At 45.4% G+C, this 60948-nt stretch overlaps 3 protein-coding genes, 1 long non-coding RNA gene and 1 pseudogene across 4 annotated transcripts; 3 read left to right on the top strand and 2 right to left on the bottom strand.

Moving 5' to 3' along the window:
- Window positions 1-854: 854 nt before the first annotated feature.
- LOC136552209 (uncharacterized) lies at window positions 855-3186 on the top strand. The gene is made up of 3 exons (XR_010782771.1): window positions 855-934; window positions 2434-2664; window positions 2767-3186. It is a non-coding gene; the product is annotated as an uncharacterized lncRNA (long non-coding RNA).
- Window positions 3187-4848: 1662 nt separating this feature from the next.
- LOC136550075 (synaptotagmin-1-like) lies at window positions 4849-12077 on the top strand. The gene is given in 14 exon segments (XM_066541527.1): window positions 4849-5194; window positions 6616-6745; window positions 7440-7538; window positions 7621-7671; window positions 7770-7893; window positions 8914-9032; window positions 9138-9239; window positions 9335-9409; window positions 10389-10465; window positions 10554-10800; window positions 10893-11246; window positions 11337-11426; window positions 11428-11469; window positions 11703-12077. Coding segments are annotated over 13 exon segments (1620 nt in total). The 5' UTR covers window positions 4849-5194; window positions 6616-6634; the 3' UTR covers window positions 11832-12077.
- Window positions 11872-22558, bottom strand: LOC136550073 (protein ALTERED PHOSPHATE STARVATION RESPONSE 1-like; annotated as a pseudogene).
- Window positions 22559-23710: 1152 nt separating this feature from the next.
- LOC136548855 (protein MAIN-LIKE 1-like) lies at window positions 23711-28142 on the top strand. Its single transcript, XM_066540231.1, has 7 exons — window positions 23711-23756; window positions 23850-24020; window positions 26772-26930; window positions 27069-27235; window positions 27313-27468; window positions 27633-27738; window positions 28117-28142. The coding sequence occupies exons 1-7, from the start codon at window positions 23711-23713 to the stop codon at window positions 28140-28142; spliced, it is 831 nt and encodes a 276-aa protein (XP_066396328.1).
- A 26530-nt stretch (window positions 28143-54672) lies between these two features.
- LOC136552208 (protein POLLENLESS 3-LIKE 2-like) lies at window positions 54673-56975 on the bottom strand. Its single transcript, XM_066543745.1, has 4 exons — window positions 56694-56975; window positions 56383-56595; window positions 56101-56256; window positions 54673-55936 (listed from the first exon to the last, which is right to left on the bottom strand). Exons 1-4 carry the CDS (start codon window positions 56874-56876, stop codon window positions 54965-54967), a joined length of 1524 nt encoding a protein of 507 aa, XP_066399842.1. The 5' UTR covers window positions 56877-56975; the 3' UTR covers window positions 54673-54964.
- Window positions 56976-60948: the final 3973 nt, after the last annotated feature.

Below are 60948 nucleotides of genomic sequence, written 5' to 3'. Positions count from 1 at the left end.
TTTTCCCCCTGAATTTTGTATGCTCTTCGTAGCCGATTAATTTTTACCGATTACATTTCTGCGTTATCTTAGTGACATCCTTTTGCCTTACGATTGTATCAGCAAACGAATTTGGAAACCTATATCACACAGTGTCTAAAGCTTGCTGCTCTGATTGCCAAAACCATGGCCTCCTTTTCCCCATACTATGAAACTATCGATGTTTGCCTGCCTGAAATTAGACATCAGAGCAGAGTGCTGCACTCCATTCTATTACTTTGTTTTTGGCGCCCTAAAATACATAAAAAAAAAGATAACTCTCTTCTACATCTTGTGCGTGCTTCGTCTTTTTGTTGTCGTCAGTTCTGTACTGCACATTATCATTTTCTCGTTCACCTTCCAGACTTCAGGTAAATCTTCTAAGAACTGCAATTTATGGATTCAATTTGCCTGAAAATTTGTACTGTGTACCTTGTTGAAAGGTGCTTATTTGATTTTGGTAATTGAGTGATAGTCTTAGGTGGACTAATATGTATTTGTGTGAGATATACAGATGATTAGTCCATAAGTACATCATATATGAGCAACCCATGCCATGAAGGTAAAAATATATGAGCAACCCATGCCATGAAGGTAAAATAGCTTGGATATGTTGCAAGGCTCACACATATGATCAAGGAGCTCATTGCATATGAGACATGACATAGGAGTCATGTGACTAAGGTGGAGAAGATCAAGACAAGACGGTTTGATGAACCGGTTGCAAGCGTGAAGGGCAACTTGAGTGATGACTTGGCACCTGATAGACCGAGGCAACGGTGAAGAGCAAGTGAAGTCAAGATCGAACCAAAAAGGTCACAGTGATGATATGAGGTGGATCATATCATTGTTGATCAAGTTGGTGCATGTGTTGCATCGACATCGAAGGAGATGGAATGGAATGCGCAAGACAAAGGTATATTTATAGGGCATTTTATTTCACCTGTCAAAGGTTGTGTAGAGAAGTACTTGACCGGGTTTAGGGTAGATGGTCGTACTATTAAGAGGAGCAAACTTGTTTACATATTGGTCATCTAGTACAACTTGAGTGATCTAACTTTGCATACGAGTTTGGATCGAGTGGCGTGTTGAATTGAGTGACTAATCCTTTGAAAAATGGTTATGAAAAGCTAACACACTTGCACAAGATGATGAACACCTGGTGGTGTTAGCACATTTATAAAGGATGTTGACAAAGGTGAAGAAATAGAGGCGAAACCGGGCTCGGGGTGCTGCCCAGGAGGCACCGCCCCTACCTGTCCTGGTGCACTGTCACCCCGGTGGCGGTGACCATTTGGCCATGGCCGAGAGCAGTGGTGTTGGGGTTGGCACCGCCCTGTCGTGTCCGGTGGCATCCGCCATCCCTAGGGCGGTGCCCACCTAGCCTCGGCCTAGAGCGCATAGAAGAACTGGGGCACCACCATGTCCCGTGTGCACCGCCATTGCAGGGCAGGTGGCACCGCCACTTTTTGGCAGAGAGCAGGGTTGTCGAGTCGGGAACCGCCGCGGGCACCGCCATCCCTAGGGCGGTGCATCGCCGTTTTTTTCAGAGACGTGCATGTGAACTTAGATAGAGGGGTATAGTCTTGGCTAGACCTATAGTTTTAATTCAGCATTTGTTTCGGTTAGCCGGCTCGTTTATTTTTAGAAATGACTATTCACCCTCATCTAGTCCGCCATCTTGACTCTACAACTGTGCTAAAGTAACTAAAGAGCCACACTATGTTTCTTTTTTAGATTGCTTCTAAAAAACAATTTAGTGCCTTCTATTTGCCTTCTCTACTCATTCCAGCTCATCACTAGGTTTAACAAATTTATTTCCAGCCTTACAAACGAAACTATTGATTACTTATACCCTTTGGCATTTTCAAATTTCACTTTCTGTACCTGTGCCAGCACTAGAATTGGATTCAGACAAATGTGCTTCCAGCTTCGTCTGTGTTTGCTCAAACTTTGTTGTCCATCAAATCTCCTATGTACTTGATTTAGAAGACTCGGAAAAAAAAATCATACTTTCCATCCATTAGGTTCAGATACATCAAGCCTCTTTCTCTTTTTGCATGTAGCATTTGATTGTTGGTCCAAACAAGGCATCGGGCCGATGCATCAAGTTCATGGCTTATTTTTTAGCTAATTTGTACTGCGGTTATTTTGACACAAATCATACTCACAGGAATGCACCATTGGCCTACGTGCTTTAACAACAGTCAAACTGCGCAACATACTGGATACGTACATATTATATCAATATAATACTCTGTTTGTTAACTTTCTTTACTTTTACGATCGGCTTTGGATATGTACATAAAGATCAGTTGTTCTCCACCTAGGAAACTATTCCCATTGCACAATTTCCTTTCAAAAAGATCTGCCTACAATTAATTATCCGCTGACACAAGTCTTGCTATATTTCAGGTTTAATCTAAAGGCTGCATAGGCTATATGGTCTTCTCAGATGTTCTGTTCCATAGTCCACGGGTAAAACGTCAATCCTTTCTTACAAGGTAGCAATTTTTCCGCCCATGATTCCTTTGTAATATCCTGCACCATTTATCAATACAACACTTTACTGCTTCTTTGGCTTACCTACACAGCAGTCAATTGCTCCACGTGAAAAGGACAGGGCATTGATTCCTGAATTTTTTGGTAAATAGATATGACATATTAATTCTTCCCTGACAACTATGTTCGTCCTTCATAGCAATAATAACAGTCTTTTGTTCCTTAATGCAACTTTTGCTATTTTAGGTTTTATTTGTAGTAGACGCCAACATCATATCAAGGCCCACATAGGGTCTGTGCCCTTTACACACAATTCTGCTAGCTCCATGATCCATAGTACTACACTCTTTTGTTATCAGGTAATGATCCCCATCACATTCAGCCCAAAAATTGTTATCAATAGAATACTCTGTTCGTTAGCCTCCTTTACTTTTACCATCAGATTTGGATATGTACACAGGGAACAATTGCTTCGAGTGCAAACTAGAGCAGATTTAGACGCTTTTTCCTTCAGCACATATGCAAGATTAGTAGGTTCCCAACAAGACCAATTGTCCATTGTAGGTAGCACAAATACTTATTACACTTGGAGTCATATTCTCCATGTACAAAGTGTGTCATTATTTGTAATCTGTTTCTACACAGTTAAGTGGCCTTATGTGTACCCTTACATAACTCATATCAGTTCACTCCTTTGATATTTTCTTTAATCTTCAAATATTATTTAATTCATGCCCCTCCTACAAGACAACTAAATGTTATGTTTGAATCATAATTTGCCTTTTTTTGGCGAAGTTGAATCATAATTGGCTGATACATACTTGCCTTTATCACTGCATCTAAATCTGTTGTATGCATATTGTCCGCTTGCTGCCTGCGCGCGCGGGGTTACCCACTAGTTTAGCTTGTATCCAGCATAATGAATTTGGTAGTTTTGAAATTAAAATTCTTCCTAAAATGTTATATTCGAGTTCCTATTAAGTTGTTTAACATCAGAATGGTTTCCCAAAATTCTAGAAAAATCATCTAAATTCTTAGGCCAGAAAGTAGTATTTTGTCATGTAATCATCTAAATTTGAGTTTCTATTAAGTTGTTTAACATTTCATGAAGAATTTTAATTTTAAAGATATAAAATACCAATTCCAAGTAAAATAGGCCGTCTTTGATTTTTAGTTTCTACATAAATAAAAATTATAAAATTTTCAGAGGTCTTTAGTTTCTTCATTTTGGACCGGCAAGAAAAGGTATACAGTATCTAGAGTGATTCACGTCAAAGATGGCGTGGCTCCAGCTCCATGCCAGCGGGCTACATGGAAAGTTTTTGTGATGACACGAGTGTGGGCAATCAACCATACCCATGCATATGGCGTGACCGTAGTGATCAGTCGTGCCAACGCATTTGGTGTACCAAAATGGGTAGTTCTAAATATTTAGTTTGGGGCATGTTATTATTAAAATATTAGTATTTCTTGGTTGAAATATACAGTAAGGTCCTTGTTTAGATGCGTGTGTATTCATCTCAATCCACATGTGTCGAAGTGGAGGTGGATTGAAGTGAAATTAAACTAAATTCTATTATATTCTACTCGAACATATATGGATTGAGGTGGATACACATGTATCAAATAAGGTCTAAGTAAATTCCTTGTTGACCCTTGTGGTTCGATAGATATACTAAGGCTAATTTTTAAATGGCTAATTAGCCCCTCATTAAACAAGCCCTTATCCTGAATTTCTATCAGGTAGTTCAAATCCGACGTCATTTTCCAAGACTCGCCCAACCCTGCCGACACTGGACGAATGGCACGAACGTATACTGTCTGCATGATTCAAGACGTTCAAGGGAGGTAGACAGCGAGGCCCAGTTATTTGTCTCGCATGAAGCGATGCAGACACGCTAAGCATCCGATGCGGGCGCCACGCAGCGGGCAGAGGTGATCAAGGAGAGCGTTAATTCCGTTGGGAAAACCTCAAGAGTCAAAGACCCTTCTGCACTCTGAATCGTCCACGACAGGCCCACGTTGTCCCTGTCCCTGCCTCCCTGGCCTGCTGCGCGAGTGGCCAACTGGCCATGCGTTGTCAGCGTGCTGTGTGTAGGCCAGTGGCGATGGAGTAACCGCCTTGATTTGACAGGCAGATGAATGATGGATGCGTTACGCCGTTACGCGTGGCTGTGTTTAACGCTGGCTGCTAAGCCATGCAATTGCAAATGCAAGCAGAGGCAGCCACAGCCACGTAGGTTTGGGGCATCCACGTCCAACGGTCCCAAGGGAACGGGAAATCACAGCACGGGCACCCCTGGCCCGCACGTCAGCGTCACGAACCACGCGTGAACTTCACCACGGGCCAGTGGAGAAGATCCACCACCCTCGCACCCGCCCCCACGGATTATTGTTAACTCCACCTTGGATCGCGGCCGCCGTGCGCGTGAGCAGCGACGTGCCGACAGCCGAAGCGCCCGAGCCATCTTCCCCGCCCCCGAGGCCCCCAAACCCATTCGATTCCTCCGCCCCGCCGGCCGAATCTAATTTCTCCGCCGCCGCCGCCGCCCGGAGCGCCGACCCCCGAGCGTTCCATGGACTCGCCTTCGGCATCGAGGTAGTATTAGCAAGCCTCGCCGCGTCGCGCCACGCCGCACTGCCCCGCCGGCCCGCCCCGACGCCTGCCTCGCTGGTTCGTCTCGGTCCCCCACCCTCAGCGTTTGGTGTGATCCGGGTTTCTCCGTCGTTCGGGTCTCGACCTCGGTTCTAGCGTAGAGTCCGCGGTCCGAATTCGTGGGGGTATTGCTCTGGAAGTTGCTTGCGTTTGCGTAGGTTTCACTTGGTTTTCTCGCGCTGGTGATTTCGATCCGCGTCGCCTCTCGAGAACAAAGCATAGGAGGAACGGTCCATGAAACCTGTAATTCGTTGGGTATATTTCGCTGCTTTTTTCTGTTTTGAAAATTCGGATGGGTCGATGGGATTACCAACCCTGTGGTTTGTATGTTAAGCAGTGCACTTCATTTTTTTGGTTTTCAGAGGTACTATAACTTGATTCTTAACTCAGTGGATCAACCATATTTATCCAGGATAAGAATGATCAAATGTATGGGCTACCACTGCTCGTTGTCCATTCAAACGATTTTTTCCCTTAGCAGTACGAATCTTCTGTTTGAGGAGTGCATGACCTGTAATTCTTGAATTCACAACCCACATAAAAGAATATTGTAATCCTGATTCATGTTTCCGTTCCTTCAGCTGGACTTTAGCATTTTTTCCTGAAACCTACTCGCATTTTGTTTGAGCCTAAAAATACATTTCTGTCTTTCAATTATATTGTTTTTTCGCCTGAACACACACTCATATCTTTGTTCCACCAGACCAACACTATTGATTTGATCCAATCTAAAATCTCCCCCAAAAGCAAAGATTAAAGCACCAACCCAACCCGCAAGCAAGGGCAACTATTAAAGACACCGTGTGCCACCCTTGATTTTCTTTTCCTCCACTTTTCGTATCCACTTTTTGTCTACTCAACTAATATTTAATAGCATACAGTAACGTGGTGCCATTACACATTATTCTAAAACCCAGCATGATCGGCTTGAAAGTTACAAGTATCATCCTTGCCCCAAGGTCCTTATAGTTGTGTTATCGAACCAATTGGCATTAGTTGTGCACTTGTGCTATCTCTGTTGTTATCATTTTGTTATCGGCTACCTACCTGTTGCTTTTACTAAATTTTTAAACACTTTAGATGCTATTCTTTTGCGATGTGGTCAAAAGCATTACTTTTATTGATAGTGAGAACCTTAATTGATGGGTCCCTCGAGTTTCTAATGTGGGAAATTGCCTTTTCCTGCTGAGGATAATTCATATAAATATTTTTGACCAAGGATTTATGATCTTGGTGTTCGTTTATTGTTGTGCAGTAAATTGACTAGGATCTTTGTGGTTTGTACTAGAGGCCAGGCCACTCTAGTTGTTTCCTCGCAATTTAGCAGAGTGATATTTTTTTGGTTTATACTTCTTTCGTGAGTTCAATTTTTGATTGATTATATCCTTTTTTATGTTCGTTTTGCAACTTTTGGTTGAAAGCTGGCATTTGGTCTGAAGGTTTTGGAACGAATCCAAGATGGGTGTAATCAGCACAGTGCTTGGTTTCTCTGGGTTTGGCTTTGGGTTCTCGGCTGGCATTGTTATTGGTTACTTCCTCTTCATCTACGTCCAGCCAACTGATGTCAAGGTGGGTACTTTCCTTTTGCTCTTCTGTCTTTCTTAGTGTACATACTTTCTCTTCGCTGCTGTATAACGAATAGTTAGATTGTTAACAACTGTTTTGCTAATATGTTTCCAAATTATTTTTTGAGTGGTCTGTAGACAACTTGATTCCTGAAGTTAAGACAACAAAAACGAGCTGGCCATTGTTGAATACATTTACTTTTTTCTGTTGTGTCATTATTATTACAGAGTCTGATCAGCATTGTTGACATAAGCCACGGGTATTATGTTGTTTAGTTGTGATGTATGCAGTATGCTATAGACCTCTACATATGCATCTGCAATTTGCCTTTCATGCCTTTTATACTGATCGAGCACTCTTTGGGCAAGGGGTGCGGGGGTTACCATGGTGTTTCTGTTTACCTCCTAACTTAATGTGTTTCTTGGTGATGGCACATGTTGCACACACCCAGGTAAGGACCATTTCATGAAGGAAATGCAGACCTGGAGAAATATATGACTCTTTACTTCTTTGCACAGTGTTTAGTTTAGAGTGTTTTCGTTATAGTTTGCAATCTGGTTTACGTAATACTTGCAGGGATTTGAGTCAGTGGTTTAATATGCTGAATGCAATATGCCATCTGTTTTTTTTTTCACTTGCCTCTATGATATATATGGAGTTATGGGAATGATTTTCTTTCTCCCTACTTTTCTGTCAGGATGTCAAGGTTCGCCCGCTTGTGGAATATGATTCAAAATCCTTGGAGGGCATCCTTCCCGAAATTCCTTTGTGGGTCAAGAATCCTGACTATGATAGAGTATGCTTCTTCGATGAACTAGCCAGAAACTATGTTAATCATATTCGCGCTTTTAGATTCTCATTTTCTCCCTCGTCTCTAGATTGATTGGCTGAACAGGTTCTTGGAGTTGATGTGGCCTTATCTTAACAAGGTACTCTTATCTTGTCATTTGCTCTGAGACAGCACAAGATCATTATCTCTGGTTGACACTGAATTTGCCATGCTTTGTGTTTTGTTTTTATCCTGTAGGCTATCTGCAGAACTGCACAGGATATCGCGAAGCCAATTATTGCTGAGAATACTGCAAAGTATAAGATAGACTCTGTTGAGTTTGAAACACTTACTTTGGGTAGCTTACCACCCACCTTCCAAGGTCAGCAGTGTTGCATTCTTATGTTTCCCTTATAAGCATGCACATGTATTTCACCTGGTTTTTAGGCCTTGCTTTGAACTATAATATTTATTAGATGCCACATATTGTGCATGACTTCACTGCAAGCAGTCATGCGTCTTTTATGTTGCTTCCTTCTTTTGTCCTGGTATCTTGAGTTACCATTATAGGTTCGTGAGTGGTAAAATCAACCCTGATTGGTAAAATAGCTGTGGCCATAGTTCATAGTTGTTAAAATCGTGATTCTATTGCATGATTTTATGACTTTGCGATGTTAGTTTATCAACTTGATTCTATGATTATGCAAGTAGAATCTACGATCTTATGGTTCTAATAGTTATGATCTTATGATTTGCAATCCTACCATTGGAATTCCAATCCGATTCAAGATTATGATTTTAACAACCTTAGTTGCAGTGGCGGAGGGTGAAGTAAAACCAGGGAGGGGGGCAATTTACATGAACACGTAGTCAAAATGTATTAAAAAAAGCTTTGCAATCACTAAGATCAGGAATATGTAACTAAATATGAGAGAGAAAGGTGTGCTTGTGATCCTTGCATGCATGGTGACATGAAGATACCTTGGTAAAGTTACATGCATGTATGACTTAATCACTGAAAAACTTTACAAGGCAAGGGGGGGCTGGAGCCCAGTTTGGCCGCCACTAGCTCCGCCCCTGCTTAATTGTGGCTCAAAACTTTTTATTACTGATGATATGAGATGTGGTCATGTGGAGACACTGCTACAACTATGTTCTAGATGAGTTGCTATATATTGAGTATATTGAGTTTAAGATTGAATGTTTCATTCCTTAGTGATAGGTTCACCACACCTTTTGCTTGGCTATGTACAACTGGTGAAGTTTATACATCAACTTTCCCATGTATAGCATAGCGAACTCTGTACACAAGCTTATGTTAAGTTTGCCTATATGTGATGCTAATTTTTAAACTGCTGTTGCAAATATGTATTTTGAAGCAATTCATGCCTTTTCCTCCCAGGGATGAAAGTCTATGTCACAGAGGAGCAAGAGCTGATAATGGAACCATCTCTTAAATGGGCTGCAAACCCAAATATTACTGTTGTTGTAAAAGCCTACGGTTTGAAAGCTACTATCCAGGTATGAAATATTTGGTCGTAAGCTGGATTTGTAATTGATATTAACTTAATCATTTGTTGAGTTGAGTCGAGCCAACTGAAATATGCTTTTTTTGAGATATTTCAGATTGTGGATCTGCAAGTCTTTGCATCACCTCGTATTACTCTGAAGCCATTGGTGCCTACATTTCCCTGCTTTGCAAAAATCCTTGTGTCGCTCATGGAGAAGGTATGGCAACTGATTATTCGTTTGAATTATTCTGGTGTTTGTGTTTGAATAATCCTGGTCCACCATTTGTTTGCTAATTGTGATTGGTTTTGCAGCCACATGTTGACTTTGGGCTAAAACTTCTTGGAGCAGATGTAATGGCTATTCCTGGTCTTTACAGATTTGTTCAGGTATTTGTGACTATCGTTTCAAACTTTCTCATGTGAGATAAATGTTAAAGTTCCATTAGGCTTTCTGAACATCCTAATGGTTTTTGTTGCACTATCATTAATAGTTTCATTTTAAAAAGAAATTATGAATATATTATTATTTCCCTCTCATTTTGTTCATTTATTCCTGACTCCTGTTTCAAACATTCTCATGTGGAAGTTTGTTCATATTTTACACTTTGTTGTGAGCAATGTTGAAGTTCCATTATGTTTTCTGAACATAGTAAATGTTTTTTGTGGCACTGTCATGAATGGTTTTATTTTAAAAAGATATTATAAAAACATTATTATTTCCCTTTTTTCGGAACGATGATATACGTGACCATCTAGGGGTAGCACCAATTGAAGAAAAGCTTGTCCAACATCGGTTGAGGTGGTTTGGCCATGTCCAAAGGAGACCTTCAGAAGCACCAGTGCGTTGTGGAGTTCTAAGTCGAGATATCAATGTGAGAAGAGGTAGAGGAAGACCGAAGCTAACATGGGAGGGGGCAATTAAAAGAGATTTAAAGGGTTAGGATATACCTAGAGATCTTTGTTTGGATGGGAGTGCTTGGAAAACAGCTATTGACATGCTTGAACTGTGACTAGGGGCTCATGTTGGGTTTCAACTCTAGCCTACCCCAACTTGCTTGGGACTAAAAGGCTTTGTTGTTGTTGTTGTTGTATTATTATTTCCCTTTTAATGGTCACATCATACTTCTAATGTGATTATCTGGCCTGTTCCTGTTATTGTCCTGCATTTCTTTAAACAAATGCATTTGTGTACCAAAAGCAGCATTTCTATACTTTGATGGTTGGTCACCTGGATTTAAACTTTAAGTGTTATTCTTCTGTAGTGTCTAGTTTGCTCTTTACAGTGGATGTGATGTGTGGTATCTAATTCACTCCTTTCAGTACAGTTAACTCATTTTTGTAACTGATACCTTTCCTGCATTTACAGGAGACCATCAAGAAACAAGTAGCAAGCATGTATTTGTGGCCGAAGACGCTAGAAGTACCTATAATGGATCCCTCAAAGTAAATTTTTAGTACCTCCTCTATTTTCGTTATGTACATCAAAACCTGTATCTGATGAGAAAGGAGTAAATGGTTTTCATATTCCCAGGGCATCAAAAAGGCCTGTTGGTATTCTACTTGTGAAGGTTGTAAGAGCCCAAAATCTGCGGAAGAAGGATCTGATGGGTAAATCTGACCCATATGTGAAACTTAAGATGTCAGATGATAAACTTCCATCCAAGAAGACAACTGTAAAGCGCAGCAATCTCAATCCAGAGTGGAATGAAGAATTCAAATTTGTTGTGACAGATCCAGAAAATCAGGCTCTTGAAGTTAATGTCTTCGATTGGGAACAGGCATGGCTTCCGTTCCTATTTAAATACTGCTGTAGTTTTTCTGCCAACATAATTACCAAACAATATGCTTTTTTTGTTGTTGTTATTTATAGGTTGGGAAACATGAAAGGATGGGAATGAACATGATCCCACTTAGAGAACTCCCACCAGAGGAGACTAAAGTTACTACCCTCAACTTGCTTAAGACCATGGACCCAAATGATGTACAAAATGAGAAGTCTCGTGGTGAGCTTACTCTAGAGCTCACATACAAGCCTTTCAAGGAAGAAGATACGGAGAAAGAAGATACAGAGGGTGCTGATGTGATAGAGAAAGCTCCAGATGGTACTCCAGCTGGTGGTGGCTTGCTTTATGTTATTGTTCATGAAGCCCAAGATCTTGAGGGGAAGCACCATACGAACCCATATGCAAAAATAATTTTCAAAGGCGAGGAGAAGAAAACAAAGGTATTATGTAAACAAATTATGTTTTATATATCTTCATGGAATGGCCATGACATATCTCTCTCTTTATTTACTCTTCATCCCCTGCACTAGGTCATCAAGAAGAATAGGGATCCAAGATGGGAGGATGAATTTGAGTTCGTGTGTGAGGAGCCTCCTGTAAATGATAAACTGCATGTTGAAAGTCCTAAGTAAAGCAGGGAAGAAAGGGCTGATACATGGCAAGGTAGAATGGAATTCTTACCCTCCATTTAATTTACTAATCTACTACATCCTCCTGGTTGCCCTGTCACCAGATGATTGAAGAATGGTTGATACTTACTCCTGGCATTACGACTATATATCACTAGTTGTTGCATTAGCTTTTTGGAACCTCTGCTTTCCTGTAGCATGTAGAAGCAGAATCCGAAGAGGCAAATATCAAGTCTTGTATCCTAATACCTGTATTTCTTGGTCCAGGAAACTTTGGGCTACATTGATATTAGCCTTGCAGACGTGATCAGCAACAAGCGGATTAATGAAAAGTACCATCTCATAGACTCAAAAAATGGTCAGATCCAAATCGAGTTGCAGTGGAGAACTTCCTAGACAGGAAAGAGACAATGCCTGAATGTAGTACATATGAATGTTCGTATGACCTTATATTCAGTTTGCAGATATCTGTGATTGAGATTGAGCTCATGTAGATATTTCCTTTGTTTATAGACATCTGCTGTTCAGAATTCAGATCTCTCAATTGCTCAAATTTCCGAGAACTATGTACTCATGTTATAGACCCTGGAAATGGAACTGAACTTTTTCTTTGACTAATGACAAACCATACTAGTACACTCAGCATTCTGGCATACTGAGAATTTACAATATGCTCCAAATATGTTTCACTGGTAACTTATACGAGCATTTAGCGTGTGACGTGTGGCATGACTACCGAAATGATTCAGTCCTCTCGATGAACTTGCAAAGTTGTAAAGCCCCAATTAGAATTCACTGACCGTATACTACAAATATAATTTAAGCGTGGGAAAACAACAATTGCGACAAGGGCGGCCCATTTCTGAGGTCCTGTTCGGCTTACCCCATATTCGGCTTGTTCGACTTGTTTTTTCAGCCGAAACAGTGTTTTTCTTTCACAACAATTCAGCCAGAACAGTGTTTTCAGCCAGTTTCAGACCAGCGAACGGGGCCTGGCACCATCCGAGTCTCAGCTCATGACATAAAGTTCATGTCTTCTGATTAAAAAACCAGAACTGAGCCTTTTCGAACCTGCGGGCAAGAGATTATCTCTACCAAAAAGGAAAAGAAGGCCTCAAAGTTCAATTACTTGGTGTAAATGAACTTGACGGGAGCCTACTATAGTGCCATTAGAATCGGATAACAGCCACACAAAGGTTGCAAGGTATTATGGTTACTAGAAATCTAGGACTCTATACATTTTATACATTGAGGCAACATTGCTTCAGGTCAGCAGCCTCTTCACGTCGAGGATCCGGTCTGAGCTTCGTTTGAAGTTGTACACCGACTCAAATGCCTCCATGCAGACACTGGCGAAGCCCGTCATCGCCTGGAAAACGTTAGGGAAGCCAGTCTGCAGGTTATTCAAGGTCATTGCTCTTGTGACCCCAATGCTCTTCTCATACTTGCTCTTCTCCTCATCGGCGCGGCTCCTCAGAGCCTCAACCTTTGCCCACTTGTCAGCTACTGGTGATTTTCGTGACATTTCTCTGTAACCTTCAGCACCAATATATGACCCATATTTTGACTCTAGGGATCTCAGCTCCTCTGCCTTCTTCTCAAATTCTTTGAATGCAGACTCTGACCTTCTTCTTCTGCTTCTGTTCCTCAGCTTGTTGAATGACAACAGCATGGATCACTGTTAGGAGAGTCTTGATCCCTTCCGAGGCCACCTTATCTGGGATTCGGTCGATGGCTAGCTGCCATTCCTCACACAAGCTATAAATATCTGAGTTCTGAGCTTTAGTCAGTGGGTCATGATGGCAGAACAGTGATAAGCGAAGCCAGCCGGTCAGTGAGTAGACATAGTCTCTCTGGGATTTCACCAGACTACAGAAGGCTGAATACCACCTGTCAACCTCTATCTCAAGCTGAAGAGCTGCTTGCCGGTGGACATTGGAAGTTGGGTTAGTATTCCGAGCATTGTTGAGGTACTCCAGCTGCTGCACGATGTGGGTCTGAACTTGATGACACTCGTACATACCCCTCCACATGCTCATCAAGCTGCATTTCACAAAAACAAGCACACATGAGAATGGCAAAAACAAAAAAAAAAATCAAAACTTCTCAAGAAAGGAGAGCTACAGCCTGAGTTCAATGGATTTGACATATTTACTGTATCAAAAGATTTGCTGATATTTATGGGAAGCTAGTTGGAGGTGAGAACTAGTTGCAAACAATCGACACCCCCTTTAAGGTTCTAACATCACCGATGCCCAGGCTGATCAGGTAATGGTGCCTGACAGCCTGAGATCAATGGTCAGAAGATTCACTCAGAACAGTCAAAACTCCAGGACTCCACTAGCTCAGCAATACTTTTAAAGGTTTATTCAAATCAATAAAAGGTACCTTGCACAGTGACAAAGCTACTTTTCAAAGCCAAAAAGAAAAACGGCAATATGGTGTGAGGCAGTGGCTAATGAACAAACTGAGGGTTTAGCCTAGTGCTTACCCATGTATCTAGTTATCTACTTAGCTATTTACTATTCACTGTCTAGCTGTTTTCAGGTGCCTTAGCATCCAAGCTAGCATCTACTTTATACACTAGAATATGCTGTAGTAGTTGAGAACTTCTTGTATCCCAAGTTTGCTTTTCCTATATAATGCAATCAAGCGGCTAAGTGCCAAGCTGCCCTCTGGCAAGAGAAATTCCACTAGTCTAGCTACTTACTTGCAACAATTGGTATCTAGAGCCTGGTTAGGAGAGGGCAGAGGCCATGTCCACCTCCAGCGAGCGTGCCCTGAGAGCAGCATCCGCCGCCGCAGCCGCCAACATAGGCGGAGGAGTGGTGGTCAATCCTGGCGCCGATCGCGCTGAGTGCCTGGCCGCGGTAGAGGCCGCAGCCGCGCAGGCGATCGAGGCGGCCAGGCAGGCAGCGGCCAACACGGCCGCCGTGCTACACGCGGAGTTGGAGCGGCAGCCCAGGGAGCCGTCACGGAGCCCGGTGCGCCGCCGGATCCCATCGCCATCTCTGAAGCGCCGTCGGGGACGTAGAGGCCGTTGTGGGTCGCCAGCGGCTGTCCAGACGGTGTACAAGGACTCTGGCACGGGGACGCCATGGCCGATGCTGACAAAGACCAACTACCACAAGTGGAGCCTACTCATGAAGGTGAAGATGCAGGCGCGCTAGCTCTGGGACGCCATCGAGTACGACGACCTCCCGTACCACGACGATCGGCGCGCGCTCGAGGCCATCATCGCCGCGGTGCCACCGGAGATGGGTGCACCGCTTGCGGACAAGGCGACGGCCAAGGAGGCGTGGGACTCCATCGCCGCGGGGCACATCGGCGTCGACCGCGTCCGCCGCGCCACGCTGCAGCGACTGCGCAAGGAGTGGGAGAACCTCGCCTTCCGTCCCGGTGAGCAGGTCGAGGACTTCACCCTCCGCCTCTCCACGCTGAAGTAGCAGATGGCCTGCCACGGTGACAAGGACCTCGATGAGGAGCAGGCGGTGGAGAAGCTTCTTCGTGCGGCACCGAAGAAGTACGCCCAGCTGAAGATCGCGATCGAGACCCTCCTCGACTTCCAGGACCTCACCATCGAAGAGGTCGCCGGAAGGTTGAAGACGGTGGATGATCTCGAGGAAGAACCTCCGTCCGAGCCTATCCCCGTCGGCGGGAAACTGATGTACACCGAGGAGCAATGGCTCGCTCGGCAGAAGCAGAAGAAGAAAGGAGGAGATGGCTCCGGCTCATCCAGCACAGTCCAAGGAACCCCATCGGCGTCCTCGCGGCGGCAGGAAGCAGAAGTCCAAGGGCGGCCGTGGCGAGCGGGGCGACCGTGGCGGCGGCGGGCAAGGAGGAAAGCCTGGTGGCGCCGGCGGCGAACGCAAGGCGAACCGCGACGACACCTGCCTCAATTGCCATCGCGCCTGCCACTGGGCGAAGGATTGCCCTCAGCCTCGACGCGAGCGTGGCGGTGCGACGCATCTCGCGGAAGCGGATGACGACGAGGACGGCTCTGTTTCTCGCCCACGGCTTCCTGGAGCTAGAAACAGAGGAGGACATCCTCTGCTCCAAGGCCGATGCCAACCTCGAGATCAACGAACCCCAGGCTCGTGCATTCCTCAACACCGGCTTCGGCGAGGACAAGTTGGATGGCTGGTACCTCGACAGCGGCGCTACCCACCACATGACCAGCCGTCGCGAACTCTTCTTCGACCTCGACACCTCTGTTCGCTGGCTCGGTGCGGTTCAGGCGACACGTCAAGGGTGGAGATTCAAGGCGTCGGCTCGATCGTGTTCCAAGCCAAGACCGGCTGAGCACCGAGTCTTGCACGGCGTCTACTTCATCCCGGCGCTACGCAACTCCATCATGAGCCTCGGCCAGCTCGATGAGGGCAGGTTCAAGTTAGAGATCGACAAGGGCATCCTACGCATCTGGGATCGCCGCGGGCGCCACCTCGTCAAGGTGAACCACGGGCCTAACCACCTCTATGTCCTCAATCTTGAGGCCGTGAAGCCGCTCTGCCTCACTGTGAGGAAGGACGACGTCGCCTGGCGCTGGCATGAGCGAGGCCACCTCCACTTCGAGGCGTTACACCAGCTCGGCAAGTAGGCTATGGTGCGCGGCATGCCGGTGATCAAGCACGCCGAACAAGTCTACGACACCTGCGTCACGACGAAGCAGCGTCGGCGCCCCTTCCCTCAGCAAGCCCAGTACCGTGCGCAGAAGGAGCTAGAGATCGTCCACGACGACCTTTGCGGGCCCGTGACGCCGGCGACTCTAGGAGGGCGACGCTACTTCCTCCTAATGGTGAACGACGCGTCCCGCTTCATGTGGGTTGTCCTGCTGCCGTCCAAGGATGCTGTCGCGGACGCCGTCAAGAAGATTCAGGCCGCGGCAGAGAAGGAGCGGCCACAAGCTCCGGGTGCTACGCACCGACAACGGCGACGAGTTTACCGTCGCGGAGTTCGCCGACTACTGCTGCGGGAGAGGGCATCCAGCGCCACTTCTTGGCGCCTCACTCGCCGCAACAAAATGGCGTGGTGAAACGCCGGAACCAAACCGTGGTGGCCACGGCTTGGGCGTTGCTGAAGCAGAGGAGGATGCCGGCAAAGTTTTGGGGGGAGGCGGTGATGACAGCAGTCCATCTGCTCAATCGCTCACCAACGCGGAGCTTGCAGGGCAAGACCCCCTATGAGGCCTGGCACGGGCGCATGCCGGCGGTCGGCCACCTGAAGACATTTGGCTGCGTCGCCTACACCAAGGATCTGGGGCAGCTCCGCAAGCTGGATGATCGCGGCAAGCCCGGCGTCTTCATCGGGTACATGGAGGGAGCCAAGGCGTACCGCATCCTGGACCCTGCGACGCAGCGTGTCAGGATCAGCCACGACGTCATCTTCGACGAGGGGTGTGGCTGGAATTAGGTCTACCCCGGACGCCGGCAGCTCGGCCGTAGCGGCGAGCGACTTCATCGTAGAGTTCTGGGAGACTGGAGGAGCCGGGGGAGCACAAGATGCTTCTCCAGTGGCGGCCGGAGCTACATCGCCAGTGCCATCACACTCTGCACCGCGCCGCGCCGTCACCAAATCTGGGGGAGCCCGGAGGGACATCGGCAGCAGCGGTCGCTCCTCCAGCGCCCCAGCCAGCCTCGCCAACGCCAACACCAGCGTCCCCTGCTGCTCCTACTGCTTCACTGGCATCACCAGCGGCAGCAGCTGTGGCTGGAGACCAAGTGGAGTTTGCCACTCCACTGGAGGATGATGAAGACAGACTCGACGCCTACTACGACGACGAGCCGCTGCGATACTGCACGATGACGAACATCATCGGCGACCATCCTTCCGCCGCCTCAACGCCTCTTCGCCGAGCTTCACCTCACACACGTCGGCGAGCCTGCCAACTACGTCGAGGCCAAGGGTGATCCGGCATGGCGGGCGGCAATGGAGCAAGAGCTCAAGGCGGTGGAGCAGAACCGGACCTGGGAGCTGGTGCCGCTCCTTGCTGGTCACTGGCCCATCACCCTAAAGTGGGTGCTCAAGCTCAAGAAGGATGAGCTGGACGCGGTGATCAAGCACAAGGCAAGACTTGTGGCGCGCAGCTTCGTTCAACAAGAAGGGGTGGACTACGACAACGCGTATGCTCCGATGGCGCGCATGGAATCCGTCAGGGTCCTCGCGCTGGCGGCTCAAGAAGGCTGGCGCGTCCATCACATGGATGTCAAATCGGCCTTCCTCAACGGCGACCTCAAGGAGGTATACGTGCAGCAGCCGCCCGGCTTCGCCGTCGCCAGAGAAGAGGGGAAGGTCTACCGCCTCCGTAAGGCCCTCTACGGCCTGCGGCAGGCTCCAGCGCGCCTGGAACACCAAGCTAGATGCCACACTCAAGGAGATGGGCTTCCAGCAAAGTGCTCACGAGGCGGCGATGTACCAGCGGCGCAGTGGACGCTCTGTCCTGCTCGTCGGCGTCTACGTCGACGACCTAATCATCACCGGCGCAGAGGATCGAGAGGTGGAGGCGTTCCAGGCTCAGATGAAGAAGACTTTCGACATGAGTGACCTCGGCCTCCTCAGCTTCTACCTCGGCGTCGAGGTGCATCAAGATACCACCGGCATCACCCTCCGTCAGACACATTATGCCAAGAGGATTCTGGAGCTCGGCGGAATGGCTGGCTGCAACCCTGCCCATACTCCAATGGAGGAGCGGCTGAGGCTTAGCAGGCACAGCACAGCGGCGGAGGTCGATCCCACACACTACCGGCACCTCATCGGCAGTCTGCGCTACCTGGTGCACACTCGCCCCGATCTGGCATTCGCTGTTGGCTTCGTCAGCAGGTTCATGGAGCGGCCTACGGTGGAGCACCAACAAGCTGTCAAGCGCATTCTCCGCTATGTCGCTGGCACGCTCGACTACGGTCTGCACTTCACCAAGGCGCCCGGCTCCGCTCGCTTCGTCGGCTACTACGACAGCGACCTCGCCGGCGACATCGACACAAGCAAGAGCACGAGTGGAACACTCTTCTTCCTCGGCAATTGCTTGGTCCGCTGACAATCAATCAAGCAGAATGTTGGTGGCGCTCTCCAGCTGCGAAGCAGAGTACATTGGCGCTTCTACTGCTGCAGCCCAGGCTCTGTGGCTCTCAAGGCTGCTAGCAGAGCTCCTCGGCAGGCATGTCGAGGTGGTGGAGCTGAAGGTGGACAGCAAGTCGGCCCTCGCTCTGGCCAAGAATCCAGTCTTCCATGAAAGGAGCAAGCACATAAGAATCAAGTACCACTTCATCCGCAGCTGCCTGGAAGATGGAAGCATCAAGGCCAATTACATCTCAACTACTGATAAGCTTGCAGACATTCTCACCAAATCCTTGGGCAGAGCCAAATTTGAAGAGATGAGGGAGAGAATTGGTCTGAGGCAGATCATCCCCAAGGCAGGGCACAAAGGCTAAGGGGGAGAATTGAGGGTTTAGCCTAGTGCTTACCCATGTACCTAGTTATCTACTTAGCTATTTACTATTCACTGTCTAGTTGTTTTCAGGTGCCTTAGCATCCAAGCTAGCATCTACTTTATACACTAGAATATGCTGTAGTAGTTGAGAACTTCTTGTATCCCAAGTTTGCTTTTCCTATATAATGCAATCAAGCGGCTAAGTGCCAAGCTGCCCTCTGGCAGGAGAAATTCCACTTGTCTAGCTACTTACTTGCAACACAAACATCATTAGTATTTTTTTATAGCTAAGCTAGTAGCTTACACTTGAGCATGGGTAGAAGGACGTACTATTGTTTCTGATAGGTAGCTTACACTTGAGCATGGGTAGAAGGTCGTACACCATGGACCATATGTCCCACCTTACTCTCATGCTCATATGCAACGCAAAGTGACAGTTACAAGTGGAGTACTACTACTAGATGCAGTCGGGAAGGATGATGAAAGGAGATTGTACTAACCCAGCAACCAGCTCAAGAAGCTGGGGAAATAGCTCGGATTCTCTGAGCTTGATTATCTCAGAAGTGGTGGTCTCGATGGACTGGTTGGCAACCAGCATCTTGGACCCTAGGCTCTCAATCTCCATCTTGTTCTTCTCCATCTTCAGGTAATCCACACCCTTCACCTCTTGCTTCCTCAACAGACTGACCTTCTTATCATGCTCCTGCTTATACCCCTCATAACTCTGTTTGCAGTTAAAAAGAAAAAAAAAAGTCATAATCCTATCAAAAGGCACACAAAGATGGTACCTTTAAAGTTGTATATAAAGCTACAATAACATGATTACTTAACAGATGTGAACATGTGATCAGAGTAGTACAAAAATCTATCTTCATCATGACAAAGAAAAATAGGCAATCAGAATTCAGAACTCATCTGATCAAGTATTATGGAGAGTAAAATGGTTATCAACAAAATACAGTTGAACATGAAATCAAATCTTCACAGCCCCATTCAGATTCAGCCAAACATGTTTGTACAGTAAGGATAAAATAAACCATGAAGGTGATCTACTGATCTTTCTAGTTAGAAGAATCCAAAAGCATGCTGGGTTTCATCTTTGAAGAAGCTCCTGACAGGGGAGAGAAATAAAATAAAATGCCGACAATGCAAGCAACACCCACGTGCATTGCGCACTACACCTCCTTGTGTCCACTACCTTTCTTGTTTCTTCAGACAAAACCAATTGCCACCACGGCTGAATCATTGTTAGCAGCATTCCCCATCACAGGCCATAGGCGAACAGATCAAACTACGAGCAACCAGGCACAGCACGCACTTTGCAACCACTTGTATTCAAGTGATTGTACTAGATCAAACTACGAGCCCACTTGTATTCAATGGTATTTAGTTGAATACCCATTATTTTTGCAAAAAAAATTATATATAGTGTATTCTAGGTATATCCGTATATGTATGAAAAAAATAAAAATGAAGAAGCTAATAGGCCACACAGGCGCACGGCACAGGCACAGCACGCACCCACTCCCAATTTGCCGCTCGGCCCACGCCCACGCGGCCACTCGGCCCACTCGCCACTCGGCGTCTCGGCCTCCCGCCAGGCCAACAGGCCACACAGGCGCACGGCACAGGCACACCACGCAGCCACGCCCCACGCACACATCCACATCCAGGCGACCAGGCCTTCAACCCTAGCCGCCGCCGGCGGGGAGCCGGGGACGGGGAGGGCGGAGCTCGGCGGCGGGGAGGGGGAGGGCGGAGCGCTGGAGGCCCGGAGCTCGGAGGTCTGCGCGGCTGCGCCGCTGCGCGGAGCGGGCGAGCGGCGGCGGCGGCACCGCGGTAGCCGGCAGCCGCGCCACCTACTGGAGTGAGTCTGGAGGCCAGGCGCTGGGCACAGGGCCACAGGCGCGTAGCGTGCAGTGGCCAGCGGCGCAGGCAGGGCCGCAGGGGCGCAGGGCAACAGCGGCGCAGGCAGGCAGCGGCACTGCGGCAGCCGGCAGGGGCGGCAGGGGCATTCCAAGCAGCAACCAGGAAGCACAGAAGCCTGTAAGATGAATTCAGTCTTCCCAAATCCCAAATTCCTATTATTTAGGTTGTCAAATTTTTTTTCTTGCCATCTGCAATTTTGAATACCCATGGTCCAAATCCTGCGCCCGCCTCTGCGAGCAACAGAACAAAAGGATCCCCCTCAAAAGCACTTCGCCACTCACTCACTCACGCAGTCACACACTCACACTCCTTTAGATCTGAAGAATCAGCCAGTATGTTTCGATCATTCTGTATGTTCATGCTAATACTAAATGAGAAAGAAAAGGTTAAATCCACTGTCACTACTAAAGTTAAAGAGCAAAGAAGGAACTACTCTTACCTTGACCTCAAGAAACAGCTTCTTCTCCCATGCGTAGAGCTTCTCCACGGTGGATGAATGACTGAGCATTCCACCGCCTCCGCCATTGCCGTCTCCTCTCCCAAACCTTGTGAACCCATTGTAACCTTTCCCATACCCTCCTCCTCCGCCCCAGGTCCATCCCATGGGCTTCAAGCTCTTGCTGTAACTCAGTACCTTCCCTGCAGCAGATGTAAAGAAAAGGATTCCTCGGCAATAAGCAAAATGTGGTCAAGAACAAACAATCTATAGAACAGTTTAACTGATTTGTTGAAGAAAAGGGCATGCCTGGTAGGCTGCTGTTGGTGGTGGGCTCGGGGGGCTCGCAGACGGGGGCCTCGAGTAGCGCAGCAACGCGGGCGCCGGCGTCGGCTGCCTTGAGGAAGTACTCATCAAGCTCGGTGGCGATCTCCGCGAGGTCCTTCTTCCCGGCGCCTGCGCGTGGTACCGCGACGACGGTGAGCTCGCTGGGAGTGGTGGAGGTGGTGGTAGAGGTGACGATGGAAGGGGGCGCGGCCACCGCCGCCGCGGCCGTGACGACGGGCTGGCGCGGCGGCGATGGGCGCATCGACGACGGTGGTGGCGGCGTCGTCCCAGTCGGCGCCCTCGGTGGCGGAGCGGGAGGAGGAGGGCGCGAAGGGGTCCCAGAAGTCCCAGCTGGACGGCATTGGCGGCGGCGGCGGAGGGGGCAAGATCGCAGACGCGGAGATCGAGGAGGAATTTGTCGTCCAGGACCTGGTGGTCGGGGAGGGGCTGAGCGGCGGCGGTGGCGGCGGGGGAGGCGGCGGCGGCGTCGCGGGCGGCGGCGGGGACGGCAGCGTCCCGTGGTGGTGGTGGGCCGCGGAGGAATGGGGGCGTGGGTGGTCGGACTCGGCGCTGGCGAAGTGCAGCAGCGAGGCGCCGGTGGCCCGGAGCGCGCGCAGGTAGAGCGCGTGCGCCGCAGCCATGTCCCGCCGCGCCTGCACCAGGTGCTTGGTGTACCGCCGGCGCGCCTTGCACCGCGACACCGCCTCCAGCCGCTCCAGCCGCGACTGGCAGCAGCCCATCGCCGCTCCGGTTCCGGCGCTCTCTGATCACCACCACAGCACAGCACCACACCAGCTCTTCTTCCTCCAATCCTCCCCTCACTCTCCCAAACCCAGCACACCACGGGAACGCAGGTAGTAACCGTTGTGCGACACAACCAGAGCACGAGGCTACTGCTGGAGCACTAGTACCCGACCTCTCTCTTCTTCACACCTCACGCAGTCCTCGCTCCTTTTTCCGTCTTGCCATTTCTGCTGCTGGAGCACATTAGTAGAACAGTGAGTGAGGAGTGACCGAGTGAGGAGTGAGGAGTGAGGAGTGAGGGCCGAGGGATCCTTTGTACGCGTGCTGCCTGTGACAACAGGTGTGCGTGCAGCAGCCCTGCACGGCACCGGTGGCGGTGAGGTGGTCCACCAGAAGTAACCGATCGAATGCGGCGCGGCCAGCGAGGCATGAGGTTTCGGGCAGTGTGCGGCGCGACCTTGGTCTTTCTTCCCCAAATCCCTGAACCACCCCTGCCTTTGCACGTGCCCGTCGGCCAGACCGGGGGCAGCGTTGGAAAATTCGCAGCTCCAACGGTCGCGCCGCGCGGCTGGGAGGCTTCGGTCGTGCCTCGTGCGGGCGTGCCGTGCCGCTCCGCCTCGGCGGACGGACGGCGAGGCCGGGGGCTTTTTGGTGGGCCGCAGCCCCGCAGTGGCGTTCTGGCCTTCTGGGGCTCGGTTTTGCTGTTTTTGAGCCGCGGCACGCGTCTTTTGCAGAAAGCAATTCGAAAGGGTCGGGCCGTGGTGGTCTGTTGGAGGAGGCTGGGAGCGGAGTGTGAGAGAGTATTCAATGCCATGCCCGATTGCGACTGGCAGTTGCTTGCGGTGGGTGCGCTCAGCAGAGGCTGCGCTGCGGGGTGCCGGGGTGGCGACGGCTTTTTTTTTTTTTTTATGATTGACCGCCACCGTTAGAATTTTTTACTTTGATCTTTTTTTTTTTTAAGTTTCTCATAAATAGATCCCTGGTGGAAAGAATTTCAGAAATGTACCCTTGGCTCGGCGTCACGGTCACTGGCGCCGAGCTCCTGGGCATGGGGAAATAGCCTGCCAGAGGGCTCGGCGCCAGAGTGACTAACGCCGAGCTCGGCACCGTAAATCTTGGCGCCGAGCTCGGCGCCATACTGGTTGGCGCTGAGCTCGGAAATATCTACCGACCCGTGCCTCTTCCTCTTATGTGAGATCGGCTATGAAGAGCCAGCTGCAATGTTTGGATGTGGTTGTGCGTCGGGTGTTAGTTGATCCAATCTCTCATGGGTTTACCCCAGCAATGGATCATCAGGCACACATCGACCCTCCCGTTCTGAAACCTTACCTGCATGTGCAGATTGCGCCTACGGTTCCTGATGCTCAATCTACCCCCAATGCGGTATTTGGAGATGGTTGTCATACTCATGTTTTCATGGTAGATCCTCTTCATGAGATCCTTTTGACACAGAATCATCCGAGTAAGTGTCTTAACCGTATGGTTTTTGGGAGCTTACCTTGTTCCTTGCATCTATTTCTTCTATTCTTTCCTCATTTCTGTAATGATGTTGCAGGAGATATTTCTGAGAATATGGATGTGCCCCATGTTGCTGCGCAAGTGCACTTTGGAGATGGATTCCGTGGCTCCAATAGTGTTGAAATTATACATGATTCGAAGCCATATGAGATGGCTAGGGCTCATGATTCTGATGATGATCGTCCTGTTGGAGAGCTGACGGAGAGTGGTGTTGAGATGATGAGGCGTATCTTTCCCGACTGCCGTGATCCTAGAGTTCATGAGTTCAGTGATCTTGCTCATTCTAATTAGGCGTTTGCAGAAGGACGTGATGATGAGCTCCTAGAAGCTCCTGAGGCCGGTCCTAACATGGTAATTGAGGAGGGGAGGGTGTTCAATGACCTCCCTACTTTGAAAAGGTGGTTGTAGGCTTTTGCAGTGATACGAAAGATGTCTTACAGGGTATTGCATTCATATGTGGAGCGCCGTTACACAGTTGTGTGTGACAAGGAACGCTGCCCATGGAGGGTTTGTGCAAGGAAGCAACAGGTGACCGGAAAATGGAAGATCATAAAAGTTATCGGGCCACACAATTGTGCTGACCATGAGCTGACACTAAAGCATCGACAGTTGACATCTACCATCATTGTCAAGCGGTTGATGGGAATTTTGCAGGGAGAACCCAACATAAAGGTGAGAACAATTATCAGGACCGTTGAGGTGTTGTACGGAGGATATGTGATAACTTATGGTAAAGTATGGAGGGCTAAGCAGCGAGCGTGGAAGATAATATATGGGGACTAGGAGGATGGGTATGAGCAACTGCTAGTTCTTTTCAATGCAATCAAGAATCCAGGCATGCATTATGAGTACATCCCAAAACCTAATGCATGGAAGGATGGGAGGCAGATATTTTTTCGTGCCTTCTGGTGCTTCCCTCAGTGTGTTGAGGCCTTTAGGCATTGTCGTCCCGTCTTCTTTATTGATGATACGTTCTTGATTGACAAATACTAGGACACACTTCTTATAGCCATATCATGTGATGCGAACAACAAGTTGGTTCCTTTGGCATTTGCTTTGGTTGAGAATGAGAACAATGACAGTTGAGGATAGTTCTTGAGGCTAGTCTGGATACACGTGGTTGGGCCTAGCAGGGAGGTTCGCGTCATATCTGATAGGCATCAGGGCATACTTAACGTCGTGCGAGAGTAGTTAGAGGGGTATGCACCTTTGCACCATCGTTGGTGTACTCGACACCTTGCCGAGAATCTACTCTGGAAGGACGGTGTCAAGAAAAACTTTGATCTGTTCCAAGAGGCTGCTCGACAGCTTGAGGACAAGTACTTTAGGGAAAAGTTGGAGCAGGTCAGAACCGCATCAAATGCAGAAGGTAGACAATGGCTCACAGGTTTGATGAGGGATTTGGAGAAATAGACGAGAGCTCACGACGCCGGTGGCTGGAGGTATGAGTTTCAGTGTAGCAACATGGCAAAGTCATTCAATAAGTTGATATTGGGGATACGTGGTATGCCCGTGAATGCAATTGTTCAATTCACCTTCTATAAGCTTGTTGCCTGGTTCAACGATAGACACGCCCATGCATTGCAGTTGAGGAGTGACGGAGAGATATGGGCTCTAAAACCAAAGGCACACCTAGAGAAGGCAAGAGAAAGGGCTGGCACACATGAGGTTGCATGCTTTGACCACACCACAGGAACTTATCAGGTCGAGCATAGGGGCGGTACAACGTCCGATGGTGAGGTCCGAGAGTCGAGGATACATGTGGTTGTCCTCCAAGATTTCAAGTACACTTGTGGTAAACCAAGGCAATACCACTTTGTATGTTCTCATTTGGTGGTAGCTGCTAGGTATCACAACTATAATATCGAGAGGAGGATACCTCACGAGTTCAGTGTCAACACGCTTGTGAACACATGGAGCCCCCGCTTCGTGCCTTTCTGGGACCCTAGAGAGTGGCCTCCATATGATGGGCCGAAGTACATTGCGGATCCAGCTTACCGTTGGAACAAGCGTGGATCAAGGCAGAGGACGAGGCATAGGATGGTTATGGATCAGATACCTAGAAGAACTAGGCGTGGGAGAGGAACTCTATTTGTTACTGATCCCGAGCAGTACGAGTGCGGCAAGTGCGGTAGACTTGGCCACAACTCACGAAGTTGTCGTTGGCAGATTAGTGAGGTAGGACTATTGGTTTATAGTATTATTTTATATTTGTCTTATTCATATATTTAATTATGCATGTCTCAATTTATGCTTGTATTTGTGTCAATTACTTATACATTTATAAGTTCATGTTTCATTGTACATTGCAATTCTAATTCATTCACTTTTTTTGTAGGATGGAGTAATTCCACCTGCTCGACCCGACGTACGAAGAGACCCACCGAGGACATCTCGTTGCGCTAGGGCAGATAATAATCTATAAGTTTTATTCATACATATGTTCGTAAAGTAACATGTGACTATGTTTTATTCGATGCAGGACCTTCCGCACCTTCGTTCTAGGACCCATAGTGGGTTCTTGGACATTCGGTACGACAATAGGTACACTCCTTTCCTGCAAAGAGCTGGCCTGGATGTCATCTCCTTTTAGGTTCGTCGTGGGTTGCCCAAGTTTAACTTAGCGGCGATAACTGTGTTGGTAGACAGGTATTAAAGTGAATCATTGCCTCCATTCATGGCCATTTGTTCATACGATTGACTTTTTGACAAGTAATCTTGCTTGGTCTTAAATATAGGTGGCGGCCAGAGACTCATAGCTTCCACCTACCTTTCGGGGAGATGATAGTCTCACTTCAGGACTGTCAGAAGATGCTAGGCCTAAGGATTCATGGGAACCCAGTCACTGGGCAATGCAGGTCAGAGGGCTGGAGAGCACGAGTGGAGGCCTTCCTTGGATGTGAGCTTGGCGAGCAAGGGGCTCACACTTCTGGAGTTCCTATCTCATGGCTACGTGCAGAGTTCGCACAGTGCCTCGAGGAGGCAGATGAGGAGACGGTTGGGTACTACTGCCGGGCGTGGATCCTACACCTTTTTGCTTGCATTCTCTTTCCCGACGCCACGGGTGACAATGTGTCCTGGATGTGGATCCACTGCCTCAGTGACTGGGACCAGGCGGGTCAGTACAGCTGGGGCTCTATAGTCTTGTGTTTTCTATACTGACAGCTGTGCGAGGGGTGTCGTTGGTCTATGGCGAACCCGTCACTTGGTGGATGCGTGTACCTGTTACAGTTGTGGATGTGGGCTCATTTTCCAGTTGGTCATCTAGAGGTTCTAGCTCGTCGTGAGTGGTTCCAAGGTCAACCTCCAAGTCACCAGCCGACGTGGGCGTACCTTTGGGACCAGGTCAGGGTTCCGCACACGAGGATAGACTGGGTGTACATTAAGTACACGAACAAGCTAGATTCACTGACGGCGTCTAGTGTAAGTAAATTTTATTTTCCATGCTGCTTTGGAAAGGATTAGTATACCATCTAACATCTTATTTGGACATGTTGCAGGTGGAGTGGGAGCCATATGGTGGAGAAGACACACTTCCTTTTCAGCTGAGCAACGTCTGTGGGGCCGACGACTACTTCTATAGGATGAGGTGCCCTCTAATCTGCTTCTATGCTGTTGAGTACCACCTACCAGATAGGGTTGCACGTCAATTTGGAGTGAGACAGCGTTGGCCTATGCCTCTGTTCTCGATTGGCATTGACTTACACAAGTAAGTGTTTTGATATTTCAAATGTCTCATGATGATAGTCCATTTCTTATAATATGGTGCCACGTACATGGATTAATGTAATGATGACATACATGTAGGTTGGATCGTTAGAGGAATAAGAAGATTTTTGACTTGGAGAGGCACCATCAGTCCTACATTAAGGAATGGGAGGAGATGCACGACAACGTGGATGACAACAATGAGCCGCACACGAACCGTGAGTTCAGGCGGTACCAAGCATGGTACCAGCGTTCGATATGGTGCAGGCTCAGGCTATAGTGGACCGAAACTGACTACGCCGACATCGAGTCCTCCAATGATGAAGACACGACGTATGACCAGTCCACTCATGCAGGAAGGCAGATGGAGGCAGTACTGATCTTGGACAGAGTGGTAAGCCAATCGCCTTATTTTGTTACGTTGAGTTACATAACAATATATTAGGTGTTCTTAGACCGACATTAGGAGTTATCTATTATAGTTATTGCAACCTTCGAGCCGTATAACCCTTATAATAAGTTACATTCTTGTACAAAAGAAAACAAAACTAAATGCTATCTGTTCAGAAGTCTTATTATTGAAAACTTTGTTGCAGGGCAATACACTGAAATGCTCAGTTGAAGAGATAAAGCACGTTCGGCCGAGAGTCAATGACGACTACATACTTGGCTTCCTAGACGTAAGATTTAAAATATTCTTTCAAACAAATCATTAATACATTATATTCTTTCAGTTAACATAGTTTTGTACAACAAAGGCTGTCACGTCGTCTACACCGTGCGGCTGGTCGTTGTGGTTGCAGGACAAACACGACGCATGGCGTGTACGATCCTTCCACAGGAAGAGGAGCCTTGGGTTCCTCTAGTCAAGCAGCTACAAGGGATGGGGATGAGGACGAGGAGGACAACGATGACGATGACATGGACAAGAGGCACGATGAGCCTGGGCCCTCTTAGCTCCATGATGCTCCTATCGACTCATCCTACACCGCCTCTAGGCACTAGGCGACACTATCCTCGTGACCCTTACACTCCAGGCACCAGCGCTCTGGGTCACAAGGATAGGGGCAAGAGTAGGAGACAGTGAGGGACGTGGTAGGTGTTACTATGAAACTATTATGAATTTTATATTTACTTTTCTATAACTATTCGGGACTGTATGGACATTGTGGACTATTTGGACTTTGCATGACATATTATGTTGGTTGTGATATTCGTTGTGGTTGCATTATGCTCATTGGATGATTAAATGTTTAGAATATATATTGATGTCTCTGTTTGTAACTATGGATGCTCCTGATACAAGACCGTATCTTGTAAATTTTTTACATGAACCTTTAATCATACTACACTTGTACAAAGGCACAAATGTAGTACACAGATTAACTATAAATTTATTATGTGTATAATCCAGGAAATATTGTACATACGCTTTGTAGAAGAATCTAGGATTACCAAGCAACAGTGAACGAATCTATACTTTTTAGACAATAAACATAGACTTTTCAGATACACGGACAGTATCGAATTATCACATCACTGATATAGACTTTTCAGATACACGGACAACATGCAAGGAAGCACAACTCCACTCTATCTCTGTAGTGACAGAACCTGCCCAATTTATACAAGATCAAGTACGGTTGTCCCCGCTAACATGTTGATACACCCATACTTTCACTCATATAAACCCGATAGTCCACCGAGTGTCCCGAAAGACCTCGGTAAATCAACATCATAACCAAGATCGTGTGATTAAGCAAATACACATCACATACATCGGGTTGCAGCGGAAATAATATTACAAAGGGGTTAACAAATAGTAGTACAAGTTTGGGGTTTCAAAACCACTTAGTGAAAACAACATAGCTTTCAAATGATTACATTAATATAAGTTCCTAAATATATTGCTAGCATAGTGACATCATCCGACAAAAGCATATAGATGAGAAGTAAGTATAGAATCACCGAGCCCACCTGGTGTTTAGCCATCCATCATCAACAGGTCGAGAACATCACCTGCAACTAAGGTGGGATAAACCCTGAGTACTCGAATGTACTCAGCCAGACTTACCCGTCTTAACCCAAAATAAAGCGACACCTAAGGATTATGCAAGGCTTTCTTTAGTGGGCTAGCTGACTTGTTTGCGAAAAAGCATAAGCTATCATGAAGAAACCATTTTAAGTACTTTGCATCATCTTTATTATGACCTATCCATCTAGGTAAGCACCTGTACTATAGCAATCACTTGATTAACCAATAACATCCATTTACCAATTTAGATTTAGCATATCCCATACCATCCAGATAACCATTATTGTTCCATAATAATTACTACGATGCAGTAACTCGAGTCAAGTTCTCACTATCCAGGAGCGATGGCGATTCGAATCGATTCCTAACCAGCTGGTGATTTATTCCTTATACAAACCTCACTCACCCGCTAAAGTGAGATATTGATCACCGAGTCAACTATCCAGGAATCTCGAGTTTGCCTAGGAACCACATGTACCCAGGGGGCCGACCGACTGCACTTTGGTCTTATCATCTCGCCCCCATGTCCTACCACACCTGCTCCGGCACAGTGCGCTGCGGGCAATCTACTCGACCCGAATAATCTCCCAGCTTCACGGTCGGAAGGTACTTTATCCGGCCAGCTAAATGTAAGGCATGCGTTCAACATGACTCGAGGCCCAACAACGAACAGTCCTTAATCGACACAGACAGAAACTAACAGCACCCCTAGAACCTTGTCTGGTTGCCTCCAACTTTTCCGTCCGGTCTTCAATTATCCATCACACATGGTTAATTCCAGGATATCATTCTTTCCATAGATAAATTCTTCCAGTAACCACCTATAAATATAGGTAACCGGATATCACCGATCGCTACCGGTCTAAGCAAGGCTAAGCAGTTATTCGATCCTAACCTAATAGGGTAAAAAGGTAATAAGGTAGGCAAGGATAGTAATAAATGCATCAACGATTTTCAATCAACTCCTATAACTTAATGCAACTAATATATAACTCATATATAGAAAGAATTGCTTTTATAAATTAGGAGACTTATAATGCTCTGGGGCTTGCCTAGGGATCTGACACAAGTCAGTTCAGTTAGCTTGCACCGTCCTGGTGACGTCTCAGGTCCTAGCACTTGCTTAGTCCTTCCATCTTCAGGATAGATTCATCAAACCAAATCTTCAAGTTCGGCTTCAACATTACATCCTTCACGTGGTTCATCTAGCGTACCTAGATGAGATGCAATATGCAAGTGTATGAATGGTAACACAAGATGCATCACATAAGCATTCAATACAAACCAGTTATTTCACGACAATCATAGAGTCAAGGCTGCAACAGTAGCAGCTAATTTTACTCATAACAGGAGTTGTACTTATCCAAAAGACATGCAACAAGACAATATGGAAAGCTTATGGAATTTTCTATAATTCATCTTTAATCCTCTTAGCATGATTCTCAAGTTAACTAAGTTAATTATACCCATTTACAAAAACTGGTCCACAATTGACAGAAAGCAGCCATTTCTGAAACCCAACTTTAAACAGGCATAACTCACAAACCACAAGGCCAAATACCACCAAATTTTAACAGAAGCTAGAAACATGAATTATCTACAACTTTATTATTCTCATATTAAGATGATTTTATAGTTAGAAGGGTCAACTAATGCAATAATTGCATCTCTATCCAAAACATAGACAGAAACTGACATGCCACTTTAAACAGCTATAAATGGAGTTATACATGTACTATAATTGTGATTCTAAACTTTTTAGAAAGCTTAGCAAATTCTAAACAATTTTGTTGTAAACACCTAAAGCTAATTATACTATTAAGAAGGCCCCACAATAAGAACAAGGAAACCCTCTCTGGTTTTGGGCAGAAACAGCCACAGAGATTTAAGCAAGTATAACTCAAGATCTACTTAGCCAAAAATCATAATATTTAACTTTTTGGAAAGCTTAAGAAAAGTACCACAACTCATATATTTTCACTAAGTCATGATTCATAACTTAACTAAGCCAATTAATTCAAACATGCAGAACTATTCAGAGTAGAAGCAAAGCAATACAGGGCATTTGTTATTTTTATAACTCTTAAACTATAAATCCTAAACTCCTGAAATTTTTACTAGACAACAACAATCACTTTAGTAGCACTCCACAAACATTTCACATTTATTTGAGCATAAAAACTACAGTTATGAAAAAGATAAGACGCCACTAGTAGTACAAACCTAACTACATCAATTGATTTTTACAGCACAAACTTTAAACTAAATACTGCCATATTATAGATCTACTGCATAGAGAATTTCACAAGGATTCCAAAAAGTCCTCATTTTCTATTTTACGATTTTTGTACGAATTACTATGAATTATCAAAGTGGAGTATTCAAATCTGCAAAAATCAGAAAGAAAAGAAATCTAAATCTTGCATCGAGGACCCTGAAGTTTCCACAAATAAAACCTGAACGAACGGATCCTTTACTGCACTATTCATCAGAGTCACTGTCTATTCACTTAACCCCCTGGAAAAACTCCTATTCATGTGCGGGGTCCTCTTTCTTCTTCCTCAGGACGACAGCAGGGAGTGGCCGGCCGGCTCGCGGCTCCGGCCAGCTGAGGCAGCGTCGACGGCGGGGAGTGGTGGCGCAGCACATGGGGGACCGAGCGCACTGGTGCAGGACTTAGTCATGGGCCGTGGCTGACCTGCAGTGGCCCAGCCACGCATGAGCGAGCGACCGCGACGGCAAAGCGCGTCCGGCGGCGGCCCAAAGGCGATAGCAGTAGGCTGCTACGGGCTAAGAGGAGTGGCGCACGATGGTGAAGGTGGTGGCGCACGTGGAAGCACGCGAGGGAACACAAGGCGGTGGGGATGCGGCAGGCGGCTAAGCTCGGCCAGCCGGCCATGGCGGACGCGCGTCCCGACGTGGAGCAGAGCGAGGAAGAGCAAGTGAGGGGGAGCGCTGGGGAGTGGGGAGCTCAGCGTCCACCTCTATATCACATAGGGGAGGCTAGGGCGCATGACAGAGGAGGCAGGGCACGCGGCAAGGAAGCTCAGCAATGGTGGTCATGTCCATGGACACGCGGCGTCCCTGAGGCCTTCTACTGAGCACGTGGCGGGCGACGGTATGACCGACGTGGGGAGCCAATTTGGGCTGCTTCCGGGCTGAATTAGACCATGGACCCAAAATGAAGTTTGCTCACCTCGGCCTACTCTACATTTCTCATTAAGGGACTCTAGTCATTCAGAGCATCACAACAGTGGGTAATTAATCTCCAAGTTAACAGCGTCAGCGCGTTGACAACGATGAACAAAAGCCCAAATTGATGGTCAAAACAAAGTCAAACGAATGCCATCTTTATACATGCCCATCTCCATCATGTATACTCCAACTTTTATCTTTGGACCCAATCGAGTTGCTTAACAAATTTCAAAGAACGCGAGACGTCAATGCCGATGTCGATGAATTTCTAGACTTAGAATATTTCTAAGTGCTGAAATCAGCAGCAAATTTGATCTTGTGACCTCGATTTGACTTACTTCCAAGATGATCTAGCTCTTAGTCCAAAAACAAAGTTTGTTCTACATGATATGTACTACAACTTTCATTTAAGGTCCAACCTCAAAACTGGTATAGAACCTACTGTCCTACTTTGACCAAAGTAGGATCATGATGAAGCTTAAATTATCCTTTTTGATCCATTGAAGCATTTTCTTGGCATTTGCCCAACATGAACTTTTCATTACTTTTGTTGTAGAGTTCATCTAGAGTCATTTTAGCAAGGTTGCAAGGTTTGGTTGACATCTCATGTTCTCATTCACTTAATAGTGCAATTCAAGCACTTAGTAAAATCATTCCAACAAGGATATAACTTATCATTTCATGTGACTTTTTGATTCCAAACTTCATGAAACTTTTTGAGTGTCCAATATAGATGGGTATTGATGTGAGACACATGAAGATATCCCAATCACACCACCCAAGCATATATCTTGAAAAGGGCCTATATGTAAAGCAAGGGTGCAATATCCAAGTTTAGGTCAGGGCTCAATTCCATAGGTTGACCTTGATATCTTCATCATCACTTAATATACCATGTTTTAGCTCAAACCCATTGCTTAACTGGTGGCAAACACCTAGGGTGTTACACTCTGCCATCCATCTTATGACTGTTTGATCCAAGGGCTAAGGTGAAGAGGCACACGGATCGCTGACATGGCACATTGAGAGGCCTCCATTCCTCCTCTCAACCTATAAATAACCACTCACTCCCTCTCATTCACACAAACAACAAGGAAGAAGAACACTCTTCAGCATTTGCTTTTGTTGCAGTACCAATGTCTGAAGGGTCATCCAGAGGGAGAGGAAAGAGGAAGGAAACTACCTAGGGGTGGGACTGTGGGAGGGTCATCTTGGTCCCGATTTCTTTGAGGAAGCTCTTTATGAGAGGTTTCCAGTTGAGAGTAAAAGTGATTTCACCAAAGAGGCACCACTGAGAGGATACGATGAAAGCAAAGAAGAGTGGCCAAAATGCATGCATGGTGAGGACTGCCTAGTGCAGATGTTCATCGAGGGAATAGATGGAGGTCATCGTTTCTTCAAATGCCCGTGAACATGGGTAATTGCTATTACTATTTGTTTCTTCAATATGTTTGTCTTGTATATCACTTACACGACATACTTATTGTAGTCTTTCTTGACCAAAGAAAACTATGGGTTCAGTAGGTGGATCGATCCTCGACCTATTTATCCGCATGCAGAGTACATCTACTACCTATAGGACTGTATCTTCGATCTAGAAAGAGAAGTTAGTAGCGGTTACAAGGACGACGAACAAGATGACAACAACAATGGTGCCGATTCACAGGAGGCACTCTGCAATGATCCATATTGCACCTGCCCTAACCACAAGAAGAAGGGGCCTCCCCCGTCACCCCCGCCACCACCAACAACAACAACGGGAGGCTATTATGAAGAAGGTGCAACACAATTTGCTATGTGGCCATACTACTAGGATGAATTTATCTTTTTCACATGTACCCAGGTTTAATTACCTAAGGCATGTTAGGTTTAATTACCTAAGTCAAGGTTTAATTACCTAAGGCATATTAGGTTTAGTCAAAGAAAACTCTGTACCCAGGTTCGGTACATGTAGTCACATGCCATTTAATGTGTTTCATGTGTTGATTTCTATAATGTCGTACGTCGTTAAGTGTTTTTGCAGCAAGTGTTCAAATTTAAATACGTCCATATCATTAAGCGGAATATTAAGACCATTGATAATGAAAACAACCACATAATGAAAAGTTCGATACTATGCCATATTACACAACATATTAATACTACAACTACGTGCCGATAGTAGACATAGGGGCAAATGCACTTCCAAATCCTCAGTCTGAAACGTACTGAGTAAGCAACTCATCATCCGAGTACCAGTCCTCTACTACAACCCTATTGCTGTGGCTAGGCTCAACTGCATTGCTCTGACCTGCCTATCGCTTGTAGTAAGCAGCCTCCGCTTCATCTATGGCCGCTGTGGCCTGAGTGAAGAACGCGTCGTCATCCTCCTCTGCCTGTAAGCCCGCCTCTGCTAGAGCGATGAGCTCGCTCAATCTGCCAGTGTCGTCATCAGCCTCCTACGCCTGAATGGCCGCCTCTGCTAGAGCGATGAGCTCGCTCAGCCTACCAGTGTCGTCCTTAGCCTCCTGCGCCTATTTGCCTGCCTCTACTAGAGCAATGAGCTCACTCAGTCTGCCAGTGTCGTCCTCATCCCCGTCTTTGTCATCACACAACACAATCGGTGATTGAATGGTGCGACCAGCTCGTGATCTATGGCCATCTAACTTCTTCTCCTTATACTTTGCATGAGCCACCTCTGCAGCATGTTCCCCGCTGCAACCAATCCCTTCATGTATAAAATGCAATCAGTTAGCAACGTGATTATATTATATTTAAAACCAGGCAACGAAAAAAAGGTTTTCAAGCACTCACTGGCACATAATGTAGCAACATGCTCGTTTAAGACCTCTATCTGTACTCTTGTCTCCTCCCTTGCCTCATTCCTTGTCCTCTCCTCCTCTAACATCATCCGCCTCTCTAATCCCCATTTGTTAAGCCCAACATCGACCGGGTTACAAATACCGCGCTGTCTAGTAAACTCATACATCTTTTCTTTGTAATGTTTAACGAATAGGTTGACGTAGTCAGGTCTATATCCCCTCTTCCATGTAATTAGTTGCCTCTTCTTCAGTTCATCCAAGAACTTAGCTTGACCATCATAACATTCCCAGCTGCATTTCCTAGTGCTCTGTTCAAAAGAAATATTATATCATATATGTCTTAGCAAAACAAATAAAATACGATTTCATGTTTACTAGAAAAATAACGAACCTCATCATACTCAATCATATGGCTACAATAATGGCCTATTCCAAGCTCCGAAGGGACTAGGTCATAGTTGGATTTTACACCACATTCGCACATGACAAGAGGTGCTTTGTAGATTACCCGTTCTTTCTTCTTTTCCTTAACCCTCCGCGGTTCTTCCGGCCATTGGTTCTTAGGACCATACAACCACTCCTTGAAATGACACTTCGCCATTGAATACACCTAAATAATGAGACATTAGTACATGAACACATATAGCTCAAGATTTTAACACATACACTTTGCACTTACTTCATGCTTGTTTGGACACACAAACTCCAACGTATTCTCAGGGTTTATCACAGCTCGATCTCTACAATCGCACAAAGGAGGTTCCTCGAGTCGTCTAACTGTGGCTAGGTGCTTCTCCTTAGCCGTCATTGCCGGAGGGTTAGGGGGGGGTGGAACCCACCGCTTGAAGTGCTCACATGGATGTCTCTCTCTAAACCAATCATCGAAAAAGAGGTACCTAGGATTAAACTTGTCTACACTATCGATCACTGAAAGAAAAAGCACCTCTCATGGTGCTATACAATGAGATTCCAATAAAATATTAGTACCATACTTAAACAAATAAAGAAAAAGGATAGTACAAATAATTTCTTACATTAAACCGACTACATGTGTAGAAGCAACGCGTGGCTATATCCGGATGTTTTGATTGAAAAACATGGGCCAGGAAACCACAGTCACAATTAGGGACAAGAAGGTCAGGAGGGACGGGGGCATCTTTGCTAGACTCGTCGGGGTATAATTCTCGAGGACGACCCCATTTTCGCCAAAACTCCTCCCGAAACATTTCTTGCATCTAACAAAACGGATGTAATTTAACAAACATAAATAAAAACATCACAAAAAACTATCAATGAGAACCATAACTACAATACAACCAATTTTGTTCTAAGAACCAAAAGCAGTTAACATTATACCCTAAACCTAGGGTTTCTCATTTCATCCACAACAATGAATCCATAACATAACTACATGTGGCTTGGTTTGCTAGCTTTTTCCACGCCTTGAAATCAACCTACGGTTGTATAATACATATATTGAGGGATACAATGAAACCCTAAGTGATGATGATTCTTAGGTTCAAAAATTCGACTAATATGTATCGAATCGATGCGAAAAAAACAAGGAGGTGAGCGAGTATACCTTACTCTCGAAGATCTACGGATCAAATCAAGGTTTTTAAGGTCCAATATGTCGATTCGTGAGGTAGGGTGAAGTAGGGAGAGAAAAACCTGAGAGGGAGGAGAAAGAAGAGGAAGAACACTCGGGGAAGAAGGTTCGGCTGGGGTTAAATGCAGGGGGCTCGGCGCCATTCACTCTGGCACCGAGCCCCCTAGCAGACCATTACCCCATGCCCAGGAGCTCAGGCGCCAGTCACTCTGGCGCCGAGTCAAGGGTCCTATTTTCTGAATTCTTTTCGCCATGGGTCTATTTGTGAGAAACTTTCAAAAAAGAGCCAAATAGTAAAAAAATTCGACTGCCACCGTTGCGATTTCAACCTGGGGGGACGTGCTGCTGATCTGGTTCGGGTTTGGGCGGACGGCGCCCGCGCTACAGACATTTGAGCAATCCTAGGTTTGTCAAGTTTGGGACCTGGAACTGTGGGATTTTTTTCTTGTTTCTGTATTTTTTTCTATAAAATTTCTGTGCAATTTTTGTAAGATTTCTGCGTCCCAAACAGACTGAGAGCTTACTACGCCAAACATTTGGCAACCAAGGAGAAACTAACAAACGTTAAGAGCACTACCATTTTTCCATAACGCAGTACAGATGTGAACACTTACTCACCTCCTATGTAATGCACATACACAGTCTATCTCCATAAGCACCTTAAGGAAGAATGAGCTAGACAGAGACGTCGCCATGCACTAAAAAAATGTTATTAAATCTAGAAAAATGCGAGCATTCGTATCAAATCCAGGTGAAGATAGCAACGTCCTCGTTGATGCTGTCAATTTTCACTCTGTTAGCGCAAATACTCCCTTCACTTACCACATATTGATTCCGTTATTTTTTCACATTTGGTGCAGTTCCTGCAGACTATGATATTGAACCGGAGTCTGGCTGCGACAGAACAACATGCCACGTAACAAGCTCAGTGTCATCTTCGGAGAAAGGAAGAGGAGATGGCTGACATGAAAAAGAAGTTCGAACAAATGGGTGGGCTGGTGAGTGATCTGGAGAGCATGATGTAGAGGCTGTGTCAGTGTAACATTCTAGATATTAAAAAGCAATTAAAACTTGATCATGAGCATCATCATGCATAATCATCAAGCATTATAACATAAGTGCATTTTATGTTTCAATTATTGCTTTCATATGTTGCTTGTGAGGTGTTTCATATGTTACATGAAATGATGTTAATAATAATGTTTAATGCTCTTTGTGAATTTTATATATGAGAAATTGTTTAAAACAATTAAAATTTTGTTAAAATGAATTTTGTAGTACAAAGTGTGCTTTATAATGTAGAATCAAAGTATGATGATGTTTCCAAACCAAACATGATGAAATTGGACTCCAAAGATTGAATTTAATGTTGTTTTCCCTCTCTTAGCATTTTGGCTAAGTCATGGAAATCAATACTAAGTTCAATTTTGGGAGATTTATGTAACATCCCGGTGTTACGATCTCGTTTAGCACTGCGATTTAGGTCTAGAAAAATTTTGGAATTGAGTTTTCTTAGGTTTTAAATTAAAACGTACTCGAGGCGATAGGCGAATCCTGTATGACTTAGTTTCGTGGACTAATACACGCTTAAGTTAAATTCCGCCAGTATGTAGGAATATTCAGGACTGTCCGATGCTATCGAACGATTTGTTCTTTACGATTCGGCATGACGAACAACTTTTATAAGTAGAATAAAAGTCATTAATAAATAGAACGAGATAAATATATATATATACTCAATTTAAAACGGGGATCACATCATCTTCAGTGACTTATAGCAGCGTCGCCAAGCTCGTGACGAAGCTAAACTAAACATGTGTCAATAGAACTCCATGGAAACCACACCAGTCATCAGATTCAACACGTCAAATACAGATCCACACAAGGCCATGCAGAACTCATATATATGTATATATATACACATACACTGTCTAGCACATGCAACCGCGCCATGCATTCGCTGCTGGTCTGACCCTACTGGCCACGTTTGGCCAGGACGCCGTGTTTTGGAAGTTGAGGACAGAGTCGTTCAATCAATCTCTATCTACCGTGTCTTGTCGCTGATCTACTATCCCTCTGCCAGGCATGCGGGCTGCCCCCCCCCTCAACTGTTGCAGGTCTGCATCTATGTCTCATCGCGCTTTTGTCCTGATCGCAATGCCATTGTCTGCCAGCGCGTCCCGCTAGGTTGACCCGTTCCATCCATGCACTGCTCTGTGCTCTGGTGCTCTGCTCGCTGCCTCACTTGATGACCGACCACCGCGCTATGGCTCGCCTGCCATCAAGTCCACGTCGCGCACGGCTCTGCGGCCTACTGGTTGTCCTGGCCGTGCTGCTCCCTCGCCCCGTCCTTCACGAGGCGCTCGTCCGCTCCTTTTGCTCTCTATCCCACCTGCTCACCCCTTTTTCTTCCTCCTCACGTGCGCCCCTTGGCCCCGGGTTGCTCCGTGCTGTTTCCTTCCGGGACGGCCGTAGCACCAATGTCCTCTCCGTGTGCCCTGCGACCGTCGCTCTTGCTGCCGAGTCGGCCACCACACCTCCGTCGCGCCAACCAGCCGTTGCCCGAGCCGTGCCGTCGCTCTCCTCCCTCTTTCGAACCTACACGCGGCTCTGCCTAGTCTCCTTTTCTTCCTCGCACGAGCGCGCGTAAGTTCTCTACGCTGCCCTTCCTTTCCGCTGCTGTGGCCATGCCGCTCCAGCCTCGCGTGAGCACCCGCCCCCACCTCCGAGCGCGGGGCTCCACGCTACGCCTGGAGCGCCATCCGCGCCCGAGCCACATTGCCGCTCCGTTCTCTACTCAGGTGTGCTCCATCTCGGTTCTTACGCAGTGACGACCACCACTGTTGATGTCCCGTGTCCAGCTGTTGCGGCTCGATTGGTTTGGCAGTGAGCACCTCCAGACCCTCCTCCACCTTCTCCAAGCCATGTCTCTTCCCCTCCTTGCCTGTGTCGAGCTGCTCCTGAGCTCCAGTGGTTGTCAATGGCGGCTCCTGTGGCCCTCAACGCCCCATTTCCCTTTTTCCTCCCTCACTCATGCCATGAAGCGCCGTAATTGAATCCCCTCACCACCCTCTGTCCTCAACAACCCATGGCTCTCCCTCTCTCTACCAGAGCCGAGCTTCTCACGAGTTTCAATGGCTGTCCATGGCGGACGAGCCAAGGGGGCATGGGTGCCCATGCCCCGCTATGAGCCAAGCTGATCTCCCGCCATCGTCGCGCCGCCGTGGCCACTTCGGCTGCCACCGCGTGAGCGTGAGCGCGGAAGACACGTGCTGGAGCTGGTCGTCGCCGTGACATCTTTCCCTAGCGAACCGGCCGTCGGTGAGGCTCGGCACTCATTCCTCTGCTCTGCTCACGAAATGGGTAGAAGAAGGTGATGCGCCCCTGTCCGCGCTGGGCCAGCCCGCCTTGGCCATGTGGGCTAGCTGGTGGGCCATTCGCGCACCGCGCCTGGGCTCACCACGCCATGGGCCATGGCCGATGCCATCGGCCGCGTGCCTAGTCTGATTCGACCATGTGATGCTGGGCCACGCATGCTATACGCCTGCTTGGGCCGACTGGTCGCCATGCCTGTGGGCCACCTGGCTGGCCTGCTTCCACGCTGCTAGCCTAGTCGCGCCGCTGGGCCGCGCAACACTGTGGTCGTCTGCCTAGGCCTGCCTGCGGCTGGGCCGCCGTGTCCGCCTGGGCTGCGGCTGACGGCGCGCGCCGTTGGGCCAAGTGATTGGCGCCGGCCCATTTCCACTTGTAGAATAATTTCTAAGTTAGTTTAAAAAGGTAAAGTTATAAAATCAATATAAAATAACATAGGAGTCCAAAAATGGTAAAACCAATTTTGTTAGTCTCCTAAAATCATGATCTACCTAGTAGTGTATTTTGTTCACATAGACTCGGTATGTTTTTAGGGTTTCCTCTAATTATTGTAAAATGCTTAATATTGTTAAAAGGAGAACTTGTAGGAATTTCCGTGGTAAATTATAATAGTGTTGGATCTGAAATTTCTACAGTAGGTTCCTAGTAATATTAGGTACTCACCGTAATTTTTGTATCTTCGTAATAATTAGTTTGCTAAGTAGATAATGATGACTCATTGCGAATAAAGGTTAAATCGATAGAACAAAGTAAAGAAACATCTTGGTTTATATAACTAAAATAATTGTTGGGAAATAATGCCTTATTCGACAATGTGTATATGTAGCCTGGTACGGTCGTCATTAGAACTAGCCGTTAACTTGAGAGGCGTAAATCGTATTTTATGAGTCACGGTTATAGTTGCCTAATTACATTTTTGCATTGCATCGCATGCATGTCATATAGGTACGATAATGGATCAGCGGATCAATTGAAGGATGATTGGGACTACAAAGATGGTGTGATGGTATTCTCTTCAGGAGATGATGCAATGGACTTGTTTTTCAGTTGATGGTGGATGATCTGAAGATGCAACTACTAACTTTTTAATATATCTTACCCAGGCAAGCCCCGGTGCATAACCCCTACTTTCTGTAGTTTAAATTATATTTGTGCATTAAGTTTTAGGGAGTTGAATGAAATCCACTTGCATATGTATCTTTATCCTATGAGTCTTACTAGTATGACAGGATCATGTAGATTGCTATGCTACAGGACTCCGGTAGAAGTCGAGTGATTGCCTGCCACTCGCGAGATATAGGAAATATATTACTATATGATTATCACTTGGAATATATAAAATAGGTGGAAATGAAAATGGTGACCGGATAGGGATATGGTTTGGGTATTGATGGATGTAAGAAATTGTGCCGCCATGGATACGGGGCATGGCTTGGTTATACTGCTTTCCCTGTCTGGTTGGTTAAGGACCGATCGTTGCATATGACTCTAGGCAGGTCACAGACTTATTATCCTCGAGCACATACTTGTGTATGGGCGCTTGGAAGACTTGTTGCTCTCTTGTCATGGATCCGGCTCTTTCCGAACCGACTGTCAGGGTTTTATTTTGGTGGAGGATGTCCTTGCACCGCACTGAGTCCAGGACTCAAGGGCGAGGGCTTGGAGTCCTAGTTTGGATGGGGACCTGGACATCCCGGGATAGGGGAGTGATGGGTTGGTCCTGCTTGTGGAGGAGGTCCTTGCACCGCACTGAGTCCGGGACTCAAGGGCGGGGGCTTGGAGTCCCAGTTTGGATGGGGACCTGGACACCCAGGGACAGGGGAGTGATGGGTTGGTCCTGCTTATGCCCGGGGTACAAGCAGAGCGTGTGTTTTTGGGGTACCCAGCTGGGGGCATTGATTCGCGAATCACCGGGCTATCCGGTATGGCTTGTCTATGGTTTAGCATCATAGTAAGAACTGAAAGATGAAAGATGGAAGATGGACAAAGGAAATCTGATTGCTTATCACCTGCTTGAAAGTAGTATAGGTGCTTACATAGAATGGTTAGTTAATGAACCAATGCGGCTATTAATAAAAATAGAACATAAGGACGCATGCTTAGTAATGCTTCCTGCAAATGCAATAAACCCACAAGCCAGATAGTCTTGCATATCCTTGGAGTCTTTTCTTTTCTCCTATCGGGTAAGTCTTGCTGAGTACAATTGAGTACTCAGGGTTTTATTCCCCCTATTGCAGGTAACAGGTGGAGACTTGAGCTGACCTTTGTGTGTGGATTCCTCCGGCTCAGAGAGGATTTCCTGTACGCTGCGATCGTAGTTGTTATTTATAACTCTCACCAAATACTTTTATAAATGAAAGTTTTAGAATCTATTGTCGTAGTCTATATATCAATATTTCATCATGTCATTAATAGATGTTTAATTCCGCTGTAACTCTGTTCACATGTTTCTATTCCGCTGTTACATTAAATTGTTCATAACTCTGGTAATATGATTACATTCTATTGTTATAATAATAAATGTTATACTCTGATATTGTATTAAAAGTGATGTAAGAAATGGTTAAATGATGTAAGCTTTATTCTCTCATTTGTGATCCTGATGGCGAAAATGTGGATTTTTAGGTTCTCCCCTAGGGTGTGCTCGATGGAACCGAGTAATTTAGTGTTCTCCCTTAAGTGCTTAGTGTCTAATGGAAGGTAAGCACTCTATGAGGCATTAGATTAGGCAGTTCTGCCATATTTTATTAAATCAACTTTCTTAAATAAAACTTGTCCAACTTTTCCTTCATTGATTGGAGTAATGCTTGTTGTCTGGTGATATTCAATTAGTTGATAGATTTGATAGATGGTTAACCTCTAATTAAATCCCAAAGTTTGTTAACCAAAACTTTTTTTCAAAACCCTAACTGAAGATCTGAAGTTCAGTTCCAAGCCACCTATGTTCTAGACCTTGGATCTCTCCATCTAGTGAGAAGGTTCTTAAAGAAACATTGAAGTCTACATCAACCTGAACAAGTTTTATTCTTGAAGATCATCGAGTTGCTACTTGGAATCTAGAGAAAATGGAAGGAGAAGGGAAGGGTTTCAGTCGGCTATAGTACTACATCGGCAAGCAGTCGGCTGTCTGCTCACCGTCGTGACCGTTTTTGCCACACCCTCGCATGCTGGGCACGTAGCTGCTTCGGTGGCAGTGTCGCAAGCAGTTGTTGGACGCCATGAGCCTTCGCCATCGCCTTCATATCACAAAGCCGGCTGTTGCCTCCTCTCTTTTCCCTTTCTTGCCGCCGTCGAGCCCTTCTCGCTCAACGACGCAATTCACCACCGCCATAGCACCTGTGCCTAATTACTCATGGTTGCAACTCTATCTTGCCCTTATGCTCCTCGCTCAATAGCTCGTGACACCTGTCTTTGTCAGAGTTGGTCGCACGTGTCGTTCTCGCCGCGGTTGTGTCGCCATTGCCGCTGTGACCCCCTCACCGTGGCTAGGCCACTTTGAAGCACCTCTTGCTACTCCATCTCTTGTTTTGTCTTCTTGGTTTTGCTGTGAAGCTCATCGGCTCTTCCTTTTTACCTCTACCGCACAGGATGCGATGGAACGCCATTGTCTTCTCTAGTTTCGGCCGCCGCACCCGCCCTCGCTGTCGCCAACCCTCTCCGTCGTGTCCCTGATGAGGACATGGCACCCATGCATATGACCATGTTTAGCGCATGGTATGGAGGGGTAAGAGGCCAGCAAGGGTGTCTAAGTCAAGAAGGAGGCCCGAGGCTAATTCGGTTCAAGTCCTCGAGGTGGAGGCCCAAAGCAACTCAAGTTCAAGTCTGCCTCGGCCTCTAGGACCAGTCTGCCTTAAACTGGTTACCCAGGACGTATATGAACTCCGTTTTCGATGATCCACATATGATTGGAAAGCTAATTGATAAGGAAGCCAATCCAAGTGGTCTCATGTCAAAAGACATACGGAATCAACAGGAACCATCGAAATAAGTCAGCATCTAGAATCTGCTAGGGTGCCGCGACAGCGTCTTTTGGTCCGTTGAACCGTGTATCGTATTTGGGCCCATTAGGGGGCGCATCCAGGGGGTGATGCCCAAGACTCTATAAATAGTAGCCATCGCTCTCCTTAGAGTTTGGGTTTTTTTAGTTCTTGATTTCCTCGTGAAACAGACATCATTTTGCTGCAACTGTGCCGCCAAGGCTGCTTGCTGTGAACCATGGCCCTAGTTCTTGATCTTGTTTGCCTGTGGCGATTAGTCCTTTCGAGTAAAGACTTGAACTCCTTTTCATTATCATAAGCCTCATATTTATTTGCAATTTCAGATTGCGTTCATCCCGTTCTTGCTTGTGTTCTCGATTCGCTTGCAGAAAAGCCTTCTCGGCGAGGTCAATCACGTTCGCGTGGTTGATAACCAATGGAGCAGTGATGTAACGGTTGCGGAGGTCCGAATCAGTCTTGGTTCGAAGCCTAGATCATGAACGCCGAGTCTCCACCAATCGACGCTATCATACCTTTTGAAAGATCGGGCCTTGTCTACATTAAGTGGTATAAGAGATCTTGTTGCCCGTTAGGTATAACTTTGTTTTCCCCTTTAGATTGTTACTGTTTTTGCATTACCTATAGTCCACAAAAAGCCTAAAAAATATACACCACCACATATTTCTTGTCCTATAGCCTTGTTGTGCCATGCAATTTCGTCTCTGTGTCGCGTTGTTGAGTTTGTGTCCTAGGGCAAGTTCTGGCTTGCTGGTTTTAGATCGTTTTTAGTCCAGTTTGTGTCTTTCCTTTGTTTTTCATCATAATCCGTGAACACCTTAAAGTCTTGTTGTGTTTCCTTTGTATCTATCAAACCCTAGTCCACACCATCTAATTTGTTACACTTGTCTTCACTGTTTGCATCTATCCATAGCCGCCGCAACAACTTTTGCGCGCATTGTTCTCGTTTTGTCCTCTAATTCGGAGTTTGTTCTTAAAACTAGTCTAGTTTTCGCATATGAACTCGGATTTCGATGTTCCATATATCAAAATCGATCAAAAAAAATTTTAGATCCGTCCATCCCCCGCTTTGTTGGGTTTAGAAATTTTTATTTTGGCAAAAAATTGGTCACAAGATCCTCTTTTCATGGTCATAAGCTTTTTGTCAATTTTGAACACGTCTTTTGAATTTTCTACAGGCCACGCCTTTCACTTGTTGATGCTCATATTTTCTGTGGTTACTTCTTTTGTGCTCTTAAGTGAAAAAATATCAAAAAATAAAAAGAAAAAGTCAAAGAATCTCAAAAAACGACAGCCTAAAAATAGAGAAAAAAGAGAGGGGCAAAAGTGAAACAATATCTAGAGGAGCACATAGAGAGCGTCATTTGAGTTGTGTTTGTGTGTGCTGAATTCTACCTTGTTCCTAATCATATTCCTACTGTTCATATCACTTGATGCATCTGGTACTTGGAACGTGAGTAGGCCAGCAACTAAAACAAGTACTTGGGATACTTATTCAGCTTTGCTATTCAGTTACGAATTTTGCTATTCCTTGCTATTATATTGTGTCTATCCAAGCTCCATTTTCTTCTAATCAAGTACAGGTTCACCTTGCAACTGTTACACTCAAGCTACAACGGTATCACAGTCACCGACCGATTGCACCGCCTATTGCTTTGGTAAGAATACTTGTAAGACCGTGGTAAGACGCTTGAGAGTTGAAGTGCCTTGTTTTTCCTTATCCACAACCTAAGTAGTTGGTAGAGATAATACTTTTGTGTTGTCTTTTACTGTCTTCTAACAATGATAGGTTGTTCATCTCCACCGACTTATAATGGTATATGTGCTGATGAGTACATGGAGTGAGAAATTGCCATAGATAACATATTTGCTACTCGCTTTATGTGTCCAAGGAGGAAGATAAAAAATACAGCTAGTGTTTTATGATATTCTGCTTTATCTTAGTGGGAGTCTTTAGATCCTTCTGATAAACCTCAAACTTGGAATGATATGAAACTCCTTGTGCGAGAAACCTTTGTTAATCCACCTCTTGTTTTGACTTCATATGCTGAGGTGCACCATTTAGAGGAATAATCTGTTGTTATTTCTCTTGCTATGACAAACCTTCTATAGGATAATGTACATAAGCGAGAGAATGACATGGAAGAAAATGAGGAGCTCACAACCTCATATGCAAATTCAGAACCATCATTACACAATGCACCTATTACTCCTACTGAAAATACAGGTAATGCCCATGGTGCTACACTCACGGAAGGTGAGAATTGTTTTAATGTACTAAATTTTTCCACAAACCATGCTATCATAGAGCAATTGTTAGTGGAATCCTCTCTTGATTTATCTTTGTCCCATGATAATTTGCTTGATGTTCCTTGTGATAAAGATGGATTGGTTGATGATGCTTTAATTTTACATGTTTTGGAATCAACCACTTGTGCTGAAAATAAACATGTTATTCATATTGCTACTAAAACTGATGAGCTCAAACTATTGTCTTCTTTATATACTTTGGGTTACATTGAATTTAATGTTTTGTGTAACCTAGATTATTTGGAGGAGAGCCTTTTTAAATATGTTGATTTGCCTTGGTTTTCTAAACACACATATCATATTATTGGCAAATACAACAACAAATGACAATATATGATACATCGAGTATACGTTCGTAGTAATATGAATTCTCCTTTTGTTGTATAAGATTATGATCGTTTAGAGGGCAACCATAATAATACAAACATTTTTTCATATTCCTCAAAAAAACAAGTTCACTTTCAAAAAGGAGAGCATTGTTGGTTGCTATCTATGTCTGCTAGACTATCTATTCCTGCACTTGTCTTGGTTAGTTCTAATCTTTTATAGGATAGTGTTGACATACATCATGTGCATTCGGATCATGGAGTCTATATGCTTGCTGAAATTTTTATGCGAGATGACATGCTAGAAGCTTGAAAACATGGTCACATTTCTTCTCACAATTATTTTAGTTCCCTTTGTCTTCGCAACCCCGTTCTCCTTTGTGTTATGCAGGATCAGTTTTAAGCACAATCGACGCTGAGGACGGCTTTTCGTCAAGAAGGGGAGGATAATGAGGACATGACACCCATGCTATGACCATGTTTGGCATATGGTATGGAGGGGTAAGCGGCCAGCAAGGGTTTCCAAGTTAAGAAGGAGGCCCGAGGCTAATTCGGTTCGAGTCCCCGAGGTGGAGGCCCAAAGCAACTAAAGTTCGAGTCTGCCTCGGCCTACAGGACCAGTCTGCCTTAAAATGGTCACCCAGGACATATACAGACTCTGTTTTTTATGATCTATATATGGTTGGAAAGCTAATTTGATAAGGAAGCCAATCCAAGTGGTCTGACGTTAAAAGACCTTCGGAATCAATAGAAATCGTCGAAACAAGTCAGCATCCAGAATCTGCTAGGGTGATGCGACACCGTCTTTTGGTCCGTTGGACCGTACATTGTGTTTGGGCCTATTAAGGGGTGCGTCTAGGGGGGTGATGTCCAAGACTCTATAAATAGTAGTCGTCGCTCTCCTTAGGGTTTGGGATTTTATTTAGTTCTTGATTTCCTTGTAAAACAGACATCATTTTACTGTAACTGTGCCGCCAAGGTTGCTTGCTGTGAACCAAGGCCCTAGTTCTTGATCTTGTTTGCCTGTGGCACTTAGTCCTTTTGAATAAAGACTTGAACTCCTTTTTGTTATCATAAGCCTCATATTTATTTGCAATTCCAGATTACGTTCATCCTGTTCTTGCTTGTGTTCTCGATTCGCTTGCAGGAAAGCCTTCTCAGCGAGGTCAATCGCGTTCACGTGGTTGATAACCAACGGAGCAGTGGTGTAACGGTTACAAGGGTCCGAATCAGTCTTGGTTCGAAGCCTAGATTGTGAACATCGAGTCTCCACCAATCGATGCTATCATACCTTTTGGAAGATCGGACCTTGTCTACATCAATCCCCGCCTCAGCTAGCAGGAGCATCGAACTCACGGTGAGCTCCTAGTGCTAACCACGCCGCCCGTTTAGACTCTACCGGGTCCTAGTGACCGGAGCATCACCGCACCGCGCATGCTCTGCCTCGATGAGCCGCCGCGGTCGTGGGTAAACATGTTGCTAACCTACGCATGTTCAACCGATCCCTTGGACGTGTTCGCGTAGCCGCCGTGAGTGTGTTGGTGACTGTCGTGACGCTAGAGACCTCACCGTCGGTCGTGTCCGTCGCGCCGGAGCACTACTAGGCTGCCATGGGCACCAGTATGCTAGCTGCCATGTCCTAGATGCCCGTCTAGTGACATAGGTGTGTGTGCGACGGAGAGGGGAGTCCGTTGGGGTGGCTCTCGTCGCTAGAGAGCTCGCCGACAACGAGTACCCGCCGGTCAGCCGGTCGGGCGTCGCGGCCACGATGCACTGTTGACCGGGCCCCTACTGTCAGTGGCTGAGGGTAGGGGAGAGGAGAGTGAGAAAAAGTTTTAACCAGTTTTATGTTTTTTAGAAAATGATTAAATGTGCTGATCTTTGTTTATTTCATAACTAAATAAGTAATGATGATAAAAATGTGAAACTTTTTGTGTAGCTTTGCTATGTGAAGCTCTACCATGGAAAAAATGAAATAGTCATTTTTAGTAGTTTTGTTATGCTTAAAATTACCTCTTTTAATTAATAAATGGACCTTGCATGATTTTTATAGACTAAAATAATTAACCTTTAATCATGAAACTTTTTGTGTATGCTTTACATGCTTATACCTGCCTTTCACAAAAAGATTGATACTATTTTGATAATTCTAAATTAGTTGATTAATTTAAGTGTGTTTAAGTGCCTTTTTTAATTAAATAAATACCAAAATAATTTATATAAATACTTAAATGACTTGGGTGTATTTGATACTTTGATTGTAGACCTTGGAACACCTAACCCCTGTTGTTCCTTGGCAACTTAATTCCTTTCTTGATGTGCTCATAATTAACTTGCTAGTTAATAAATAAAATAGTTTACTCAAATGACTAATTAGTAAATACATGTGTTTAGGTCATGAAATGATCCTTGCCTGCCCTTATAGTTGATCTTGTGCAATGTTAGTCAAATACCTTGCCTTACTTGACTAGTATATGATAAGTGTTGCTTTTTTTAATAACCATATAATTAGCTTAGTTTTATAAGTTCCTTATAATGATCTTGAGTTATGAAATATGTTAATCTCTTGCTGATCCATGTGAAGTTATGTCTTTCATGATAAATAACTAATTAACTTGATAGTTAATTAACTACAATGCTTTTATAATAAACAAACCCTAGTTTATTGGTGAAGGAAAGTTGTACTCAACTTTCTTAACCTTGTTTATCTTTTGTTATGCACTTGTGTATCTCTCATCATGCATCATGGCATGTAGTCCATCATGTTAAGCCAAGCATCATTTATTACATGTAGTGTATGAGAGTGAGAAGACTCATGTTGATCAAGTTTCAGGGAAGGTTCATCCACCCATGGTGTTGGTGCCAAATTTGACCTCAGTAGTCCTTCCGTGGAACTAACCTTCTCTACAACGCAGGCAAGCCCCGGTGCATACCACCCTTCTATAGCATTTACAAAATCTTTATTACACTTTAAGTCTTGTGAGATGTGCATTAAGTGAATAGAAATTGGTCAAATATCATTGTTGCATGATTACCTTGATATTCCGATTTTCATAGTCGTACCCCACTAGTTGGTGTAGGTCGATATCTCTTATGCTTAGTAATGCTTAGACTTCGGTAAAAGTCAAATGATGGTTTCATCGTTCATGAGAAATATGGTTTACCATGTTCTTCTCAACCCTGCTGAAGGCTCATGTGAATACACTGATATTGATAATGTCAAATTGAGATCGGACGGACTCTTTGTTTGCAGTCAAGTTTGAGTCTTGGCGTACTTCCCCGCCTGTGTCGATTAAGGACCATACCGTTGTAGACCTGTGTGAGTCGAGACTTTGCAGTACTGGCCACATAAGCCTGGTATCTCAGCTATTCCATTATGTGAAAAGACAACTACGCACTGGGCGTGTGAGATGGTGAGAGTAGCGTGTACACATCCTGTGAATCCACCAAGAGTGGTGTAGGAAGGTGGAGTACTGTATTCTCGGGTAGCGCAGACCGGTTCATGTTCTGGAGGATCCGAGTGAGGGTTGATATACGTAGGTTCGGGACCTGCGTATGTCGTGTGGTAAGGAAACCACAGCTAGGCCTAATCGATTCGAATCGTCGTTGCTTCTCAGGGAAGGAGACTCGATTCCCTGATCTGCATCGTAGTTAATCAATGGAACATGGTTACTTGTGGATAAGAGATGAGATGAAATGAGATGATTAATGAAGTGATTGATTTAAATCAGATGCAAATTTGATACTGATAATAATTTAATACAAAGTTAAAATATTGGAAGTAAGGATCTACTAATAGTAAGCTTTTCTACAAAAGTTATTCTTCTTTCAAACCTTCCCTTAAGCTTTCATACCCTTGGAGTCTTTTCTTTTACTCGGGTAAGACTTGTTGAGAACCCTCATGTACTCAGGGTTTGTTAACCCTTGTTGCAGGATCTGACTAGTGCTGCTAATCGAGATCATGTCGGTTGGCTCGACATGATCTGGCTGCTTCATCTACCTTAGATGTTTCGCCTAGATTGCTTCCGCAATTTTACTCGTCATTGGAACTTAAGTTAAGTTTTACCTAAACGTATTTTGTAAACTAATGTTATAATTCTTTTGCACTCTGATGTAAGTTATTTTGGTACCAAATATTGTAATGTCGTGGTAACTCCATATCGATCTTGTATGAGTTGTAAAATATGGATGATTCGGGGTTCCCCGAGGACACCCGACAAACTTCTGGGATTGTGTGGCTTATGTGTATGCCAGTTAGAGGTCCTGTGAGACAATGCCGGACACATGTAGACCATATAATTCGAGCGGTTCTGCCAGTCAGTTTATGCTAATCTTGATGATTCTGAGAATAAGAGGATTGCCACCGAAGAGTCCGAGAATGTTGTGCGCATGGATTGCAAAAAGCTTGGGAAAACACGGGACCACGAACATGCGAAATTCAAGGTCTGTTCTCGAAGAGCTCAGGGTTCGGTTGACACAGTGTTGGGTTTGACTGCACCGAACTTGATTTGAGGTCGGCCCATGCTGGAATTAACCTTCTTCGGCTGGCTCCATCACGAGATCTCCTATCCTGAAGAAGCGTTGAGCCTCACGAACAACTTTTTTCTTCTGTGGTTTTGCTCAGAGCACTGCGGGCAAAATGTGACCACATTTAGGATTTGGTAGTGCGTTAACTCGATTCCTATGATAGAGTGTCTTCTGAGGCCATCAAGGGCATGATCATTTGAACTTATCAACCGGCTTATCAGCTAAAATCTACAGTATTTTTCTCATAACAAAACAGCTTCAGCTGGCTTATCAGCCGGCTTTAATACCAATCGAACATGCCCCCAAATCTGCATGGAAGGTTGACTGGTGCAAAAGAAATCGTCGTACAAAAGGTTGCCTCCATTATTACAAGGTTGATTCCTTTCAGTCATGTCTGATGGTTTGAAGTTGAATCTTGACTATGTTATCTTATTTACATCTTCTGTCATGATCCTTAGTTATAGACAAGAACTCAGGAACCTTAGGGCCTGTTTAGATGGTCTACAGCTAAAGTTTAGATGAACTAAAATTTAGTTGAGCTAAAGTTTATACAGAATACTTTTAGTCAAGGGGCATTTTGATACATGGACTAAAAGTTAGCTAAAAGCAAAAAAATCCTTAGACATAGACTCGTAAACATCTTTTAGTCCACTTTAGTCTACATTTGTCAAGTAATGGACTAATGTCTAGTTGGACTAGGAACTAAAGTTTAGTTCACTTTTAGTTCACATGCTTGGATACTTATGAACTAAAGTTTATTAGGTAAAAAAACTAAAGTTTATTAGGTGACTAAAGTTTAGTTGGGGATAGCCAAACATTCCCTTAGTTACTCACTCATAGTCGTTACGCCATTCATCTTTATTTAATTTGTTTTATTTTATTGTTACACTACTATATGTTATCGTTTATCCATTAAACTTTTGTAGTTGATTGTGATATAAAAAAAATTATCAATACTCCAGCCAAAGCTAAGGATAAAAATATGATTTTTGGAATATTCTCAGGTGAAATTCTATAATAATATTTTATGCACTTACGGAATTATCCACTTGAGCATAAGAAATACCAACTACCTTAAAAATTGGATTGTCTACACTCTCAACACATATAGATAATCTTAACATCAAGTATATATAGAAATAACCGAGCAACCATTTAGGAACAATTTACCACTTCCAATTTACATGGAATCTTGCCAATGCTAGTGGTGTCAATTGACACGTCGATGGAATTTTGGGATTATGGAGTTTTAAATGACACATGCATAATTGACCTTTGACACAGAGCTTGAAATGAAAGAGTTCGGTAAAACCAAATTACACTTAAGTTTTAGCTTAAGCACTTGTGGTCTTTTAGTCCATAAAAATGGACCGGTATCCATTTAGATCGTGGGATGACAACCTTAAGCACACTACCAACAAAACACTTGTTTATCTTGAAAATCACAACGGACTTGATATTGCATTAGCAGGTACTCCCTCAGTCCCAAATTATAAGTCATTCCAATTTTCTTGGAGAGTCAATGAATCTTAAGTTTAACCAAATTTATATGATAAAATAATAAAATTTATGATATCAAATAAGTCTCATTAGATTCTTCATTTATTATATTTTCATAGTGTACCTATTTGATATCATAAATCTTTATAATTCTCTCCATAATTTTAGTCAAACTTAAAATGCTTTGACTCTCCAAAAAAGTTAGAATGACTTATAATTTGAGACGGAGGGAGTACTTTGCTAGCACGAAACAACACAACTACTACAACACCGCAAGGTGGGAGTCAAGGAGAATATTCATAGATATCCATATGCCGGGGCCCATACTAAGTGGTCCATCAAGATAAATTAGATAAATTAAACTAAGTGGTCCATCAAGATAATGGCTATTGGATCCCACAACGCCGGGGCCCATACTAATTTCATTGTTGTAGAGTATCCCCACACGTCATTGAAATAGACTCCAACAGTTACTTCCACGTATCATTTTGGAGCTTCACACATATGCAATTCCATTTGATCACCAACATCCACGAAGAGTCTTGGTTGCATTGTCATTGCCCAAAAATATTTTCTCCCCATAAATTTCAACATAGTGAAAAATAAAATATCTTACTAGAGTAATCTTGTGATAACTTCGCTGATTCACCGACTAAGTCCATACGCATGGAATTGGCATTCCACTTTGAGAGTTGCAAGGTACAAGGGAAGTCCTCAGGTGAACAATAACATGTTCAAACATCATGGTGTACTTTTTTCCCTCTATAAATTGTTTGTCAAAAAGGTTTTACATAAAAGATTTTTAATTAGGTAATACCAATACTCCCTCCGTCTAGATTAAATTAACTTTTAGTTATGTATTTTGGGATGGAGGAGATATGTCACACCTGCTATTTTCTTCCAACAGTTTTTTGAGAAAAATATCAAAGATGTATTCCTCATCATATTTTCCCACTACAAATCTAACACTAAGGTTATGCGTTTTTTCTTTGAGTTTTCTCATGTGATTACAGTGAGACAATAACTGAAATTGTTATATATTTTCTCTCCATATTTTTCGACAAGGTTTTTGTGCAATCCTTTCCCAAAAGGTCCGGTCCATTTTCTCATTATTTTCCCCCAAATAGGTTGAGGGAGTTTCCGTGTATCCTCAATTTTTTCCGCATGCTTTTCAGAGATATTAACGGGTTACTGAAGAAGCTAGAATCGATCTACGGGAAGTGTTAGAAATCAAATGATCTCACTATGTCTCATGAATGCTCTATTTTACAGTTATGGAGAGGGTTTTGCAATTCGATGTTTCGATCAATTTCCAATTCCAATGTTTGAATAAAAAAATCTAAATGTTTTGTTAAAATAATTAACTTGATCCGTAATTTCACGGACGAAGAACAGGAAGAATGCACAGCATACACGATTGCAGTGAAAGTCAAAACAACAGATGAGCCACCGGATAAGCACAAATGAACTTTGTTATTTCAAAAGAAAAGAAATTAGAACAAGATGCAGTCCACTTCTATTACAGGGAGAGCCTTGTGGCAAAGGAAGCAAACGCTTCCTGAAGTGTCAAGCTGAAGAAGCGAACAAAAGAATCAGCTGTTATTTTGGTGTGTTAATTTGAATTAAAATCAGCATCAAATTAAAATCGAATTGAATCCCTGATTAATTTAGTTGCCAGACAGGAGCTCCAAGGAGAGCAAGCCCTTTCTCCTTATCTGTATCGCACCTCAATCCTGCCTGTTGTGAGTAGGAAAGTGAAGAAAACCAAAACGAATCAGAAATTGTTCACTGTCTGTGTGATGTCCTGGAAGATCCTCAGCCTCTTGCCGATCTTTTCCTTCACCGCTGGGCTCGTGTCGCAGCTCGCCGGCAGCTTGCCGTGGCCGTTCCCTTCAGCAGCTGTTGGTTCGTCGTCGAGCACTGGGCCCAGGACAGCCGCGACGAGGGCCTCGTCGAACGCGGTGTGGTCGGGCAGCTCTGGCCATCTGTCCTCGGCTGAGAGCGACTTCCTCCTGCCGCTGTTCTCGTCGATGCTCTGCTCCTTGTCCACCACTGCTCCTGCCTTGTCCATGCAATTGCCGGACCGTGTCCTCTTTAGGTTGCCGCCCAAGGGATCATGGACAGGAGCTGGCTTCTGCTGCTGCTGCTGCGTGTTATGTGGCTTCTGCTGCGGCTGCTGCTGAGGCAGCGTGTTACTACGAGGCTTCGCTGCAAGCGGCGGCATCCGCAGAGAGTAGAAGGGCTGCGCGTCCACATTAAGCATGTTCGCCTGGAGCGCCGCCAGCTTCTTGCTGACACTGGCGTTTTCATCGGCGAAGCGGTCGCGCGGCGCCGGAGATGGTGCTGGAGCCGAAGCCGGAGCCGGAGGTGGCAGCAAGTGGTCGATGCACGGCTGCGGCTGCCAGAGGCTTGAGGACGATCCCAGCAGCAGCGCATCGAAGAGCCAGTTCGTGTCGAGCTGGTCAGCCCGCGGGCGGCCGACGAGCTTGGTCTCGAGGTCCCGCAGCATCTCCTGCGCGCGCTCGTAGGCCTTGAGGTGAGAGTCCGCGCCGCGCAGACCGTCGACCGCCGCGGGGCGTACCTGCTTGAGCACATCCTTGGCCTCGAGCACGCGGCCCTGCTTCATGAGGCAGATGCCCAGATTGCACATCTTGTTGTTGTCCGGCCCAATGAGTAGCGCCCGACGGTACGCCCCTTCCGCCTCCGTGTAGTTCTCCTTCTGCATCAGCGCCCATCCCAGGTTACCCTGAACAACAACAATGGTAAGATTGATCATCAGCGAACAAAGATTGAGCATTAGAGTTGAAGGTATGAATTTGAAGATGGAGGCCTGGAGTGATCAAGTATTTGTGTTGAAGGTATGGATAAAGCTTTGTTCAGCAAGAAATTATGAGAAATGCGTGCACTTACAAGGAGCCTGGTGGCTTCTTGCTCGAGGGTGACCTGGAACTTGCGGCCCTGAGAGCGCGCCGTTTTGGTCCGCTTGCCGTTGAAGGCGTGGCCCTGGTGGATCAGCTGCAGCTTGTGCTTGAGCAGCGAGATCTGGTCGTCCAGCCGCCCGCATCTCTGCGCACCAAGACAACAGCAAGAGCGCACTTAAATTCAGTACCGTCTCAGAGGCATCAGTCGAACACATACGTGCACAAAAGGTAGTCGACGCGTGGGAGGCGAAGAAGGACGAGCACGACGAACCTTGTAGAGATCAAGGAGGATGTTGTCGAGGGACTCCTGCGCCTGGTCGGAGCATCGGCTGCGCAGAGACTTGATGGCCTCGATGGCCTCCTCGGCGCGGTTCTGCTGCTTCATCACGATGGCCATATCCTTGAGCGCGCTGTCGACGCGGTCGCCGGCGTTGATCGCACTCCAGAACAGCGCGATCGCCTTCTCCGGATCCTTGTCCACCAGCTGCACCGCCGCCGCAGAGGAAACCCAAATCAGATCGAATCGACTCCATCCCCCCGGAAGAAATGAAGAAACGAACGCGCGCGCGCGCATACACGTACCTGGACGCGCTTGGCTCGCACGTAGGGCGTGTCGCCGACGGGCACCTTGTGCGCGACGTGGAAGGAGTCGGAGTGGGTCCGCAGCATGGCCGCCGCCGCCGGCTTGATGGGCGAGCAGGGCGCCGACTTGGTCGGCCGGAGGAGCCCCACGGCGGCGGCATTCCACGGCTCCTGCTGCATCATCTTCGCCTCAATCTCCTCCTCACTTCCCCTTATTATTATGAAACGAGGCGATTGCTGTGCAGCAGAGCAATAGGGAGGGAGACGACGGGAAAGCGGAGCGGTGGCAGTACGCTGGTAGCAGGCGGCATTGGATTCCACAGGAGATATATGAGTCTGCTTGGGGTCGTCCGACCGTTGGAGAGCTAGCCGTTTGGGCGAACTAGCCGTTGGGAGTTCCTGGGCCTCTCACCTTCCCCCATTCTGTTCTGACCTCACCTGTTACGGCCCACCAACTCTTTGTGAACCCGGCCCGGCACGTAATGGGCCGAGCTTTTATCGACAAGTGTGTGGACTTTGTTGTTGAATGACCCCGTGCCGTTGATGTCGCATTGCTTTCTCTTGGCGCCGCCGGGGCCTTTGCCGGGCGCCGCCGCGGCCGGAGCTGGGTTCGGTCGGCGCGGCCCCGTTATGCGGGTTGCGGCTAACCTTTCTTAATGGCAGGGGCGGTGGAGGTTGTGGCCGTGTGCTACCAGGTGCTATTACGTCTTTCGTCTGGTGGCGCCTGCGTCCATGGCGGTGGCAAGCGTGATATTCGACGAAATGCCGGAGCGCTGTTGAACGAAAGGCTGCAGCGATGCGTTCCAGTTTTTTCATCGGTAACCTATATGAAGCCACGAACGGAGACGATTGGCAAAAGGGCACCGACACCAGGGCGTTAAGCTCACAGCGACGTAACTGGTCGAAATGCAAATCTCGGCGATGCTTACATCTCTCGTTCCATTGGAGGCAACAGGCAAGTAGTTCTTATGTTGCATTCGTATATGTTGTTAACTTGTCGGGTTGGATGAACTGCAGTTCTCTTTGGAAGTGCACATTATTTACATCATTTTACTCTCCTAATCGATCCTATATGTTATAATATTTTGCCCACTATACAATGATTCCCACATAATGCTCTGCTGTAGCTATTTATAAGATGGGATTGTCACTATTCTGAACACATGTTTATGATACAGTGGTAGTTTGAGAGGCATATATGTGTGAGCCAAACTTCTGAGCAAGTTTCATGTATTGTTGTTGTCTTGTAGGTTTATGTCAACATGACTCATTTAATATAGATGACAACTCTATGCAATGCCAAATAACCTAGGTAGCTTATGGCTATAACCTACAGCTTTTTTGAAATAGGTTCATTAGCATTCATCACATAAGTATAGCATGCTGTTTTTTATTTTAGTTTCTTCACAGGTTTGCATTTATTGGTATAATACACTTTGATAATACCACTGTACCTTCATTGAATATCATGCCAAATAAGTAAGAAACATATCAATGTTTTTTGTTTTTTTTATATTGTCCAATCATCTTATATTTTTAGAAAAAATTTTTACTTTCTTTCTTTCTGGATTGCTATCTGATAGAAAAGCTCATGTAAGACTCAATGACAACACCTCTGACCCTCAGGATCACTATTGCTGCCCCTTAGAGAAATTTGAGAGATGCCTTAGACCAAAATTTCTGATACAAGGAGGATATTTCAGGTTTATTAAAGCCTCTCAAAGGCAGTGCTACCGTATTGAGATTATATGGGCATGAGCGTCAGACCAGATGGATTAATCACTCATTCCTGTGTGAATCATAACAGGGATGATTGGTGAAAGGTACTAATATGATGATGTTCAGTTCACACCATTGTAAGTGGTCCAAATTCCAACCTTAGTGATGCTTGCATCTCTGATTCCATGAGAGATGTGGGTCTGCTTTCCTGTATGCAGTGACATTATGGGTTGAATAGTGTTTGGGTCCAGACTCCACAGCCATTATTCTCCCTCAAGTACTGCGTATGCAGAGCTGCAGACCTTATGTTCCCATAGATATTTGGGTCAACTGAAGTGGCCACCTTTGGCCTCCCATTAACATGGTGGGGATATTAGGGAAGCCCGGACGTGAAGAAAGAATTATAATACTTGCCTCTGGCTTGAATTTAGATATAAAGGTTCTATGATCACCATAGCTGAACCTGAACAGTTTGTTCAAGAACGACATTTGTTAACATGAGCATAACTCATTGTTTGTCCATCTTTGTTGGGGGTGTATGCAAATTGTTTGATGACAACAATATATCTGGGGATACTTTTAGACAATTATGGTAGATGGAATATGTCATAAAAGAAAACTAATAAGGAAATAATGTGTGCTTCTGCGGGTTTCCTTTGGCTATTCTTGGGGCATTCCATTGTTCAATTGTTAATCTCATATGCAACTGAAGGAAATAATGTGCATTTAATTTTATTTGAACACCTATTTGTAAACTAACGAGGAGCTGGTCTAGTGGTAGTTAAAAGAGGGCCAGTTACATGCAAATGAATGCTATATGTCATTGGTATTAGCTTGCCAAGGGATCAATCTGACCAAACAACCATACCTAGATAAATTTGTATGTTGGGTCATATTTCAGTTTAGGTTGGTTGTGATAATCTATTGAGTTGATGGAGTTGTAAAACTTGATCCTTTTCAGCCGACCAAACAACACATCCAATTAGTCATCAGTAACTCAGTGTCAGCCAAGGGTGTTGTATTTACAGAAATTGCATCCCCTGGTAGAACTAGATGTGTCTGTTAGGTTATATTTCAGTTTCGGTTGATAACCTATTAAGTTGACGGAGTTGAACAACTTGGTAAGACAATAACTTGACCCCTCTTTAGCAGACCAAATAACACAACATCCAATTAGCTATTAACTCAGTATCAGCCGAAGGTGGTGTATTACAGAAACTGCGTCCCCTGGTAAACTAAATATGTTTTGTTTTAATTTGAAGGTAGTTCTTTGAGAAAAAATGAAGTAGAATACATAGTGGAATCTTGTTTTTTTTTTCTTTCTTTCTTTCTTTTTTTTTATGCAGAAATCCACTTGTTCACACATTCAGACAGAGTCAAAGGAGCATATGAAAGGTTTTTATGTCATCTTTTGGTGGATGTGGATGCACTAAGAAAAGGAGCTCATGGGACAGGGTAAGCATGATATTGTGATGGATGTAAGCACTACTTCGAAACTTGAGTGTTGAGTGTTATATGGTAGCTATGTAGACCTCGTGCACAAAGTGCTTCTAATACGGAAACCAGAAATGGGTGAACAAGAGCAACTAGCATTTTGAGTCTAGGGGATGCTAATTAATGTAACTGCTGCTGAAATACAAAAGTATTATCATGTTCACACAACAAATTAAGCCTTTTTTAAATAAACAGATTAAACTTTATTTTTTGATTTTTTAAGAAAAAAAGAAAGAAATCAAACTTTTGAACATGCTAGAATGCCAAAATTTTAGAACAGCATCTTTTCTTTAATGGGTCCAAGTTCATGCAGTTCTTTATCTCTTTATGTCTTCATTCCGAATTTCCGATGATGAAGGATTGTGTGTATTGATTCCCGATTGAACTCTGATTTGGAATTATATGAATAGGTATAGGACATAGGTTTCTATTTGACCTCAAGTCAAAGTCTCCGGTTGTCAGGCAGTGTACTAGTGTTGAAGGTTTTGTAGTCATCCTAGAATCCGAATGAAAGACTGCAATAGTGACTGTTGAAGCTGGAACATCACTAAGTTGATGATTTTGAGGGCAAACGTTAATTTTGGCAGTAAGTTTATAAATTAAACTCCCAGACCTGTTTCTTGCACTTTGGTAATGCTTATTATTTACATTACTCGGGAAGCAACAGTGGGACTTAGTATGAAATTTGAATTCATGGCCAGAAAATGGAAACTGTTAGCTGATGAATTTGGATTGAGACTAACACCACACCTAGTCCAATAACAGGCAATTGCACTAAACAATGCAAGGATTGGTAGGTACAGAGAAGATTAAGGGTGAAAAGAATGATGCCTGCAGGGAGTTGGGAGCTTTATGCAGGCCTATTAAGGGGCATGTAGGCAGGGGGAACAAAGAGTGAGTTGGGACAGACAGAGGAGTTATGGATAAGTGCCATTCGTGCTAGTGCCTTTGCCGTGTCGTGGGGATGGCAATTTTGGCCGTGACTTTCCTGAAGGGACGACAGCAAACCCCTAGACCTACCTCTCTCCTTACCTTCTTTCTC

This window comes from Miscanthus floridulus, chromosome 4 (genome assembly GCF_019320115.1).
Source record: "Miscanthus floridulus cultivar M001 chromosome 4, ASM1932011v1, whole genome shotgun sequence".
Lineage (NCBI taxonomy): Eukaryota > Viridiplantae > Streptophyta > Magnoliopsida > Poales > Poaceae > Miscanthus > Miscanthus floridulus.
This window is presented reverse-complemented; position numbering and strand designations above follow the sequence as displayed.

Bases quoted from the DNA above. Each gene is read 5' to 3' on its own strand.
- LOC136548855 (XM_066540231.1), top strand. From the start codon at position 23,711: ATGGTAGATCCTCTTCATGAGATCCTTTTGACACAGAATCATCCGA. The intron at 23,757-23,849 runs GTAAGTGTCTTA...ATGATGTTGCAG, and splicing joins TTTGACACAGAATCATCCGA to GAGATATTTCTGAGAATATG. The intron at 27,739-28,116 runs GTGAGTTCAGGC...ACTTTGTTGCAG, and splicing joins CAATGAGCCGCACACGAACC to GGCAATACACTGAAATGCTC.
- LOC136552208 (XM_066543745.1), bottom strand. From the start codon at position 56,876: ATGATGCAGCAGGAGCCGTGGAATGCCGCCGCCGTGGGGCTCCTCCGG. The intron at 56,596-56,693 runs GTACGTGTATGC...GCGGCGGTGCAG, and splicing joins TGCGAGCCAAGCGCGTCCAG to CTGGTGGACAAGGATCCGGA. The intron at 55,937-56,100 runs GTAAGTGCACGC...GTTGTTGTTCAG, and splicing joins AAGAAGCCACCAGGCTCCTT to GGTAACCTGGGATGGGCGCT.